This window comes from Pagrus pagrus, assembly GCF_965226575.1.
Source record: "Pagrus pagrus genome assembly, chromosome: 5".
NCBI lineage: Eukaryota > Metazoa > Chordata > Actinopteri > Spariformes > Sparidae > Pagrus > Pagrus pagrus.
In genome coordinates this window covers 16,020,560-16,092,035 of record NC_140189.1, presented here as the reverse complement: position 1 = coordinate 16,092,035, position 71,476 = coordinate 16,020,560, and the positions used below count along the sequence as shown (strand labels likewise).

Genomic DNA, 71,476 nt, shown 5'->3' with positions numbered 1-71,476 from the left:
TCCAATATTATAATAGTATCATAACACCGAGCTGCATACTAAGAGCTTTGTTTCTCTGGTTAATGACTTTAAAGCTGCACTCGTCAATATTTTCTTAACAATGCCAAAAATGAATACGTGTAATGCGTAATGGGTTACCTGTTAACCCACAGAGATTATCACATTATCTGCATGTTGGTTCACCCTCATGGCTCTCATTAGCGTTGTGTGCAGCAGCCGCGGGCAGCTGTTTTAAAAAAATCCCTCTGATTGTACAGCACAATTATGGCAGAGTCTAAAACCTTATTAACTTTTTAGGGTTTTTATCACAGCGTTGTCTTTAGAGCTGGTTGCACTGCCCCCAAATGGCCAAAAATGAATTAAGGCTGCTTTAAGTACATTTCTGCTCAGAACATTATGTACCTTTACATTTGAAGGTCCAATTTGTAAGTTAGCTGATTGTTGAGTCTCATTCCCAACTTGTCAAATACCGACACTTTGGTTTGGTGGCTGGCCCAACCTGCCAATGAAAGTGTCAGTATTTGACAACTTTAAGTAACATTTTGTACGCATTCTGGACAATTTTGTTCTGTTTTCATCATGAACTACTGTTGTTTGTTTGTAGGCATACAACTTTGTTATTTTACATGTGTAGTAATGATGTGTCGCTCATGAACGAACCGGTTCTATGAGTCGGCCCTTTTAAGTGAGCGATGGACGCCAGCTCCCGTTTTGTTTAATAAATGAATACAAGAATTATAGGATGATACACATAGTTGCTAAAAAAGTTACCAACAGATACTTCTGAATTTGGTAAAATTAAGTTGTAACATACACAACATAGTTCAATATAAATAAAACTTTCAATACACATAATAGTGTTTGATGTTTTTTCATCATTGTTTAAGGCTTTTATACCAACATAATGTAGAATTTTGCTATTCTGGAATTTAAAACATTTACCAATTTAATTGATATACGTGTACACACGCCCATCATAGGTCAAAATATTGGTAAATTTGGCAAAAATTCTAAAAGCCAAAAGTGGCACTAAATAAAGAGCCGCGTGGGAAACAAAAGAGCAGGTTCTCTACGCTGAGCTGAGCCAAATGATCCGGCTCCCTACAAATCATTGATTGATACACAGCTTTAATTTGTACTGTTATTTCTGCAGTCATTGTGTTTATTAGTTCGGGGGAAGACTAGCAACGACTTTGTGGAAGCTAATGGGGACGGAATAAAGAACTGGAATGGCAGTAGAGTGCATACCTCCGCCAATGTCCAACAGTCCCCTTTAATTCATAAAGCCTAATCCAATATCAATCTTAATGGGCTTTATGGGTTCTAGCCAAGACCCATCCTCCATTTAAGTTTTGTAGAAATCTGTTGAGAAGTTTTCGTGTAATCCTCCTGACAAACCAACCAAGTAGAAGTAATAAAGAAAGGACTTCTACCTGTGGTGGTGTATTTTTGCGCTATGGTGCTGCTACTTTTACTTTCAAGTAAGGATCTAAAATCTTTTTCCGCCACTGCTGGAAAAACAGAGATCACATGAAAGAAGCTCCATCCACCTGTACAGGACTCATCCTCAAGAGGCCGACCGGCCGTAATGGCTTGTTTGTCCCATTAACAGAAGTTATCGGAAATAATTGTTGGTGTCATTCTTCATGTGCAACGACTCAGATTAGAGCTCATTTTAGATTAATCTGGACCATCAAAAGCCAGTTTAGGCCGTGCAGTGTCCTTTATTCTCAGTGCTGCACTTGCCTGTACGTTCGACATGCAAATACAAACACTCAAACCTCACACACTCTCCTTCTCCTCCTCACCCTCCCTCCTCCCCTCCCTCTCCCCAACCCCATGCTGAAGCAATTATGTCCAATGTGTGAGTCTTCTACAGGCAGTGTGAGGGTGATTGATGATGCTGTCAGCACAGGGAACATGTTTTAACGTCAGAATAATCTCCCTGCTAATATATTACATCCACTGGATAGGGTTCAATCATTACTAATAGCGCTGCTAAGTTGGTGAGAGGGGAGCTGGCGATGAGAGCACGTGCCTCGGTGTGTGTGCGCGCGTGAATTCGTGTGTGGATCTCATTAATCAGAGCAGAAGTAGAAGGCAGGGAAATCTAGTAAGGCCAACCAATAAACAAGTACGCAAGTGCAAGGTGGAATAAGCAGCCAGAGAGAAGTGTTTACTTCTTACATAATTACTCACTCGTATCCTATAGTCGGTGAATCAACTGAGACGCTGTTATTGTGAGTGTGAGAGTCTTACCACCACTTGATATAATATCGTCTTATGAAATGAAAGAGGTGGAGAGAATGGAGCACAAAGGCACCCGACGCTTCAAAAAGAGGCAGCCTTGTGGTGTCTAATCCGCGCTGTCTAATCTCTCAAATTGCTGTGACGTTTGATGAAGGGGATCGAGCTGGTGTGAGGAGAGAAACGGGCCCAGTCACAGAGGGAGTGTGTGTGTTTGTGTATGCGTGTTTGTGTGTTGTTGTCGTTTCTCTTTTTTTGCTGATGTGTACAGTACAGATCCAGCTGTGCCCTCCGCTTCCGAACAAATCCTTCTTTAAATACAAGCTGTGTTGTTTACAGCAGTTCTCTGCCTCCAGACACCATCCTCCCTCTGCCTACACTGCCTCTGTTCATTTGACACTGCCTCCTCTCTTATCTGCTATACGTACTGATCGGACGCACCATCCCCCACTTTCTATAGCTGGGTAGAATATGCATGTTGTCGCATGTTGCGTGCGCAGGCGTACACTTGCGTATACATCTGGGAACATGGGAGGAAGAAAGACGGAAAGGAAGACAGAAAGAAAGAAAGAAAGAAAGGCTGTGTGTGTGTGCAGGAGAGAGTCTGTGGGGATTGGTGTTATATTCTGCTGGTGTCAGCTGGCTCGTGGCCTGCAGATTAATGTGTGCGTGTGTATGTGTGCACACGCATATGTGCGTGGCGCAAACAAAGGCGCCCTCACAAACACCCGTAAACAGATTAGCTCGTCTGCGGAGAAACAAAGGGTTAAGAGAGAATGCAGATTTCACAGGGAAGGGGAGGGAGCTGTGCGTCTAGTTTTGGGGTGTTTGTGTGTGTGTGTGTGTCTGTGTGTGTGTGTGTGTGTGTGTGTGTGTGTGCAGGGGGTGAGCGGGGCCAGCGCGGCGGTGGAGCGTCGTGATCCCTCTCCCTAATACTGTGTGGAGAATCTCCTCGCTGGGCTCAGCTGCCAATTCTCTCCACTGTAACAGTCCCATTCTCCTCCTCAGCCGCTGAAACAATACTGCCATGCCTTTCTGTGCATCTCCACACAAAGAGCCCGGCGCTGAGACAGACGCTCAGAGTGAACTGAGACACAGCACCAGGACAATAGGCTGAGAACGGTTTTGTTCGGCATTGTGCTGCGTGTTTGTGGAGACAAACAATAAAGAAAGTTCCAAGGGACAAGCAACTTTCTCCTCATTGTTGAAACTTTAAGAGGATGCACAGTTTACAGAAGTGGGAGCTGGGGATTTGCTTCTGTGGAGAATCTGCGCGTATCGCTCGCAGTCTCAGCTCAGGGAACATTTGGGTAGCTCTGCTCGGAGTCAAGATTTCCCAGCACCTCTTTGAATGAAATAAAACCCAAAGCTGATCTACTGACAAGGCCTGCATCACTCAGAGCATAACTTTCCCATGGAAAATACTCGCGCATCAGACGAACAGAATAACAAGTGAAAGGTCTTCTCATGTGTGTTTCAAGGGGACAGAAAAAGCTCCACACATCCAGAGCAGACAGTGGACGGCACGCTGGCTCACTGGAAGTTCCCCCTCTACTGGTGGCGGCCGCCGCTAAGACGCACTGCCCCTGAGGACCACCTCCCTGGGACCTTGAGCCAATCACGACAGCCGAAACAAGCCTTTTATCTACAGGGGCTTATTAAGCTAATTGAATTAGCATGTTGTGGTTTCTGAACCCAAATACGATTAGCCTGTTATTACTGTGTTATCAGGGTCCCTTGTTACAGTAACAGCAGGTTACTTTTGGCTGCTTCATCAGTTTTTTTCCTCTCCGCCTCTCTCTGTCTGCAGAACACTGGAGCTTTTCGCACATTCACACGTCGGCTCCTTATCTGTTAGATACCTGGCACAGTTACACTGTCATGGAAATCCACGACACAGCGCATTTTATACCGGTTAGAGCTACACCGGCGATCGTGTTCAAATTGGGTTTACTGACTCAGCAGGTATTATAGGGCTCTAAAAGCACTAAACGGCAGACAGATAAAGTTAGCTGTTGATCACAGAGGAGCAGTTAGCAGCTAAACAGCCAAATATTTCCTTTAGGAGCTGCTGGTGGAGACCAAAACAGAGCTAAAAGGGGTGAACACCGGACTTACATTCAGCAGGTGGATATTTTAAATTGGTGGTATGTCCATGTTGTGATTACAGCTTGTTTCACTGCCTCCAAGTAGCCAAACATTGATGGATGCAGGCTTCAGTGGAAAGTGAACTGTAATAGTGAACAATGTGCATAATGGTCAGCTTAAACTAAAGGCGTGATGTGGTCGAATTTCTTTATTTCCCAAAGTTTTGAGCTTCTACCACCTACCCCCCTGAAAAGCACCGGTTTGTTTCGATATCAGTAATTCTGTGACGGTGGATATTTGGCTTTTGAATGGCTCTAATATGTCAATAAAATGAAAGGGGTGAGCTCGACCCAAAATGAAAATTCATTCATTATCTACTCACCATTGTGCCGATGGAAAGTCAGGTAAAGTTTCATAGATCACAAAACATTTCTGGAGCTTTATAGCAAAAAAGTGATCCACAGACACAGACTTATAATTAAACTACATAAAATATGAAAAACAATAATGGACTAAGGACTGCAAAACACATCAGATCAAGGTCATAGAATTGCTACAGTTGCAGCAATAAATAAACCATATAACAAGTCATTAAAAGTTGTTTAATTAAATTCCTAAATCTGACAAATAAAAGCATTGTATATGTTGTGTCGGGACTCAATCATTATGAAAAAGAAACTCCAGTGTTTGGACTGAATAAACCTGCGTGAACACAGTGTTCCTTGTGAAGCCCCCGTTACCAGCTGGGCAGGGAGTCATAGAGGCCGGCTTCAGTGGGAGAGTAGGAGGTGGGCAGACCGGGTGGAAGGAGGTGCGGGGGTGATGGAGGGGGGAGGTGGGTGAGGAGGCTGAGAGACCAGGTTGGGGAGTCAGCTGGTCTCTCCGAGCCTGTGATTAATACACTGGGGCTGCTCTGCACCACCTCCACACCACACTGTCCTCACCTCCAATTAGCATGCTAATGAACCTGCACATGTGTGACTGTGTGTGTGTACGTGTGTGTGTGTGTCACCTGAGGGCTCCTTCTCACTGTGCAGCATAAACAGAAACAGGCTGGCATTCAGAGGAATGGCCGCTGCTCTGCTAATTGACACTGTGTGTGTGTGTGTGTGTGTGTGTGTGTGTGTGTGTGTGTGTGTGTGTGTTGGAGGGGGGGTTATGGACTGTGACCCTCGACTTACTCACTGCTGTTATGGTAACCGGTTGAATAGGAATGTTTTCTCTGCCTAGTTATACCTGTCATGGTGACCTTTGTTCTCTGAGAGGTGGACACGAGCAGTCACAGCTCGTTCTCCACAAGTAACATGATTTACAGGTCCGCCATGACGCGGGGAGACATATCTAAATACTCAGGGGCTATAAACACACTATACAGTCAACAAACAGACACGTACAGATTAACACTATGTCAAAATGGGTTGAGGGAAATTGCGACTTAAAAATTAATTAACTTGAATGTGCTGTTTGGCATTTTAACCCTTTAACCATACAGTTGTATTTCCCCAGCAGCATAAAAGGTTGGAAAATAATCTTATTTTAGAGCGTTAAGAGGAAACTCTTCATATTTTTCCTGAGGTTTTCCGTTAATTGGAATTTTTCCGTAGTGTATTGTACAAACTGAGGTTGTCAAACCTGATTCTGAGACTTTATCATACCATGTGTTAACGAAACAATGTCAGTTAATTTTTGTTAATTATTTTTATTTTCAATACTATCTAATGCTGAAGCTTTAAAAACATATCTACAATCACATATTTCAACACAAGGCTGCACAGATGAAACAACAGGGAAGAAAATCAACTGGTCTTAAATCTTTTCCCTGTTACAGCGTTCTCTCAGTCCACAAACTCACCCACGACCGGAGGCAGAGGCAGGCAGCACTACAGGAGCCAATGTCAGAAGTGACCTGTCACTATTCAAGAAGCAAGCTAAAGGTAGTCACGGCATGTCCAGACTTAATGTTAGTCAAAAAACAATATAGTGTGTTCGATATATTTTGCCTATGAGGCAGATCCAGAACTGAAGACAAAAAATTTTCAGTAGCCCACACACAAGGTTTTTTGTTTTGTTTTTACTGGTAGCAAAGGCATTAATGGGGAAGAGGATCTCTATATTTGGGCAAACACAAATGAATGTATAAGACAAAAGCTAGCATGAGGTTACTTCCTTGTGTTTTTGTTCGTTGTGCTGAACGAAAACCATAATTTCACAGTCCAGCATCCAAAATCTGAAAGGTAGGAACCACACATTTCAGCAGCTGATTTTAAATACATCTCCATCTCACCAGTGTATTTTAGCTGCTAAAAACGACAACTAGAAAAAACATTAGCTCACATGCTTTACAGCGACCCTTCAGTGTGTGTATCTGATATTGCACCTACCACACTGCAATGATGCTCCAGGACCATGGCTGCGACTGACCAATCACGTTTTTATAATGTCACAGCTTTGCGACTCAGAAAAAAGTCTTTCTGACACATGGTTAACATTGTGAAAGGGTGAATTTTAACATCTTGTACTTAACCCATTTAATCACCACATCCTGCTCCATATGTCGCTTTTTGCTCATTTGCAATGACGGTCCTGTTTCAACATTTATTACGATGATGTAGGAAATCACTGAAAAGGCGATATCAGATAAACCTCAGTGTGTCGCCATCTTGCTTACAAAGACGCGCTTACATTAAGACGCTTTACAAACTTAAAGGTCCTCGTGAACAACAATATAATCCTGTTTCCATTTTGGTCTTCTGGGTGCACATGTACAAGAATGTCTGTGCATTAAGTGCCTGATAGTGTGTGTGCACACACACTGCTTGTGTGTGTACAGACGACGGCAGGGAAACATTGAGCAGCAGTGCTACAGTAACCTTTGCAATAATCAGTTCTGTCTGATGGGCCTCTTTAATTAACCTTGTAGGAAATTAATCCCAGTGTTAAATGGACAAGAAAAAGATGTTTGATTACCACCGCGAGCCAACTGGGACTTCTCCCTCTGTCTAATTGCCCAGGAAGAGAGAACAAGAGAAAAAGTAGCAAGAATGAGAAAGGGAGAAACAGATAGGGAGAGGGAGGCGAGAGGGGAGAGCGGAGAGCGAAGCGCCTCGAATCCTGTGGTGTCATTAGCGTCTGTGTGAATGTCAGCTAGTCCCTGGAGCACTGATAAGGCTTCACCAAGAAGAGAGAGCAGAGGGAGGAAGAGCGGACAGGAAGGAGAAGGACACTGAGGAAACATTTTGTTAAACTGAGATGGACAAAACACTTTACATGTAGTGTACAGAAATACCCGAGTGGTTACTTACTATCTTCCAACACTACTTGGTTGGTTAAGAAACTACTTTGTGAGGTTTAGGGGAAGATTGTGTTACATAAGTGACCCAAGTGATACACGTTATCTCTGGAAATAAGTTAAAACAAGCCACTGGTGTCCTGGGTCAAAGTCCTGTGTACCTCCACCCTACTTGGACTCTGCTCTTTATACGTCACAACATTTTTTATACGTAGTATTTGGACGCACGTGTTTTCCACAGAACTCTAATGGGAAGGATCGCTGTATCACCTGCACCCAAAGTTTGACTTTGGTTTATGAACTGCACACAATGTGAAAAAAAAAGTTGTGTTGTTTGTACACAGATTCAAGTAACCAGCCAGATATCATGTTAATGAACGAGTGTGTAACGATTACAACGGATCAGTGTATCTGTCTATATCTGATATCTGTGAGCCTAAATATTTTTTACTTTGGTGTTCCTCTCCCGGGCAAAGTGGATTATCGAAGCAAAACTGAGGAATGGCTCTTTAATCTGGGAATGTGCTGTTAGTTGGAGCTTTACAAATGTCTAGGGAGTCATCATTAGAAACTGATGTATAAATACTGTATTTTCTCAAGCCATAACATGCCATAAAGTTATGTTTCCTCCATTGCGAAGCTTCAGAGCACTGAGGAAGTGATAATCTACATCCATGCTTTCCTCACCGCTCCCTCATCTACATCTTTTCCCCTGTCGGAGCAGGTGCTTCCCCTCTCTCCTCACTAATGTCTCCAGATCTTTGCACTGACCTCAGCTATCCATGACTCATCCAGCAGCGTGCTGGCTCCATGTGTCAGTGTGTGTGTTGGCTGTGTTCATCGGTGTGTGTCGCCTTCCCGGATCTCTGCAGGTGTCTGTATCAATAATCCAGAGGGCAGAGCGAAGAGAACCAGCGCAGGCTGCGTCCGCTGGTTTCAGCTTTGGATGTTTAGTCTGTTCACTGATTTTGGGTCTGTCTGAATGTTGCATCACAGAGTTCGGCAAAGTGGTCCGTCATCTCCTTCTTTTCATATGAAGACGCTTTTTTGATTAGTTATAGCAAAAAGAAAAAGATTGCGTGTGTCTTTTGTATTATATTATATTATATATTATATATGTTATAGTTATTTTTTATTCAAGGCAATTAAACAAGGAAAAATAAAAAGTAATCATGTTTTTTCTCTACAAAAACACCTGTTTTTCTAACTGTTAGTTACTCATCACTTATTACTTGCTGATAAAATAATTACATTACTTTACAAATAATGCATTTTTTAATTTTACCTTACTCTCAGCCCGTCTTCATCCAAGGTGCCTCCCAACTACTCTGAAGCCTCCACCACCTTGTTGCGTCTTCAGTATTTAACACATGTAATAGAAAAACAAGACACTCAAGAGTTAACATGCAGCCAGACTATGTTTTCGGAGGTATTTACAGATCTTTAACAGCTAACGTTAGCTAAGCCAGATGATTCTTAATGGAGGCTTACCTGTGGCTAGCCAGCAAGCTAGTAAGACATAAAAAAGACAACTTTTGATTTACTAGAAGACATCTACCGAGCACCTCTACACCCTGTGCCAAGTCCAAGATCACTCCACGGACAGAGTACAGGTAAGACATGTCAAACCCGATTTATTTTTGCAGTAGCCTCCCAGTACCAGGGCCTTTAAGCAGTGATGGTAGAGCTACGGTGTCCGCCAAACATTCGAACAGACTGCCGTGGTAGTCGAAAACGAATATCACTAAGCTCCATTTAAGTCTTCCAATGGCTACTTCTGTTACTACCTTCTAACACTTTTGGCGTACTCCTGGAAACGGCAATCCAGGCATTCCCCCCGAAGTAGACTGCTGGGCTACAACGTCAGTAAGAGATAGAATCGCACATGCTCAGTGTGGAGCTTTTTTTTCTCGAAGGCCGTAGCCATCCCCTCAACCGGCGCTGCTTCAAGTCCCTAATGGTTTTCTGTGTAGGCTCCGAAGATAGTCCGTAGTTGACATGCACCTCCGTAAGAGCGTAAAGTTACTACACGTCAAGGCTAACGCAGCTAGGTAGCTAACGTTACTACGTGAGGAAGTGTGATTGGGTGGTTGCGTTCTCCTGTTTTCATTGGATTGACGCACCATAATCAACTCTTTTTCAGCTACATTATCCATTTGTTCTGCTAGTCTGCTCAGTCTGACCTCTGCTGTCAGTCCGTGATCAAAACAAGGGCAGCGACAGTGCCGTGATGAAGTACCATATTCAGTAATGAAACAAGCAAAAACTAACATTTAATATGCATTAATTAAAAGCTAAAAGTAGTCCGTCTCAAGTCTTAGTAACTTAGTTGGTGAGTAGTAAAATTTAAAAAAATTAAAATACTGACGATCAGATTAACTGATTTGATGCTTGTCAAATTATTTATATGTGAGTCTATTTGAATATCATTCTTGTCAATCGAGCGTCCGCTACCTTCATTGTCTGCGTCTCACCTCGCCATCTCCTCCTTACGAGCTCGTTAGTGCTAACTCATCAGCGGGGTCGAACACTGAAAACACACATTACAACACAGCCAAAAGATCACATTACACAATTTGAATAAATACAAGGCAATTTGTCACTGTCACGTCAGAGTTGCCCCTTTCTCTGTCCGCCCTCGCCGGCTCTCCTCGTCCTCCTCTCCTCACCCCCTCTCCCCCCTCCATGCCTTGCCTCCTCTGCCCCGGCACAGCAGCAGGAAGCAGTAATGGTGATTGTATTAACCTCTCGTAGAGAGCGCTGACCTTCGCTTCTGTTCAGCTGGAGGTAATAGTGCAGGAACTCACACGCGGACATACGTTTGAATGCGTACACGCTCGCATCACAGGATTAAAGTTAGGGAAGGTGAAATACCAATGCTCCGTCTGAACTCTCAATGTCTGAACTTCCTGTGTAGTTATTGATTTTTTGACGGCAATATTTCTTAAATGCGCTGGAGCTTATTTGAACACTGAAATGTTACTTTTATGCCGTCAACACAGAGACACAGTGGGCACCATGCCACAACTTCAATATTCACAGTTCTGCATCTCAGGTCAAATCACCCTCACTGCCATGTGAGGTTTATAACGGTAGCCTGCGCAGGAGATCCTCGGGTTGCATGTTTTTTTCATACGTGTTTTGCTTTTAAGCTCCTCGGTATAATAAGTAATTGGTTTTTACTAATTAGCCAGATAAGGAATATCACGAGCTTATGTTGGCTGTTTTTGTACGACACAGATAAGAGTGGTGTGTAAGTCATGTACTGATACATGGGGGATACTGAACCGAACATTTAATTATCATCTGTGAGTTAATATTGAGTGGTGCGTTGTACTCCATTACTGATCTGTTGTTTGAACAGTGATGTGACCACTTACTGACTGTTACTATAGCTCCTTTTCTTACAGCCTGTTTAAGGTAGGAAGGTTGTATCATCGTTCCTCCTCGCTGTCCTGTATGTAAGACATACAAACATACAAGGGATGGGGCATTGTTGTTCTGATGGTTACGACAACACCAGCCATCACATTTTTTCCTACGCTCATTGCATTATAAGTACTTTTTGTACTTCTGCCAAGAGGTTTATGTTTTCGCCCATGTACGTTGGTTGCAGCGTTGCCAGTTGTATGATAATTATGGTATTTGTATGATAATTTTGCACTATGCATGATGTCAGATCACGAATGGCAAAAATTTAATTTATGGTAGAAGTTAGCTTTAGTCATTGCTGTCTTGTTTTAAGTCATTTCATGACATAATCAGGACAACAATACTGATTCTACATCTCACGTCACCTCTTCTCAGTCAATCGTCTTTGGTGTAGGTTATGACGATGGATGTGATTCGCAAGCACAGCTATCAACCTCTCTCCTGCCACTCGGCACTCATCGAAAGCCATTCCCAAACTTGGGAATGGCATGGCCCTATTTGTAATTGGAAAATCTTCACCCTTTAATCACAACTCTGATCAACACACAAGACTGCGCCTGAAATATTTTTTAATTGATGAACAGAACAATTCTATGTGAACAAGGGCTTCAGTCAATGTAGTGCAATTTAATGATCAATCCACATACACGTAACAGTTTGTAAACTTGCATACATTTCCCCCGTACCATTGTATTCTCACCACAACGCCGCTGTTGTTGTAGCTAATGCTAGCTAGTTAACGTTAAGGCAGTACAGTATGTTGGGCACATACTGTTGAAAACAGCCATTTTTACTTTTTTTCTCCACAAACTGGCAACTACCAAGACTCGTGGTCACTGACGAAACACAGATATTTTTATTCTGCACCTTTCCACAAGCTCTGTAGATGTGTTACTGTTAAAAAATCACAATCAAACACAAAAATGTTATCAGTATGACCTTTAAAATTAACAAATGACCTACTGGCTGTAGCCTCATATTAACTACCGACATCCCCAAACTTAAGGATGACTCAGCCCAGTTTGATATCGGAAAATCTTCTGGGGCCACCCAAACTGTTGACTAACACCAGACTAAGATGAAGTATTTCCCTAAAAATAAATGAATGATAATGACTTATTTAAATCACATTTTTATCAGTTCTGATAACTTTTAAAAGTAAATATTTTTTTTAAATATATATAAAATATATTTTATTTTGAAAGTGTGGGAATAACAGACTTCCATCTCAGTTCTCTTGAGAGTTAACGCCTTACTTGGCTTATTTTCATTGCCAGGTTGACAGAAGATTAGTGTGTCGATCACCAGTGAGTTCCTGTCCATGTGATATCTCGCCAGAATATCACCCACATTAACCCTGATACCTTCACACAGATTAACACACACATAAAGGGCAACATACAGTATAAACATTGGAGTGAAGACAGTCTTGCTTATAAAAGTACATCAGCTGTTACAGTACAAGAGAAGGCATTTGTTGCAGCTGTTGCAACACAATATAAACCACATGTAAACTGTTTTGTCTGGAATAAATTTATCCAGATTGGCAGAAAGAAAAGCCTTTAATAAGAGAATTCCTCGGAGAAGTGTGCGGGGCGGAAGTCACACGGGGCACCTCCGAGTGTACGGGGGTTAGCACAACAGCTCAGACCTCCTGCACTCTTTCATCTGGCTGTTTCAACATCCCTCCATCCCCTCCACCCTTTCCACTCCACTCTCTTAAGCAAATCCTCTTCTTTCAGATAGGCCTAACACACACACACACACACACACACACACACACACACACACACTCACAAATAGCCGCGGGGCAGAGCTGTGACCTATCCAGACTTTGACCTGTGTGGGTGAAACAGTCAAAGTCCTCGTGGACCCAGATGTCCTCTTGGCTTTTAAAACTGCACAGTCTCTCCTTTAACTTTTCTTTTCTCCTCTCCTCTTCCTCACTCGCTCTCCTTTCCCTGCAGCCCCTCTGGAGACTCAGTGATAACCAGGGTAGACGGGAGGAGGAAGGGAGCGGAGGAAAGAGGGGTGGAGGGGGAGGAGAGGGGAGGGTGAGAGGGAGTTGTGATGTCCCGACTCAGGGATATTTAATCCTCTCTGTGAGGGGCGAGCGTCTCTCTCCCTCTGTTTGGCTTTGGGAGATCAAAGAGGCAGTTCAGATCCTGGCGAGATCGCTCGCTCTCTCCTCCTGAGTGGACCAGAGACTCTCTCTCTCACACACACACACACAAATACACACACACACGCTTAAGTACTTGGGCTGACTGGCGAGGACATTGGTGGTGGTGGTGGTAATGAGGCAGTGATTGATGGGACTTCATGCTTCTTTACTGCACTGTCTTAAAACCACCAGTATATGAGCGCACTCCAAATAAAATTCAATCTGTGTGCACAGGAAAAAAGGCTGGTTAGAAGAAGACCCACATTTGGCTTCTATTGGCAATATTGTGATTTCTTTTGTGGTCGAATGTGAGCTTCACCTCTGTGAAGTTACTCTAGTTTCAAAGTTAAAGCAACAGTTTGTAACTATTTCACCTTCAAATAACAGCTTCAAAATCCTCTGATGGTACACTGACTTGTAATAGGGAGAACGGCGCCTCTTTCAATCCGACTCCATGCTCGACTGCCCGTTCTTGTGTTATGTAACTTGATGAACTTGGGTTGAGTGGGTGCAATCTCCTACAAGAAATGTGTCACACTTTACGTCAATACCTACACTCGACCACGTAGGGGTCTTTAGCTAGTTCGATATCCTCAGTAGTGTGACAGTGAATTGCATAATGTTGCTTTAATTTCTTGCTTTAGACTCTTTGTGCTGACACAGAGCTGCTTCTTTTGGCACGTTCACGATAAAACAAACACACCTGGAGTATATAACAGTATACTGTTGCCGCTATGCAATAACTATAACACTAATGTGAATACATAAAAAAAAAAGATTCCTAATTCTGCTTTGGCTCTCCATCCACACCAAGATGATAATTCATCCACCAGAGACTCAGAGTTTTAAAAGTGCTCTCCAAAACCAAAACAAATTCTGGTCTCCTGTCGTGATGTCTATGGGGAAAGTTACGTTTTTTGAGAACCCTGATGTCCGCTATTGAGAAAACTGACAATGCGGTCCTCTCCATTTGTACAAAATACTATGAAATGGGGGACGACCCTTTGTCTAATTGTCGAAAACATGTAGCATATAATCACATCGCAAATTAAAATCAGTAATTAGGCAGGCAACCTCTGTTGCATACTTTTTTGATCCTTGCTCTTTTCCCAATGATCCTTGCTCTGTGTATTTCCGACTGAAACACACACACACACACACACACACACACACACAAGGAAACATCCAAAAACTACTACTGGATAGTTTGCAATGAATTTTCTGCAGTGGTCAGTGGTTTCCAGACAATGACGCCAACTGACTTTGGTGATCCCCATAATCTCTTGGGTTATGTTAGTGGTTTGAGGAAAACCTCTGGACAACAATTGGACGTATGTTCTCCTCATGCGATGAGACAATTGTTTTGGGGATTCCTCCCATTATCTGGTGTAATTTTCAATGTCCAATAGTTTGGTTTATGATCAAATAGTCTAATATGCTAGATCTAATATGCTAAAGTATGATGGTGAACAGGATAAACATTATATTATAAAAAAGCTAAAATTATCAACAGCATGTGATATCTATTGAAGTTAGCATGCTAACCAGCTAGACGCAGCCCGTTCTGTCTCATTAAAACCACTCCAAGCTCAGAGTCTGGACTGCTAGCTGCACGGCTAACTGAGCTTGCTAGCTAATGGCAGCTACAGCTAGCAGTTACCGGTTACTCTGGTGATATGCATTATCCCTATTTGTTTTGAGCGACCTTGCTTTGACAGTTGGCCAATCCTTACATATTATACCCCTATATATATATACACCTTTAATCTTAATCTCAGAAAGACTCCCATGACGAGACAACAAAGAGGTCACAGGTTAGCTCGCTACAATGCTATCACCAAGAAAACTGATATTGAAATTATACCTTGGAATACATAAAAGAAGGATTTTTATGTCCACAGCTATAGTATGGCAGATTAGGGAAAGATGCTTTAGTGATCCAATATGGATGTAATTCCTAGAGAGTCCAGGCTAATCAGTTTTCTGTATATGGTGTATAGGTAATGGTCTATAATTTCAGATGTTATCCCCGTAAATTCCCACAGACTTGGCTCTGAATTAAATATGTTTGTGAATGTACTCATCAGAGGCTGAGCGCTTTATTGTTGGATGCAATAATGTTTTTCTCATTTAATGCCTAAAATGAGTTTCACACCCATTGCAGCCTTGCCAAGTGTTTATAGTATTACTTAAAAGATATTCTCTGAGTCATAGAGTGAGAACATTTCAGCGCTTTCTGTTTCATCACCCCGGAGGAGTTTGTTAACAGTGGGGGCTAAAAACCGTATAGCTGGCGATAACAAAAGTGATGATTCCAATGTTTCCTTTCTATTTGTATTTTAATTTTATACCAATCCCCTGAAACACACACACACACACACACACACACACACACACACACAGACTCATGCACTTACACACACGCACAAATGTAAACCCACGGCTCCCCTGCCACTCGGCTTCTGAGGTTTGCAGGTCTCTGATAGGAAGCCTCTGAAATGGAAAAGAGATAAGAGTAAATAAACAAACAAATACAATAAAACCGAATTTGTGCTGGTTCAGTGCACACAGAGGGAGAGGGGGTGGGAGAGGGAGACGGAGGGAGCGCACTCTGCAAGGCCCGACGACGAACCCCACAAAGATGCATTCTCAATAAAGCAAAGCAAGGTAAATACCTAAGTGAATTCATGCAACTTCCATTTACTCAGTGAAATCTGTTGAGACTGTGCGCCGATAGAGAGAGACACCATTTGGATCTCTAACAATGGAGCTATCACTTACTGCCTCTGTGTTCCCTCGATATGATCTCTGTCCATTTTACACAACTGAATCGCTCCCCCCCCCCCCAAAAAAAGAGAAGCATTTTATTTCCATCACAATAATGTCATGTGGTGTTGTCAGCTAATTCTCAACGGCGCGCCCAGCTTTCTTCCAGCCCTCGTTGATACCTTGGTGGAGCAACCGGCGTGCTAAACCAAATGTTCTGCACAGCCGATCTGCCTTTAAAGCAGTGCCACGGGCTTTGATGTGCGCCCACACCAACACGCCACTCCAACAGCCTTTCTTCTCAGATGTTGCTTAATTACACTATCATAGTCCGTTAATTACCTTATCAGTGCTGCATAATCCCATGGTCAGTGTCTGAACGGCATGTATCAAAGCAAAGCGAGTCTCTTTCATGTGCTGTTTTTGGTCCTGATTAGTGGATTCGGCAGCCCCAAACAGAAATGTAAAGATGACAAGTTGCGTCATTAGACAGGGTTTTGTGTTGGAGCTGTTTCTAGATAAATAAGAGGTTCCCACCCAGCACTTCAGCCCAGCGTCTCTGGCTGTAGCACAGGTTGCCAGATAGTGTACGGTCGGTCAGTACAGGCTTTGGTTTGGTTGGTGTAATGACATAAATGGTTGTTTTACATTTCTTTATGTGTATGATTTAAACCAGAGCTGTTGTCCTGCTATGTGGTTAAATTTGGCCTGTTTGAATATGTAGGATCATAATTATTATTAATTGTTTTTCATGAAAGGAAGTCAGTCAGTCAAGGAAACTTGAGATTCTACCATTTTGCATTTTAACAATTCAGTACGATAGGTGGTTGGTTTTTGGCCCGGAGCCCCCCATTACGCTTCAGTTTCGACCCTCCAAGGAATAAAATTTTGGCATCCCTGGTTTAAACAAAGATACGATGTGCTAATTACTGAGCTTTAGAGCTGTTTGGAGACATTTTACCTCCACCAAGGAGGTTATGTTTTCAGCCTTGTTTGGCTGGTTGGTTAACTGCAAAATCTGATAAAGTGATACATACTTAAATTAATCACATAAACTGATGCCTCAAGTTTAATAAATAAAGTAGACTGTTACATCGAAGTTGTAAGAGCTGAAAAGATTTAGCAACTTGAATTTATTAGTCAACTTTACTCAGTCATCGGTTTACTTGATTTTCTTTTCAAGAAATTGAGAAAACGTTTCTGTATCTGTCCTTTTATCCAGAGAGGGTGGCAGAAGTTAAATGTGTGCACCCTGGGGTGAGACCCGTTCTCCATCCAGGTTTTGTGGGAAACTTATCAGTAGTTTTTGTGTAATGCTGGTGACAAACCAACATTGTAAATTATCCAAAGTTGACTTTAATTTTGGGGAATAATTCATGGAGCGTATTTAGGTGGCTGTATCGACAGTATCAGTGAGTACAATTTAAAATGAGGATTTTAGATCTGGTGTCTTAAATTTTGGTTAAGCAGTGAAGGGTGGTTTAAAATGTAGAGTGATACAGGGCCAATGAGTTTCATAGTGTGTTGGGCTTAATTTAATTAAAGAGGACTTGGGCCTTGGCGGAGGTATGCACTCTACTGAGTGCCATTCAAGTTTCTTTTTTAACTTAAAAAACAGACAGGGTTTTAGCCTAACCTGGCTAACTGTTCCTTACTCCAGTTCTGTACATGTTGCACAGACATGAGATTCATCAAAGGAAACACACTTCCCAAAATATATACTTGAGAAGTCACCGACATGCTACCAGTTTCCCTGTTCGATAGTTAAGAGGCAAAACTAAACAGTGTGTCCGTGAAGAGCAGAGCAGCCATTGTGGGCATGCACATCTATTCATTTGTTATGTGAGAAAATCTAACTCCATGATAATACTCACAACATTATAATCTTCTGTGTTGAGTTGTTTGTTTGAAATCATGATGTGACTGCAAACACTCCTGGCGTCTGTGTGTTTACCTCGAGTGCGTCCGACGTGTTGCATATGTGTCGGTTTTCTCTCCACACGGCTCTGTTTCGATGTGGAGACGATAATTAAGAAATAATTGGAGGGGCCAGAGAAATGTTTCTCAAGCGTGGAAGATGCATGCCTAAATGTTAATTCCACTCGGAATATGTTAACGTATGCACAGATGTTAATGTAGTCTCCACGTTGGGGGCCCTTGTGTTGTGCACCTCAGTGCTTTCCCCGCGCGCATGTCTTCTTCCCCTCAGCTCTGCCAGCAGCCTATACTGGATCTGTCAACTTGGGGAAAATTTCCATTTTGCAGCTAACTCTGCAGTCTTTTGATGGATACGTCTTGCCGACTTTTATCTCTCAGCGCGTCTGCAAACTAATTAATATTTTTTTTCTCGCGCTCTCCCCCTCTCTTTCTCTCTCTCTCTCCCCCCTTCAGGCAAATATTTGTTTCCTCAGAAGTGAGCGTGGGCAAACCTTCCTCGCAGCTCCATATGCTGCCAGCTGCCAATCAAGTGGGCTGGAGCCCTGAAACTAATCGCAACCCCCTCCTCTCTCCTCTGTCTCCTCTTCCTCTCCTTCAGCAGAAATGAAAGAAGTTTGGGGGGGATGTGGGGGGGTGTTTAAGGAAAATAAAGACATACAGTGGAGAAGAAGAAGAAAGGAGATGGTTGAGACACAAGCCCAAAGCAATGTCTCCTCTGTTCTGTGTCCACACAGAGCTCTCCCTGCCTCTATGCTAAGCTCTTTTTCTTTTTACTTAACTGTCTTTATTTATTTTTTTGCTCAGATTGATCGTACCGCTCTGTATCGTACAGTACAGATGCATCTTCTGTATCAGTTCTGGATGCAGTTTGTTTGCCAGACAGCTTCAAGAGTGAACATGACGTGTACACGATGATTTGTGTGTGTGTGTGTCCGACACAGGTTTTGATGTGTGTGCCAGGGCCAGAACAGAAACACACAAACTGGGGTGAAAAAAAAAATAGCTTTACAGCCCACTACAGATCAGCAGCAGGTGAATTAAGAAGGCAGCAGCAACTGAATGTGATTAATGTTGTGTTATATAAATCACACTGCTGTATTTACTGCGGCTCTTCATCTGCCACCTCTGACACAGCATCTGACCTCTGAACCCCAACGCATGCACACGCACACACATGCTCTTTGGTCATTTTTTGGGGGGGGGTTTAGTTCACGTGCATTTACCCGTATTTTATATATTTTTTTTTTATTTTACAAGGTGATACATGGCCGGTTTTACAAGCTGTCATTCTAACACATTAAATGTGGGCTTGGTTAACAGAGCACTAGGGTGGAGGTTAGGGGACGTATTGGGGGATAACATGCTGCAAATATTCAGACTGGAACCGTGGACCATTGACTGTCTTTAAAGATGGACAGCACATCTCCATTTCCTCCCACTGTACAGACATGAATGAGATGAGAGTATCAGATAACTAATTAAAACCTCTACACTAACAGCCCCCTTTTAATTCAGTAAAGCGTATTCCAATATAAAATAAAACATATTTTAATCTGCTAGATTTTTTATTTCAGGATCCACATCAAATTGTACTCACTCACAGACACCAGCAAGCTAAATACCCCTTTTTTTCATCAATTTCCATGCATTATTCCCAGAGAAATTTAAGAAAAAATTCTCAAACACTCTTGGATCTGTCCATTTTTGGAGCCACACCAGAAGTTAACGGGGTCTATTCTGGGTCGAGACCCGTCCTCCAACCAAGTTTCGTGGAAATCCGTTCTGTAGCTTTTGTGTAATCCTGCTGACAAACCAACCAAACAACCAACTAACAAATTTACAGGGATGAAAACATAACGGAGGAAATGACACTTGAACATACATCTTCCGTCTACCACAGAGGGGGAGGGGTTTATGGACTTTTCTGTGGCCAGCCACCAGAGGGCGATCAAGGTGTTTTGGCTTCACTTTTGGTTAGCGGTCCATCTCCGTACTGTCAAAGTTGTGGACTGAAGCCTCGGGGCCCACCAAGCATAACACTTCATCAGAAGCATACAGCTTGTAAGTTAGATCGAACGGCTGTTTTGAAAAATTGGGAATCTTAAAGGGTTAATTTTTCTTAGAACAAACTAGGTTGTACAGCGCATCATCCTACGTATCCGTGTGTTCTGTACGGCCGCACTGGCACGCAGGGGGGAAAGCCATTATAGCTCCAATCTACCTCTGTGATCTCTGGCCAAGAACTGTTTTGTTGTTGTTGTTGTTGTTGTTGTCTCGACATAATGAATTTTACAAATGAGGATAATGGCGCACCACTCTCTGTCCACAACAATCCACTTCAGTCCCTAAAAGTGGTATAATATAGACGCAGCATTTGCATTATGCTGACATATACACCAGTCATTTTTAAGATAGAAACAAAACTATATGCTGTTTTCTATTATTCTGTTTCTAAACAAGTATTCAAAGAGAAGCTCTTCCTCTTCCAATAAATTCAAATACACAGCAACACCCTGCCAGTCCCCCAGCCCGAGAGGTTGTCTGCCAAATGTTTTGTTTACTTTACATCCAGCGTTCATTCAAAAGACTGTACAAAACAGTACAGTCCACTTTGAATGTGCAACTTCTGTTACTGTTAATTAGCGGCAAAATGTACATCTTGTAAACGTGCTGCAACACTTGAAAACACATTATTTTTTCCGGCAGTTTGAAGCGTGAGGAATGTTTGCACACTGTGTCAGAAGACATACTGCAATGTCCTTTACTAATAAATTGACTATTGTATTATGATTTGCAATGCTGAAGAGCTGAAGAGCCTGCCTATTGTATAGAAAGCAGCCATTCACATACACAGTCTGACACACACACACACACACACACACACACTCACACACACACATCTTTACTGTTTCCCTCCTGCTATCATCATCAGATGTGTGTGTAAGTGATCCTGTCTTTGTGAGGTTAATTGAAGGCAGGAGCTCTGACTGTCTGAGACATAATCTGTCTGCATGAACATGCGTGTGTGTGTGTGTGTGTGTGTGTGTGTGTGTGTGTGTGTGTGTGTGTGTGTGTGTGTGTGTGCGCTTTAAGGGATGGATGTCTTTAATAAGACCAAACTAGTTGTTTATACAAAAATAGAAAAAGAAAACACACACAGAAACTCTTCTTTATCCCTCCACCTGCTCCCTCTCCACCTACCCCGCATTACAGATTAGCAGTGTGTGTGTGTGTCTGTGTGTGTGTCTGTGTGTGTTCGGGGGGTGGTGGGGCCGTTTCTGGGGATTTGGGGTGTACAAAAGAAACCCCCCAAAAAAAAGCAAGAGTGATGCCATAAGGCTCGCTGTTCTCCCATATCAGCTCATATTATCTGTAATATTTTGACAGGAGAAAAACCTTTATCTGGGAGGAACTGTGTCCGTCTGGTCCTGCGCGTGAGCACACACGCACACAAAAAGAGCCGTGCTCGGGGCCTCACACACACAGAGCAGGTAATCGGCTCACTGGTAGAGTTGGGGGGTTAGAGAAAGGAAGGAAAGAGCTCTCACCAAGTGTATCCCCCTCTTTGACTGGATTAGAGCCCACCAGTATTCAGTCCAGGTGCGCCCGAGGACGGAGGGGTGAGGGGTCCACGTAAGGGTTAATTTTCCCTACCTAGTGTGAGACCACTTCCTGCTGTTTGCCGTCTGACACATCACCTACGTGGGACCTTTAGCAAATAGTGGAAAATTAGCGGTGAATAATGCCGCTGTGTGCCTGAAACTATACATTCTGCATCCACACACACATGCATACAACACACACTCATTACTGCTAATCAACAAGACGCACGCTCTTTGGGTTCCTCGGGTCTGTTGGGGTTAATTTGCAAACCATTTATTACTTTATTATCATGTCATGTCTTTATTCACGTGATGCTCACTATGCCATATGCATAATATTATAACGCCATAATTGCTGACACTTCAAGTGCACGATTATTTCTTCCTTAAATGAAGTGATAGTGTGTTTCCATTGTTGTGGATGACAGGGGAGGAGACATAAGAGTTAATTAACTATGATTAGGAAGAGCTACAGTCACTGAACAAGCCGGGGTTTTAGCTCAATACTCGCCTCAGTAATTGCTTCCTTTACTTTCCTTCACTTTCCTTTTCTTTCCACTCGCTGCCCCCTCATGTTTTTCCCTTCTGTCCATCCCTGCAAGAGAGGTTTTCCTTCTCAACAGGAGAGCTGGAGAGCCCTCTACTGGCTGAATGTGTGTAATCCAATCAGTGGCATGAAGTCAGTGGAGATATGGACCAACTAGATAACAGCTTATTAGTAGTTTTTGGGGACAGATGAATGTTTGAAGATGGAGCCAGAGCAAGTCATTTCTCATCATTCCACCCTCCAGATTTTAAGGGATTGTGAGTTTTACTAAAAAGATATCCAGATAACTTAGTGAAGCGTGCCTCCTGAACCAGGCTGGGTCCTGGCAACCCCATCGCCAGAATAAATGCTGGCTTTGTACGTCAGTCCAAACCACAGATATGTTGAAAATTTACATGTGATATGCTGAAAACTTGTGTTTCTTTATTTTGCAACTCAACATGTCTTCAATCTGATGTTGTGACAACGCTGTGCTTATGGTGTGGTTAGGTTTAGGCACATAAACAACTTGGTGAGGAGAAGATCATGTTTGGCTGACCTGGTTTTGTCACCACAAACACATCTGGATATTATCCCAACTTCTCCTTAAAACTACTATTTTCGGCTGAAATTGTCCTGAAAACCAATCACAAATATTTGGTTTGGTTGCCAGTTACATGGCTGGAAAAAAATGTGCCGACATTACCTCAAAAATATCTAGCAGTTTTGTGCTTACAAATGCTGAAATGCCATCTCAAACAGAGGTCTCTTGTTAAAAATATCCAGTGGTTACATGCTTTCAAATGTAGAAACACCATCTTGTACTGCCGTGTCTCACTTGGCAGCTGTTTTAGCTTTTTACCACCACCATAAGTCAGCTCAAATACATGTAAAGTAACTGGACATGTTTTGTGGAAATGCTGATATGATACAAATTTAATGTATTTGTGGCTCGGAGAACTGTACACTGGGCTGGTCCTGGACTGAGACCCTCTTTTAAGACTGGTATACGTTAATAGACGTTTTCCTCTGGCGTCACGCTCAAGGCACATTTATAATATCACTGCTTCCCAATTGATGGATGGGCCACACTGCAAGAGAGAGCAACATATTTGATAACCCACTTCCTTTAGACACCAGCTAACGTTAGCATTCGACCACTTCCTGACTAACATTACCTTTTGATAGTATTACATGATACAATAGGAATGGTGTAAATTAACTCTGAATCAATCAATGCACATCTCCGACACACTTATTTAAGTCTGGAAGTAAAATACAAAGGATGTAATTAACAGTAATGAGAGCTAGGAAATGCTAACGTTAGCTAATGGGTTACTCAAAAGGTTGTTTTACCTGGAAATATGGCCCAATGTCCCTCCAGATTTTCACCATTCATTGTCTTTTCAGTTGCTGATCAATTGGGAAGCAGTGAAATGATAATGATTTGTCAGATATCCTGCATTTGCATGACTTGGTGGAACACAGCAGTAAGAGATTTGTGCTTCCCACAAGTGAGAAGTTGACAGTGTGATGTCGCCACGTGAATATGGTCCGTGGCCACATTGAGAACAACGCAGTTAAAAACAAACGATCTGACCATCTTTGTTATTAAAGTGAGAATAAAACCCAAGTAAAAAAACATCAACAATGTCAAGAAATCCTTAGAGCCATCATTCACAGCCCTTTTACATGATACATATTGTGCTTGGAGGGTCGTTAAGTTGCTCCGTAATAGTTGACTTCTCACCCCACAGGAGGTGATGGTTATGGACGAGGATATTTAAATCTGTCCATCTTTGGTCCAAAGAAAGATTTGTCGACCGCTTGCCAGATTTCTGTTAAATCAGTTGTGAACAGTCAAAACCCCCCTGACCTTTCCATCTTCAAGACATTATTTCCACTTGTAAATATTTAAAAAATCTAAATGTAAATGCCACATTTTCAGGATATTTGTTAAGCACATTCATGTTCCTCTGAGGATGAACCCTTTTGACCTTTTTTTTCCGTTGAGAACGGCTTGTTTATTCAGTTATGGAGAAAATAAATAATTTTGGGTTTGTATTATTACCTCATTAACATTGAACATATTAAAATTCTGAGTTTGAATTTCTACATACCCTTAAGGTGAATAAGAGTCAACAATGTGACATTTTCAATGGCAACCATTTAATTTTGAAGCATCCAAATTATGACAAATCGGATTCACAGCAATCAAATAAATTGTTATTATTAGGTTAGCAAATCCTTTATTTAGTTTATTTCAAAAAAGATTGAACTTGACTTAGAACTTGAAATTTGTAGGAGTTTTCTAAACATTTTGACAGCACAAACAATTAAAGGTGCTATCTGTAAGAATAGTTGATTTTTGAGTCTCATTCCCAAATCGTCAAATACTGACGATCTGGGTTTCCCAACTCATCAAAAACTGGGATGGCGGCTGACCCGTCCTACAATCCCAAAGCTTGAGTTCATGACAAGTTGGGAGTGAGACTCAAAAATTAACTTTTCTTACAAATAGCACCTTTAAAGTGTTATTAATCACGAAATGAGATTAAAAACCTACAAAGAGTCTTTGCATTGCAAGGCAGCAATTATTAGCTGTTTCAGATGGATGACACAAGATATATCATACATCTGTCACGTTTAAATTATAATAATAGATTTAAACTAAATCACATGTTATATTACCAATTTACCAACTCATGTAAAAAGACCACAACCTCTCACATCACAGGCACCACAGTAAACTCAGCTGACCTCTTGCATTTGATGGTTATGGTGCTCTGCTACAGCGTTACACTGACTATTGTACGTAAGTCGTAGGATCAGCTGTGTATAGGCGGTAAAAATTACAGGTTACTTCAATAATTAACACTGGTGTGTTCTGGACGGTTTAATCACAGCATGTGTGTGTAGGTGTGCGTACTTAAGTGTGTATTTTTGTGTTTGATCAGTGAGTTCTTTGAAGCGAACATGCCCCCCTCCCCACGCACACCACCACTCCTGCTCTGTGAGGAGCAGATGAAAGCTGATATGTGTGATTCAGAGTCCACCCGCTTGTTTCCACACGCTGCCCATTCAGACCAGTGAAAGAGGAGGATGATCTAATATCGTGGCAGTTATGATACAATCACAAGTCTGTGCTTCCCGTTTGGATAAGCCTGTGGAAAAAAGAATGAATGGGTGTGAGATGGATGTGTGTCAGTAGATTATCTATTAGAGGCGAGGGTTTCTGAATTGAAAGTTTCTGTAAACATGTCGACGGAGACACAAACAGTCTGAGGCAGGGAAGAGAAAGTATCAGGATTTCATTGAGGGAGTGAAATGGGATTGGGGTGAAGGAGGCAGGTGGCCGGCCTGCTGTACACCAACCCAACCCACAAACAGCTGTTCATTTCTCAAAGCCCCCTTGTGCCCCCCTACAAGCATCAATTCTGCCTCTATCCCCCCTGTATTCACTCCTCTGCTGCTCCACCGTCCACCCCCACCCTCTACCCAAGCCTACCGTTTCTGTCTACAGTCCATCCAGCCGTCCCTCCCTCCCTCCTCACTCCGCTCCAGCTAGCCTACTTTGATCGTGTGCCAAAAGCAGGACAGGCGACACAGCTGTATGGTTCACTCATACATTTCTCACCTTCCGCTCTATGGACTCATTTGCAGCAGTAGAGCGCATACCTCCGCCAAGGTCCAACATTCCCTCAATCAAGCGTAATCCAATATCAAACTCGACAACTACTTGACCGTAATTTAAGATAAAGATTGGTAACAGCAAACCACCAGGACAACGAAATACTGCAGAGGGAATCATAATTGTGTTGTGGAAAAGTAATTGGTTAATAGAAAGAGAAAAAGTTGAGCTGAAATTAAAAAAAAGCCTTTTTAACCATTTAAGATCACATCCACTGTCACGTTTTGCACCTGTTAACAAAAGAAAAACTACAAAAAATAAATTTCTTTGTATATTTTTTCATATCAAAGTCCAGTCAGGTCTTCGTCCTGTAAAATAAAATGTCACGTGCGCTAACGCCATCCACCCATCAATCAATGGTCAATTTTAAGCGGTGAGTGAGTGATTTCAGTCATGTCAGATAGACATCGCAGTGTTTTACTGATTACTGTACAAAAACACAAAATGTTAACTTTATTCAATGACTTGGGCAACATTAGATCATATGTCATGGAGACAATGTTTTCTGGTTTTCCCTCTAATGATCTGTTCCCAGTTCCCATTTGGATCCCATTCTGAAGTGTCACCATTCAAACCGGGGAACAGGCACAGGAGCACAGGAGACGTGTGAACGGAAACAGACGAACCAACAAAGAGTGAGGGAACAACTCGCTTCAACATAAACGAAACTGACGAGGGGATGAGGTGCAGGTGGAGAGACACTGAGAACAGGGCAGTGCTAACGAGGCTGATGTGAGACAGGTGTGGAGGGAAGATCAGGCTGAGGAGGAGCACAGGAACACAGGAGGGAACCAGAACACTGGGAACACAGTTGAGCAGGAAGTAGAAAGTGACAACAAGACACAAGAGGATATAACTACAAAATAAAACAGGAAATAACTAACCAAAAAAAAAAACCCATGACAGTCCTGATGAACAGATGGCTTCACTTGTTGCTAAAGTAACCGCTAACAGTGGCTATTTGTACTGGGCTCCAAGTGAACATGTGCTGTGTCGGGACTGAACACAAACTCCAAGACCAACTGTGACCACTTTGTGAACAGGGAATCCATTTCCAAGGTGGTTTAGGGAGTTCAGCTGCTGTAAGACAGCCACCACTTGCTTGTTTAGTTATGCAGCTATTGCAGCGTTAGTAGTCCTATTAGCTCGCAAACTTTAGGCCGTGGGTTGCCAGGAGCCAAACTTTGTGCTGCATTCCTGTCATCAAATTGGCAGCCCTTGATCTCGGGTGCTGCACCATGTTTGGCCAGCCCTCTCATCACTGAATTGGCCATGTTCACTAGGAGCTCAATTCAGTAGTTTTTGTGTAATCCTGCTGACAAACCAACCAATCAGAAGGGAGGAAATAAATAGACTCACACAATTTATTAAAAAAAACAGTCTCGGCACATCATACATCATACCTCCTTTATCCCAAATTCACATCCATATCACACCACATGATTGATTTTATAGAAATAACCAAAGCAAGTTTGTAAAAACTGATACATTGAATCATCGTCTCTCACTGCATGCTGCACTAATATTAATCGCGTCTTTGCAGCCTGTATTTACATCCCACCAGTGTGCTGCTCAGTCCCAGTTGCAGGACAAATAAAGGTCAGTCCTTTGTTCCACCACAGGCCAGATGGAAAGCTCACTTGCGGGCATGCAGCGCACGGCCCACCAGCATGAAGACCAACCCGGAGACGAGCTCCAGAGGCACGCCGGCAGCCGCCACCATGAACGACAGGCCGTAGAGCACTGAAACCTGCGCGTTCGGACACGCCTCCATTCTCTCCTGCAGGACGTAGCGCTTCACCTCCACCACCTCCATCCACAGCACGTAGAGCAGCAGCATGAACAGGAACAGGCAGGCTGGGGAGTGATTAAAAGAGTATCAGTGAGAGACAGATAGGGGCTGTCACTGTGAGTAACACTAGAGGAATGCAGCTCCTACTCACGCGGCAGTGTTTAACCTGCTGTTGTTATAGCGACGGTGCTGCAGATTGACATCTGCTGCTCTGTTTGTCATGTGACAGGTATGAGCAGCTGACAGCAACTTGTGTGAGTATTCACCTATTCCCCTGGCAGCACATGTCACTCTGTACATAAATACTGTGGTTATGAACTCCACACATGTGCACAGACTATATTTTACCAGCAATGATGAGGAAAGCACCGCCCAGCTTGTAGAGTTTGTGGCTGATGAAGGGGACGCCACAGACCAGGAGGAAGACTCCGCTTAAAGCTGTCACCAGGCCGAGGATTATCAGCACGGTCCAGAAACCCCGAAACACTGCAGGAAATACAACCGGGCCACCATCAGAGCAGTCGCCAATCTATGTTTACAGCATGGCAAGAGCGTGATTTCACTTCAGCTGTAGCACACTGAGGTCATGTTCTCTGTATTTCTTAACACAAGCACACTGACTGCAACTTGCCCAGATCCACGTGTGCCATCATTACAATGTAAAATAGCCATAAACTGCCAGAAAACAGAAGAGTATACCATGAGGAGTTATGAAGTGGTGACTTCCCTGGTCAGGGGAGTCTGTATAAAGCGGCTGCTATTTTCAGTAAAAATATTGATACTTGTTTCAAGTGTATCAATAATCATATTAATAATATTGCAGGAGGAAGCGATCCTATCTTTTAGCTTGTAATGTTTTGTCCCACCCGTACTTTGAATAGAGCCTGGCTAGCTGTTTCCCCCGAATGCAAGCCCCTCCTAGCTTCATACATACTACAGATGTGTGAGTGGTATGAATTCTGTCGTTTAACTCTCAACAAGAACAGTGTTATAACAGTGTTACCCAAAATGTAAAACTATTCCTTGAAAAACTTCATTGGGAGTTGACCCATGACCTCAGTATTCATAAAATTCTAGCTATGACCCTGGTTTACGTTTGTAATGAATAAGAAATATGAACGCCATCTTTGCATCCATGTACCCAGTTTATTTATAAGCTCCTTCAAGCACACATAACCCTCCACCTTCCCACTGTTACTGTATAATCTTTTGTCTTGAGCCTATTATACTGATATTCTCGCTGACCAAAAATTGACGTGTGGGAGAAAGTGACTGCAGAAAATATATGCTTGTGTTCCTGTGGACACACCTTGGCAAGGTGTGAAGCCAACATGAGCCTCCAGAACAGCTTCAGTGCTCCTTGGCATTCACCGATCAGCCACAACGTTACAGTAAGAACACTGATAAGTGAAGTGAACATTGATCGTCTCATTAAAATGTCTACTTGACACATACCACCCACACAAACACCACTGCAGACCAAGTCCACCCCCTCATGGCAACAACAACCACAACAACAACAGTGTGTTACCTGCTGTCGCATCATAACTTGGATGAGGAACCTGTCCAAGAGCGACAGGCAGAGGGAAGAGGTAACCGTGGACGCAGACCTTGGATTCTGGCTGGTTCGCTACATGAAAAAGAAAAAGTAAAAATGTACTGCTCAAAAGAATCGACCTACTGTGTGAAATAAAATACAGAGAAAATGAGAAATACAACCGAGAGCATAATGTAGAGAAAAGCCAAATCACCACATGAACTGAAGTAAATGCCCACACATTCTTCCTGTCCTCCTACTGTATATTTTCTGTCAAACATCCAAATTATAGACATTTTTCTTTCCTGCTCTTGTTAGCATGTCAAGCAGACCACACTGCCAAGCACGAGATGTGAAACCACACTGGACGAGCCCCAACAAAAACTACATACTGAAGAGGGTGGCCAGGACTGCGTGCGCCGAGGGCTCCACCTGAAACACGCAGCGCCAGAAGAAGCCCTCGTGGTGCAGGGTGAGAGACGGAGGAGAGGCAGTGACGACTTCCACCAACTGGGTCTTAAACGAGACAAAGAGACAGGCTGACATCAGCAGGCAGACAGAGACACGGACAGGAGTGGAGATGGCTGAACTCAGTTTCTGTCGGCTCTGTCAACACGTCTGTGGGCCGCTCTGCTCTGTGTGATTCTGCACTTCGGTGGTGCCACGGCATCAAACGTGGTTCTGATTATGGCCTGCTCGTCTGTGAGGTTTTCGAGGGGAACTTATGAAACACGCATGAGTGATGCTCTCCATTTGCTTGTCAGAAATATGATTGATGGCGCTGAATAACATACAGCAACTTTAATCGTCCGCTTTTATTTAAAATGAAAGACTTTGTTGTGCTGTGATGTCAGGGAGGAGCTCACCGGGGGATTAGCTTTTAAAAATATATCCCTGACTGTGCGTTTTTTGTGATTTTTTTTTCATAAATGGAGGAATAAACTTAAAGGGGCACTGCACTGAGTTTAAGCATGAAGATGAGGTGACTTGTGGAGGATTACAGTGTCTGTGTAAAGGCTCTGGAGGAGCTTTGTCAACGATGACATGATGATGTCATCAGGGTTATTTGACGCAGAGGACTGAAATTGAAATTAGAAAAAGATATTTTCTATTTTACTGCATGAGCGGGAAGAGGAGAGACATGGGTTACTGACCAAACACTGTAACAGGGAGTACTGTTGGAGCTGTTTAACACTTATTTTAAGAAGAAAATATCACATGCAGCAGCTTTAAGTTCAGGAAAAGGTCGTTGTTTAATGTTGATGAACACGTTGTGTCTCAAGTCACTGCAGACTCTTTCTGTATTTAAACAGATGACAAATCTTTTTTTAATTCCCAAGAGCTGCCTAAACATAACAGTAACACGTTTAATAATGTGGCAGCTGTTCGAAAGGTTGTTGTATTGCATGATTGGATATTTTAGAGGAAAACAAATTAATAACTGAACATTTTACTGATATGTTCAAATATGGTTGGGGGAGGCGGGGCTTGTAGGGCCTATTTACTTGTTTTTTAATTAATAGGGTGGGGGGGAAATGTATTATTGTTATCTGCTATGTCGTGTTTGTTATGAAGGACCATATCTATCTAATGCTGCTGATTTTCACTTTTCTTGTTGTGAATTGCAGTTTAGTATTCGGGGCCTTCAGCATCCCCAATTTATCTATTTATGTCTACAATTGTACCCTTTTGCTTGTTATAGTGTGCAGTATTTTGCTTCTCTAGTTTCATTTAATTATACTGGATGTTCACTTTCAGTTAGGAAGTTTGTTGTTTGTCTAGATTTCATGTGGGGATTGTGATTGGTTGCACGCTTGCATCCTCTCCCTATTTAAGATGGCTTCTCTTTTTAACAAACTGTTCGCCTGAGGGTCTACTACTAAGACATCGCAAATACATGTATTTTTGCAAGTAAGACAGCTTGCTTGCAACTGATATGTTCATTAGCCACATTTTTGCAACTTTACATTTGCAGCATTTACTGTTGCAAGTTTGGATATAAACATAAGCAGGAGACGGTGTTGGATATGCATCTTAAACACTGGACCACTGGGACACAGAGACCACAAATATTTAGCTATGCAAGTGACATGGCTGCAGGGATTTCAATGTCTGGGTGGCTGGTCGGGTCAGTCCACCTCTTTAGACCAGGCTGAATTATCTCAACAACTACTCCATAGATTCCTATGACATTTTGTATAAACACCCATGGCTGTCAAGACTAATGTGGTCATTCCCGTTAGCCTTAACTGTAGCCTTACACATGAGTCTGTCCTGCTGCTTCATCAAAATCAGTGTGCTGCTAAATAGCATCTGGATCTGACAATATTTTTGATATGTTTCAGGGCCATAACTGTTCAATGTGCTTTATGAATATGTGCCACGTGTAACTGTACGTCTAATTTGTGTGTAAACTTCTTGAGCGGAGCTGCCTGAGGATGCTAAATGAATTTCAATTTGCAATACAGGGAGCATGAAGTTTAAATGACATGGGTGCTTACCACACACACAGTCTGACAAAATATATTCTCCTGGCTGCATTATGGCAAGTCTATATCTCATGTTTTGGGGACAGGGCCACACTGCTTCATTGTTTTGGTCCCCCAACCTTCAAAAAGTCAGAGACGAAACTATTCTGGTACTTCTTTAAATATCTTATAGTGTTGTAGCGTGCACATAGAGTCCGATCATGTTCCATATAGGTCTTTTTGTGGCTCTCACATGAGATTCTTCAGTGATAAAAATAATGTAGTTACTTTTTGCATTTGTTTAGTTGGAGGTCACTGACCAGTTCTGACAGATAGTAGCAGGGTTTGCATTCACTGTTTGTATTTGTGTGAGCGAACATGGACAATCATGTGCACACATGTATCTGTCCTACCTCAGTCCCATTGGCATCTTTCTCCCCTGTCAGTACTGTTTGCGTCGGCCATGTATACGGTCCACAGTTGTCACTGGCCACCAGCCAGTAGTCTGTAGCAAAGGCTATGAAAAAGCACAGAGTCCCCACTGCCCCGAATATTCCCCCGACCAAGGTTGCAGCTCCCACCTTCATAACTCTGACCTAAAACCTCCCTGACTATCAGTTAAATCCTCAGCTCCTCAGCGTTGTGTCCACTCTGCTATCCTGTGTCCAGCCCCTGTCCAAAAAAAAACAGTCTGGTTCTCCGTGCCACTCCCTGACACGCTGGGGGAGCTGTGGGGGAAAGAAGCCTCAGTAACGGAGGAGGTCAGGCAGGGGGAGAGGGGTTATTTTAAGAAGCAGTAAGCCTGTCCTCGTCAAATTACCGGGGGTGTGCTCTGCATTTACAACAAGGAGAGGCTCGTTGTTTTGTGTGGGTGCTTATAAAGTGGACAGCGAGTATCAGCATTTATGACTGTGAGGTATGTGTAAGGTAGGTGTTACACTTGGAGTGCCACTTTGAAAATAAATTAGACTGGAGATGCAAATGACCCTCAAACCTCCACTGAAAGGTGTTCAAGAGGTGAAACATGGAGGAACGCTTTATTGTAGCTGGAAAACACTCAAAATTATTATTTTTTTTAAAACAGAAACTGAATTATTTAATCCATCTTTAACATTTTTAATCAGAAGATATCCATAAAATAAATGACTAAAAGCTTTTATCAACCCATCTTTAAAACTCTGTGGCTAAATAAATATGAGGTACTTATCACTTTATGGAGCCAATTTGAAAAGACTGAACACACTGATCTGATAGGTTTACAGTCCTTTTCCTGTCTGTGTTCATTGCTGCTTCTCGTTCTCCAAAACAAAGCTGAGTTGTTTCTTGGGGGCTCTGCCGACAGGTGCTTGGTTCTGTGGAGAGATCTGGTCCTCTCTGCCATCCGCCGGCCCTGCCTGCGCTGAGGCCGCTGAGTCCTGGAGGACGAGCCTCGGGCTTATGGAGCACACTGCCGAGAAGAGAGCCACAGAGTCAGAGTGGTCACACCATAGCTGTCAGGGTCAAAGGTCAGCAGGTAGAGAGAGACGAGGGGCAATCTGATAATATGTCTCTATGATCTTATAGTGAGCACTGAAAGCTTGAGAGAGAACTTACATACTTTGTCTTATATGAGTTTCTTGTATGTTTATATGTCTTGAACTGTCACTTTACCTGTGTGAGACCTGCTGAGTCCGGCTCTCACTCTGCGTGAGCCATTGAACTCCCCAGCCTCGCCCTGTCGCAGAGGAAGTGCACAGTAAAACACACTGCAGGCTGGAGGACGATCTACACTCTGTGCTTGATTCTCCAAAAGTCACATTTACAATCAAATCAAGTGTGTACATGTTACATTTACATCTGAAGACACTTGCCTTTCAAAAACAAGTTTTATAAGACATGTTTGAAGAGGAAATCATTAGTTTTTCTTTCCTCGACATCATTGTAAATGAAGGCCAGCCCTCAATGATTTTACAGTTTAAATAAAGGCAAATTTATATTTTGCAGCTCCTCGAATCATTCCACATTATTTGTCACATTATTATTTATATTATTTATTCACATGGACGCAGTACCTGTGGCCAGTGTGTGATGGTATTATACGTGTATCTCTCTCCCAGACTGTGGTGTCTGTGAAGAGGCTTCCTCGTTCTGTCCAGGGTTGCGTCCTGGTGCAAAGTGTGTCTGCTATAGGCTGGTGTCTGCTGGAGTGGCGACACCAAGTACAACATGAACCCAAGTAGTAGATGAATGATTACATACCTTCAGTGCACGTTCAGAGACTCCTTAAACCAAACAGATGTGCACGTACAAAAGCTGCTGAAGCTGTGAGTTTACCTTGTTGTTGAAGTTTTGAAGGTTTCTGGAGAGAATCCGTCTGATGCTGTCCATCTCCTCCGGTAAGAGGGGACGGCTGTGGGAGCGAGGGTCCACTCTAAAAGTAAAATGTGGAAATTCACATAAATTTAATCGATTTAATCATTTAATGTCAGTTTTCAGTGGCATACTTGGGGTTTAGGAAGAAGGAAGAAGCAGGGGATGAGGTAAGAGATATAAATATATAAACTTACGGGGATTCCCTTTGTTTTTTTTAATGTATATATGGGATTCATTCAGAGAATACCTGAAGATCCCTGAGCCCTGCTACGATAGACACTGACATAAAGTTAAAGATGTGTTTCCTCACAGTGGTTGTGGCGCCTCCACGTCTCCCCCCTGGTCCCTCCTCTCCAGCTCCTGATAGACTCTGAGGATGCTGGAGCGAGCCTGGTGGTCCTCACGGATCAGGAAACGACGGAGGTACTTCCTGTTGAACTGCTCAAACCTCACACGCACACATAAACTGCATTACAGTAACCAGCTGACATTACTGTGAGTCCCGACTGAGTGATCAGGAACTTTTACAACTGGTGTTTGCTGCCACCTACTGGGGGTTTCAGGTCACACTTTTTATGTGCATGCAAAGACAAAAACACAAGCTGAAGGTAAAGTAAAAATAAAACAAGAAAAACTAACTTGTCTTTCCAGTAGTGCTGCCCCCAGTAGCCGACCACATCCTCTATTCCTGCCAGCAGGTGATCAATGAGCTACGAGGAGACATGATAGAAGCATCTGTCATATAAAACATCATTCTCCAGACACTGTAGATGGTTTTCAGTGTGCATCGTGGTTTGTGTTTCCAGTTGTAGCCATCATCTTTTAAGAGAGTATAGTCGGAAAACAGGTTACACTTTCTAAGCTGAGCTATTACGTTCACTTTCACAGATGAAAGGAATAAAAGTCTGTGTTCTGTGTGGCCCTGACATCAGCGCAAGATGAAAGACTCATCATCACACCATCACAAAAACACTGAATGGGCTGGAGAACTGAAGCCCATCACTGTGGCATCTTTACTTATGAGAAGAATTTAGCACTTAGATGCTGTAGAATGAAACCAAAACAGCAAGAAAAGTTTAATTATGAAATTCATGTACATTTTTTAAAGATTCAACTTTTCACTCGAATTGTTAAACTGATATTATCATTTGTAATGAAAAAAGTAGTATTACACTGTAAAATCTGACAAAGTGGTCTGGAAACAGATTACCTCAAAATTTCCCAAGTGCTGCGGACTAATCATTTGAAGTTGTTGAAACTTTTTAGCCCGTACAACTTAAATTTAATAGTTGACTTTACTTGGTAAGCATGTTTCCAACAGAGAGCCGAAGTCACGCCCTCATAGGAGCTTATTTTGGGTAAAATGTGTACAGGAGTCGTTGGGGAGAGACACATACATTTTGATCCCGTTTGAGTTGTGCCATGAATCACACATATGATGTTAATGAATCAAAAAGATCATTTTCCAAGTCAAGAAAGTCGCAGTTTGTCGCAATTAAAGTAAAATACCATCTAGTTTCGTATTAAATCACCCAGCGAACTACAACTTCTCGCTCAACGCACGTCACCAAAACCAACATGGCCGCCTCGGCACAGAAAAGGTGCTAAAAAAGATGAAAACCACAATAAATCTGGTCATATTGACAGCTGCAGTTATGTGAAAGGAGAGTTTGTCAGCTTTGCGTTCAACAAGACGACATCACTTACACGACTGTTGGGTGTGTAGTGTTTGTAATTACATATTTTCACAGTCTTATATTTCATTAGTTTTATGTCAAACTGCGACTTTATAGACATGAATATTATATTTTAAATTGACAAACATCATCTGTGTGATTCTTGGCACAATTCAAACAGGATTAAAAAAATATGTCTCTCTCCATTCACTACCATACATATTATTTCTGAAAATATGACCCATGAGGTCCACGGGAAGGTGCGTGACCTCAGCTCTCTACAGGAAGAAAATTATAAAATTAATGGTAAATACTTTGATAAATCCCAGTATGTTCAATGTATTACTATATAAAACAGCTGAGGTGCTAGCATGTTGTAGACATGAATTCGTTGGATAGTTGGACTTATTGCACCTTAATACACCAATGTACTGTAATAATACATATGCAGTATATACTGTGTTCCTTAAAGGATAAGTACCGTTTTTTACAACCTGGACCTTATTTCTGGCAAAACATATGGTCATTTACTCACCCAGATAACTTTGGTGTCATTCGGCGTCGTTCGGACGAAATTAGATCCAGTGTAGCGGCGATATATCCATATAATGGGAGAGACGGGGCAGCGACACACAGCCTCTATATAACGCATTATCTGCCACGAAACTAGTTCATTTCATCAATATTTTGTTATGAAATGCTAGCGCTATTCCCCTCTGAGTCCGGGCTCGTCCGTTATCAACATCCGGGGTCAAACTAGCAGCAGCAGCTACAGGTAAACAAGCCGCGCTGTCGCGGGTGCGCGCGCAGCTCAGAGACAACATCTTCCAGGTCAGAGGTAGTAGATCAGCCTACAGACCCCGGATGTTGACAATAGACGAGCCCGGACTCAGAGGCTAATAGCGCTAGCATTTCATAACAAAATATTGATGAAATGAACTAGTTTCGTGGCAGATAATGCGTTATATAGAGGCTGTGTGTCGCTGCCCCGTCTCTCCCATTATATGGATATATCGCCGCTACACTGGATCTAATTTCGTCCGAACGACGCAGAATGACACCAAAGTTATCTGGGTGAGTAAATGACCATATGTTTTGCCAGAAATAAGGTCCAGGTTGTAAAAAACGGTACTTATCCTTTAAAGACCTTATTGCAGGCCAGCAGCTCGCTGTAAGTGCTGTCGTTCTCACCCTGCTGTGGATCTCCTCACTGACAGTAGGCAGCGCTCTCTTCTTCCTCTTCACATCCAGCAGCTCGACTAGCGGCTTAATGGTCATCCCCTGGAATCGGGACGAAACCAAACTCAACAAATAATCCATAAATGTGCTCCTAATGAAGAGCTAATCTCTTTCATCAAAATTCACATTATGCTCGCACCTGCACAAAGACAGTGAAGAGGATGACCACAATGGTAGTCGTGATGAAGAGTCTCTTCTTCGGGAAGTCGTCAATCAGGAAGACGAGCGAGAAACAAATTGCCCCTCTAAGGCCTCCATAGGCGATGATGAACTGATCTCGAAAGGTCACAGCGTTCCTCCGGAGCTTGTTCACCACAGCAGTCAGCAGGAGGACACCTTCAGAGAAGCCAGATGTGTTGATTCCTATATTTTGTTTTTATCATAACGTGTACAAAGTCAGGCTTTTTTTTTAAAGAGCAGGAAAGATTTGAAAAGCTACCTGTGGCCCTCCAGATGAGGCAGAGCAGCAGCGTGGCGCAGACGAAGGGCCAGCTCCACATATGGACATCCTGTATTGTGGACACGCCCAGGAAGATGAAGATGAGGGTTTCGCTCACGCTGCTCCACATCTTCAGGAAGTACTGGATGCTGGTGTTGCTGCGCTCGGACACATTCGCCTCCACGTACTGCTTCATGGTCACAGCACAGGTCACAATGCTGCAACAGTGAAAAAAAAAGAAAGAAAGACATAAGCAAACTTTACCAAGGTAAGCATTTACTAAAGGAGGTCTTTGAGGACTATCTGATACTTACGCCATGATACCAGAGAGGTGAAGCATCTCTGAGGTCAGGTAGGACAAGTAGGAGTAGAGAAAGACGAAGAGCGGGGCGATGACCTGGGCTCTGGAGGTGAACCGTGAAGTGAGGGCCGCCACCAGGCCGAAGAAGAGGCCCACAAACAAACCACCGAGGCCCACCACCACCACCCTGCAGCCCCCCAGCAGCACATCCAGCCCCGACACTGACGGCAGACGGAGGAAGGACTCAAACAGCTTGTAGAGCACCTGGGAGGAAGATTGTTGATGTGTTATGCACAGAATAAGGTTGTTTGTTTTTTTTACAACCTCCTGGTGACCACCTCCTCCCTCACCACAGTGACGGCGTCGTTGAGCAGAGACTCTCCAAACACCAAGATATGAAGCTGTTCGTTTACATGCATCTCCTGGAAGACTGAGAGCACGGCCACGGGGTCGACGGCAGCGATCAGAGAGCCGAACAGCAGACAGTGGAGCAGAGAGACGTCTCCCAGAGTGCTCTGGGCCAGCAGACACACACCATACAGAGACAGGCCGATGCCCAGCACGTTCCATAAGGTTCCCAGCACCGCATACCTGGAAGTATATACACAATCAGCTGCTTTACAGGGAAGAGAAATGGCAAGGCACAACAGGCTGTAAACACAACACTGATTATTATCACCTTTGTTGTAATGGATCACGTTCAGACATGAAAGAACATTCATTTGGAGTCATGTTTCTGGCTACCTGACTTCACTCTCCTTTTAGCCGCTAAGTGCTGCAATATGTTCACGAGCGAGTCGTTAACTTTGTCTGCAGTTTGGTGCTGGCCTATGAAACAAGAAGAGTGGCTCTAAATGTTGGCACTGAAACAACTGACAGTGTAAAAAAGCCTGCCACATTAAAGAAACCAGAAATCCAGAAAAAAAATCATAAGATTGTCATCAAAAAAACTAAAACTGACATTTTTTTCCCCAGTGTTTCAACGCCAATGTTTCAAAGTCCCCAGTTCAGTTTTCTTTTTATTGCTAAATTCTATTTTCCAAGTCACTGTTCTAGCTCCATAACAGAAAACAGCTGCCTGTTGTCTGGAAACAATGCTCATGAGGGTGGTTAAACCAAACCAGTTTAATTTCAGGCCATAAAAATCGAAACAATAATGTGAAAAACACCAAAAATGCTTCATAGAGCTAAGGGTAAAGTACTCAGTAGGGTGATCCAGCCATTTAATAATGCTGTTTCATGTCTCTTTATATGAACAGGAACAATGCACAAAGAACATTAACCTGACATAAAACAAAGAGAGATATTGTGTACCAGATTTTGGCAAGTTGTTTTTTTTCCACCCGTGGTTGCTTGGCAGGTAGGTAGAATAACGAAATAGTAAGAAAAGTCGACATTATAGGAGAACAAAATAATAATGTAGGCTAATTTATCAAAGTATACAAACTGAAACACCACAACATCCACAACCCTGAAAGAAAATTAGCTTGGATGAATTTCCGTGTTAGCTTTTTAATGGTTACATGCTGCTATTCCGACATGCCGCTATTTAGACAGTGACCCGTAATTGTCGGAATAGCGGCATTAAAGTTATTTTTCAAGCGTCCCACTATTTCGACATTGTTTTTTGTCATTGTCGGAGACATGTCAGAATAGCGGCATGTCTAAATAGAGACATGTCAGAATAGCGGCATGTCTAAATAGAGACATGTCGGAATAGCGGGATGTCGGAATAGCGGGCGGACCCCCCTTTTTAATGCTAACATTAGGATGCTAACATGCTAACAATTTCGCTGGTGTTCAGCAGGCATAATTTCATGTTCGTCATCTTAGTTTAGTTTGCTAGCATGCTAGTATTTGCTAATTAGCTCTAAACAGTCACTGTAGCTGAGAGTGACACTGCCACATAACCCACCACATGTACATAAACCAAAGTATGTGGAATAACGTATTTTTTAAGTGGCAGTTGCAGGGATCCCTGTAGGCATTTAATCTGGCGAATGAGATTTGTTTCTGTTTGACAAGAAACTTTGTAAACTTTATCCACACTGGAGAATTGGATGTTGAATTTAATAGAAAACTCTGACTAATAATATGTTATAAAGGTACAAGAAAAAGAGATTTCAGTGGTTTGTACACAGACCCAAGTGTAACATATACACACAAACACACACACACACACACGTAAGAATCAAAACATTGACCGTGGACCAACCAGAGGATGGTGCCGAGGTTCTCAAAGAACAGCCTCCCTGGCAGGAAGTATCCTGCATCCAAGACGATGGGCGGGAGCAGAAAGAGGAAGAAAGCATCGGCGCTGAGAGTCGGAGGAGCAGAGTGGCGAACACCATATATCACCCCTCCAACCAGGAGGCCCACCATGATGAGGAGACAGCTCTCTGGGACGACTGCTGGGACTCGACCTGACCAGTGGAAACCTGGATGTTAGGAAGGAGAAGACTGAAGGAAATCATTCTGTTTGGATTCAACAATGTTGTGAACTATATTTACTCCATCATCACTCCAGCTGAGAGCACAAACATAGCGTAACATAACAAACCCTGAAGTATTTTCAGAAAATGCTTCAGGGAAGAGATTTTAACCATCTCCCAACATTGAACCACCTCTGATAGCATCATATCTAATGTTGGCTTGTCACGTATGAACAGAAAACCAACTAAATCTTACCCAGCTTGGCCAGTGAGGCCAGCATGATCCACAGAACAATCTCAAAGGGAGCCTGCACATGGTGATAGTCCATGCTGAAAACCCTCAAAGCTCTGGGCAGATCCACAGACAGGCTGCCATCGCTGCTGTTGATGCCCAGCAAGGGGGGCAGGTTGTGGGGCTGAGGGAGCTCAGCCGGGGGAGTGAGGGCCAAACACGCAGGCCACAGCAGGCAGGGAGAGAGCAGCAGAGAGAGCGTCCACACAGCAGCCATCCTGCAGCCATGCTGGGACAACAGGGGCGAGAGACACTGGGAGAGAATAGGACAGGGGTTAGGGGGGTAGGGGGAGGGCAAGCAACACACATACACACACACACACACACACACACACACACACACGCACACACACACACACTCACAAAACACAACCTCACCACGACTCATGCAGCCACTAATGTGCACAGGAATCCCTGAGCTAGCATTGACATCCAACCAGCAGTGCAGAGCTCAACATACACACACACACACACACACACACACACACACACACACACACACACATTCCTAAATTACCAACAGTTATCTACACTGACCACAGGAGGGCCACTTTTTCATTTCATTTAAAAAAAAACTAAAATGAAATAGAAATCTTTTATTTAAGGCTGTATAAGAGCAAAAATGTCTAATTTTCTGTTCAAAATTGTCAAGAGGGGACTTGCTACATTGACCGATGTCTACATATCTAAGAGGAGGACGATCTATGGTGAACACAGACTGAAAGTTACAAAGGTTTTCTTAGATATCTACTTAGAAGTTAGCATGCGAACCCACGAGTCCCATCCCAGTTCAAGGCCCCTGTGTGAGTGGCACAAACAAACTCCCAGTCTGGGCCACTAGCTGCACAGCTAACTGAGCTAAATAGCCTCTTGCAGCTAAGGTTAGCAACAGTGAGCAGTTACTCACATGATATGCTGCCCCCTTTTTGTTGTGAGTATGAAATTGGGCAAGTGGCCAATTCTTACATATTGCACCTTTAACTTTAAAACCTCTCTGTGTGACTCTAATATTCTGCTATATATAAATATATAAACAAAAAAGTTGTTCCTGTAAATCATTAGTGACTTGGGTACATGCACTGATATCATACATTCATCAAGAACTTCAGTATCAAATCTGTCCTGCTGCTTTAACGAGTCCACTCGTTCTTTATAGAACAAGGGTGGTTCCTCTTTTCTGCATGAATTTAATCTTCATCTTTAAACACAATGTTTAATTTTCAAATCATTTAAATACAAATGAGAAAACTATTTACCTTAATGTCAATATTTGTAGATGCTCTGCTGATTGCTGGCAGCAGTGCTGACTCTGCTGGTGTAACTTTACTGAAGATATAAAAACAGTTTTTCAGTACTGCTCCATACAGGTACATTCATAACCAGCCAGGTGACAAACATTAAGTCACATCAACAGACAGTCAGGCGAACAACTGTACTGACCATCTCAAGCTCTGTGTTAAATCTTGGTTAGTCTTTGTTCAGTTCTCGTGTTCTTTGTTTTGTTGAGACCTTTTTAAATACACAGTGGTGATGGTGGCAAATATGTTTGAATCATTATTTCCTTGTAAGAATGATTCATTTTGGTTATTTCCTTTTTTTTCTTTTTTCTTTTAATCCATGCTGGAAGGTACTATAGCAAACTGGGTACTGCTGTCAGTCTGAACAGTAAAAATTTGAACATTTCTCTGTTATGTGCAACGACAAACAAACAGCATTCCTATTTGAGTGGACTGGGAATAATAGTAAAATGAGTTGAAATTCTACGCTGGTCAGGGGATTTTTTGCAACAATACTTGAAATATGCCTCTGAAATGAATGCGTATATTCTCTCATGGCAACAAAATGATTTGAATTTGCAGCAGAGACACATAACTCTCCTTTAGTGTTGTTTTGAATCTTTCACACAGTCCTCATTTTATTTCAGTTGTCAGTTTCATGGCCTCCTCTGTATATTTCCCCTCAGAAAAATAAAAACCTATTTCTTGTGGTCGTTCACACAAAGAGTTTGCTGTTAATCCTAAAAATATGCTGCATATGAAAGTTTCTGTGACTCTTCCCCTTTTCAAAGATTTCAAACAGATGGCATGTGAAAGTATTTATTTTCTTTCCTTTTTAAAATCTGCTGCTGTTTTGGAATATTTTAATTTTTTTTTACATGTTGTTGTCGAGTCCAAGAGCGCAGATGGAACCTGAGTTTGTCTTTTTCTCAAATCTGTATTTATTGTATTCATATTCAACAGAGACTGAAACAATAACCTGCTTCAAGTCAACCACACATAACCTTCATATATATATACATCTAAATATACACATATATCCAGAGGGTAAAACATTCATTCACCCCTGTTTTTGTTTGGTTGTCAATTTTTTTTTCAGCAGGTATAAATGACAAGTAAAATTAACAAAACAAGCCCTGACCTTATTGAATCTCTATTTTCAGTTTTTATGCACAGATGATTGAACCAGCTTAAGTCTGTACATGTATGAATTATTGTATGCTTTTAAATGTGGACTCTTGCAAGATTAGCCAATGAGCCAAAGGCGATCCAAACAAAATCTGAATCAAATCACGTGCATAATGTGCATGTTAATGGGTCACTACAACCTTCACTGCGGGTTCATAAGCCCAGCTGTGAAGATTTGTCCTTCACGGGTTAATCAGGCAAATGCAGCATAAATCTTCAGGCTGCTGCTCTGTCAGATCGGACTGGACCTCGCTGTGATGTGCAGGTGTTTGCTGTGATGGCTCTGTACCCAGTCAAAGAGTCAACATGGTGGAAAGTCTTACAGCCTGCCAGGTTGTGATGCACAGCCCATCATTACCTCATTAATGTATCATGATCATGCTTCTACTGGATATTTTAGCAGGAATGTATTAAAAACTACAATTTTTTAAGTTTTTCAACAGTATGTGTTGACACCTATGTACACACATGCTCAGCTCTCATCCTGATTTGGAAATCAAAGCATCAAGATTAACTTTATCTCATCAGAGTTAGTTGGAGTTGGCCCATGAAATCCAAATTTGACTGTCTTGGTATGTTTATTACATTTTCTTGTTAAATAAACCTTGAACAGCAGAAGAGAACTTAGATGACTTAGATTTTGATGTAATCTATTGTTAACCCATTAAAGTGATTGAATGCAACCCTGTACCAGCCTCAGTCTGACCTTTAGATCATTTTGTTAGTTGGCTAATTAGCCCATTCATGAGTTCTGTCTGATGCTGAGCACAAAAACACGCTCATTTCATTAAAAAGCTTTAACCCTGGCTGTCTAAGCAGGGGGGCTTTATGAGAATCAAACTAAAAAGGTGCATTGTTTTTTTCCTGTTCTTTTGTATATATGACATTTGTGCAGTGACATTTAAATTTTGAACTTTGCCGGTCGGACAAAGGGAATGTTAAAGTCTGGCCCTTTGGCACTTCACCTTTTTTCAAAAGTGGCCCTTTCAAAAAAACTAGTTGAATAGGCCTGAACTATTGTGTTAAAGGATATGCAAGTTAGCTTGGGAGTGATGTCAGGCCCCAGTCTCACACTGAGATACTTTGGTGGCATGGTAACACTTTAAACATTATTTAAAATATTTTCTTTCTTCTATTATTGCTTAATCTTGCACACTCTCCTTGTCAGAGAGTCATCTTAGATCTCAATATTTAATATCACAGCCTAAATCAGGTTGTTTACCTCTGAGTTTATCTATGATGGGTTTCAGGACAGCCTACCGTTATTAAGATGTATAGAGTATATATCTGGAGTAATGAGGTACTTGCTTTGTTGTCCTTTTTTTGTGTCCAATTTGTAGTTTTTATGTTTCCAAAATTCGACACATCACCCGTTATACACAACAGAAACACCTTAAAAGAGAAGAACAAAACAAATACATCCTGAAAAATAACCCTTAAGTTGCACTCTAAAAGTGTCCACGTAAGAGTAATGTTGTTACGTTCTTGTATTACATTGCTCCTGTTTGTCTTCATTGATTAAGTGCCTTAATTATCTCATATTAAAGTTATCATACAAATCATAAAGTTTACCAACCTTACCATTCAAAATTATCACTGTCAGTTCACATAAAACCATGCTGAACATCTCGTCTACTGCCGAAGACAGAACATAAACCGCTGTAACACTTTCCAGCATATAAAAACATTAGAAGTCAATTAAAATGCACTTTAAAACAAACAAAAAAAATTAACATATTTGTTGATTGGAATCTAAATCCTGATTTAATGATTTTACTTCATTTAAAGCAGATGGTATAATACACTGTTGGTTACATCTCTATTTACAAGACAATGTCAGTGTGCAGTATGAGCTTACGCTAGTTCACAGTTTGCTTCAGTATAATAAATACCTCACACACACCCAGTTATATACGGTCAGTAAAATAAATTCTTATGTATGTCAGGTGTAGTCAGGATGGTGTAGTACTAAAATCTAACAGCAGATGGCACCTGAGAGGTAAATATGAGGCCTCATTCCATCAAATAAGTAAACAAAGACATTGTGAAAATATATGAAAAGCATGCACTTATCCACTGACTGGTCTCTTTGGTCTGGTTTCCATGTCACAGTTGCATGTTCCTATAACTAAACTAGCTGAGCATCACATGTAACACTTCTGCAGGATGTGCGCATGAATGCATTCACTGCAGATGAGCATTGTCAGCCTCTGAGATCCTCAGCACAGGGGAGCTGAAGTTGGACGAGCAGGGAACAAAGTTCTGTGTGTTCAGATAACTAATCTTCTTGCCGCTGTCCCCTCCCGATCCCTCTTCCAGACCGGCCTCCAGTGAGTCCAGTCCCTGTAGCTGGCTGCTGGGCTGCGGTGGAGGCACCAGGCCGTGCAGCAGGCTGTTCCCCAGGTGGGAGTTACATCGAGCCAAGTTGTCAGTCAGATGCTGCATGTACACCTCCTCCAGCTGTTTGTCCAGCAGTCCGTTCAACACCGAGTTAGACATCGGCTCCAGCCCTGATCCGGGTAGATCCAGGCTGATGTTCACACTGGCCCCCATCGCCAGATAACCCTGATCTGGTATCGATGTGAGGGGCTGGGCTTGTGTGTGTTGCTCCTGTTGGACTGGTTGATAGGACAGTTCAGAGACAAAACCATGCTGGCCGATGTTGGCTCTCAGTGGGTTGTGTGTGTCGGCCACCTGCAGGTCTGGGTACTGCTCCAGGAGGCTGCAGTCGTCTAAGCAGACTGTTAAGTCAGGGTGCAAGGTGAGGACAGGTGGACGCCCAGGGATTGAGAGGCCTACAGGACCACGAGGCATCACTTTTAGCCCCTTGAATCGGTTGGGATCAAGTTCTTCCTGGATATGACCTGATTAGAGAAAATGAACTAACATTAGAAGTTTGCTTTTAAAGAAGGCTTTAGTAAAAGAGAAGAAGGGGAAGTAGACCGTGTAAAGGAGATGTTAGTACATGATACAAGTACAGAAAATCAATCATTTAACTGCATCATACTGCTCGTAAAACATTTCTAAGGCTGTTTACCTGCTTCAGCTGACTGTAAGTCTGTGGAGTCTGAGTCAGAGAGAGAACAGTTATACGGATCCATGCAATGAGCGTGCGTCTGCGATCTCTTTGGCGTGGAAGCAGAGGCAAACTTTCTCTCCTCCCTGTAGCGCAGCACTCTGAGAAAACCTTCAGCCAACATGGCTCACAATGACTGTCCTCTTCTTTTCTGTCTCTTCTTACAGCACTTTGCTTCTTACGATTGTCAGTCTTATGGGCAAATGGCACAGCGTGTAACTGTGATGTTCAACTGGCCTGTTTCACTTCTGCAACAGGGAACTGGCCCCTCCACCCTCACCACATACTTCCTTTATTAGTCTGTACTGAAAATCACTGTAGAGAGAAATGAGAACAGTAAATATACACGCATGCTGTGAAAAGTCACAATGGTGAGCTGAGGAGCAGAAGTATTACTTTACATTACTGAAGTGAAAGTAAAAATACAAACATTATACAAAACTTTATTTATTCTTCAGAAACTCTTTTTGAGTCCGTGGTAATTGTTAAACAAAAAACAACTCACAAAAATTAGAATCGAAAACAACAATTTAACAACAAAGTGCTTCACGTCATCACCAAAAATAAAGAATAAAAATGCCAAAATGCAAGTTCTGCTTTAGCTCCTGTCCCTTTAAGGCCAGCACCGCTAACAACAACTAAGCCAAACTAGCCGCTAGGCATAAATTATGCGGGTATGTGACTCTGTGATGCAGTGTGATGTCACAAAGTCACAGAGTTAAAGGCGGGAATACTGATGAGGCATTTAAGGAGCAGTGTTTTCTGTGGGAGAGAGGAGCTTCTGTGGTCTTTGACCTTTTTAACTTTCAAGATCTTTTAAATGCACAAAAACATATACAAAACACCGAAGGAAAGGAAATAGATGAAAAAGCAAAATAGGTCTGCTTTAACAGAGCTATACTGGAAGGTATAAAGGATCCCTCGGTGCTGGAATTCAACAAAGGTGGTAATAACCTGTACCTCTGTCCTGATGGTAACGAATAACATTCACCATAGAGAGGGTGTGATACATGACTGAGGATCCCTCGTCCTTCTCCTGCCATTCGGGTCTCACAAAGCAGTGACATACTGTGTTGTTGTTGACCCACAATACTGCTCGACATATTACCAATCTCACTGAGTTTGTTCTTGTTAACTACAGACAGTGAAAAATAATGATGAAGCAGAAAGTCAAGATATTCTCTACAAATGAACCATAAAACAGAACCATTATTTGTCTTTCCACTCCAAACCGATGCTTTGCATTAAAATACAGTTGTTTTATTCCTGACACCTGTGTTTCTATCTCTTGACAGTTTTTCATCAATTACCGTACCTAGATATTTATTTTCATTTACAGCTTAAATACAGTCACCCTTGATAAATCCTTGCTGACTGGTGCCTTTTTTCGCTCTGAAATCAAAGAGGAAATCAAATCAAATCAAATCAATTTAATTTTTATAGCCCAAAATCACAATTACATTGCTTCAATGGGCTTTACAGTCTGTACATTGAACGACATCCTCTGTCCTTAGATCCTCGATTCGAGTGAGGAAAAAAACGCAGTAAAATAGAAAACATCAGAGTGAAGAGGCATCAAATTATAATATAAGGAGATAGTAAAACAGAGGAGAGCAATGATCCAGCGGAGCCCAGGGTGTGACAATCCAAATGCATCAATATGTGAGGCAGCAGGAGCCAGGAGAAGTAGATGGTCCCAGGGGCCCGTGGACCATCCGAAGGGAACCTGAATAAAAAGAGAGGAGGAGGAGGAGAAAGAGGAGGAGGAGGAGGAAGCTATAGAGAGTGAGAGAGCGACACAGCTTGCAGCTCATGGGGACAGAAAACAAAAACAAAAGTTAGAGAAATGCAATGTTAATCAGAATAAGCGGATTGTTTCTCGTCGGCAGGACAATGTATATTCTAGTACTATAGGTAACTCATTGAGACTGAGACCGACCCGGTGAAGAAGCTAACAATCGAAGTCAAGGACTAATCAGAGGCTAAGTCAAAGAAGTACGTTTTGAGTTTAGATTTAAAGGCGTCAATAGAGCCAGATGTCTGATGTCAGCTGGGAGGTTATTTCAGAGGAAGGGGGCACGATAGAAAAAGGCCCTGCAGCCAGCTGACTTCTTCTTACCCCTGAGAACCGTCAGGAGCCCTGAATTTTGAGAGCGTAATGCACAAGTTGGAATATATGGAAAATGAGATCTGACATGTACGACGGGGCAAGGCCGTGTACAGCTTTGTATGTCATCAGCAGCACCTTAAAGTCTGATCTTATATGAATTGGGAGCCAATGCAGTGAGGCTAGGATTGGTGTCATATGATCAAATTTTCTTTTACGTGTTAAGACTCTAGCTGCAGCATTCTGAACCATCTGAAGACTTTTAGTGCTCTCGCGCAGAAGACCCGAAAATAAGGCATTGCAATAATCCAGCCTAGACGAAACAAAGGCATGAATCAGGATCTCTGAGTCAGCCGTGGACAAGAAGGACCTAATTTTAGCTATGTTGCGCAGGTGGTAAAAAGCGACCTTGGTAATTTCTTTGATATGCTGATCAAAAGAGAGGGAGAATCAAAAGTAACACCACAGTTCTTGACATTTGAACTTGTACTTGACAATCTCAGTTTTATCCGAATTCAGGAGCAGGACGTTTTCTGACATCCATTTCTTCACTGCATACAAGCAGGTCTCTAATTTGGTGATTTGAGGTTTATCATCAGCTTTTATGGGCACATACAGCTGAGTGTCATCCGCATAGCAGCGGAAATGTATTCCATAACTCCAAATAATTTGGCCAAGAGGTGAAATATATAAAGAGAAGAGCAGAGGGCCAAGAACAGAGCCCTGGGGAGCTCCATACTTCACATCAGTAAATATCAATGTAGTATTATTGTGAGAAACACATTGTATTCTTTCAGACAGGTAAAACTTGAGCCAAGCGCGAGCAAGGCCAGACATACCAAGAGGTAGAGTTTGAGTCCAAAGTAAGTAGAATGTCATTTACCACTTTAGTAAGGGCAGTTTCAGTAGTAAATATCAAAAGTAAAACAATGGGGATATCTGGGAGAGTGACATTAAAGTAAGACTATAAGAAGTACTATAAATGTTTCCACTGCACAAGCATAGGTGTCATTTACACTGGGGAAGTGTCTGTTTAAAAGCATCATTTGTGAAAAATGACCTGAAAAACAGCTTGCACCAGGAAATGTTAACAAATGAAAATGGCTGACTTGCACTGCTACAGTAGATATAGTATTGGCATTGTTCTTATTGACATGGTGTTGAATTTGTAAATGTGATGAATGTGGCTGATTGTTAGTTGGTTGGTTGATGATATTGTGTGTTTTAAGCTGAGTATTGTCATATTGCCAACTCTATAACAGGCTATAGGCTAAGCCCTTTTACAATTTCTCCCCGCTGTAATTACCTACTCTGACCTCGTACTGATCCCCCCACTACATCGCCTAAAATCACATACAGTATGTTGAAGAGCAGATGTCCCCACTACTTTTCAACATGAAGTGACAGCCTTGTTAACAAGTCACAGCACCACAGTTTTACCTTGAAACAAAAGGGAATGTTTGGAACAAGGAGGATGAATTTAAGCATTACAATCATGTGATTTTGAGACAATGACAGAAGCCTATAACATTATGAAAAACATTAACCTACATAACCTCACTATTATCAGGTTATTGACCCATTAATGTCACTATATTACCATTTTTTTTATCTCAATATTCCACTGACATAAGCATTATATATATTTTAGCAGGTTACCATATTGTCACCAAAATATTACCATACTATTAACAGATAATTTTGTCTCATTACTATCTTTAAATGTTTTTCCATACTGTCTAATATTACATATATACCTATTGTTGATACCTAGTTATTACCTCTTAATTATCAAACTATTACCATGATATTCAAGCTTCAAGTGTTACTGTCAAAGTATGTATTCTGTAGAGAAATGGCTCCTTCAATTCTTGGATTGTTTACACTGATGCATGAATGTGTACGTAGCATTTTACAGTTGTAAGCTGGTTAAGTTCACCCAAAAAATGAAAAAGTCAGTCATTATCTACTCACCCGTATGCAGATGGAAAGTCTGGTGAAGTATTCTGGAGCTTTACAGCAAAACAGTGTTGCAGCATTTTCTTAAACAACTGAAGTAGATGGAAAGTTGAGCCAAAAATTTAAAATGGCTCCATACAGCCAAAGTCTCTGGAAGCTACAAGATCACAAATTCATTTGAAAAGACATTATTTAGACCTTCAATGTGCGGCCAAGCTTGTGCACCCACTTCACACTGGGTGAGCGCTGACACTTTTACTTTAGCAGCTACAGTGAATAGCTTAAAAAAGGTGTATATAACATCTTTTTAAATCAATTTAGGATCTCAGGGCTTCCAGACACTTCACTGTGCTGGACCAGCTGTTCGTTTCAGTTGTTTTTTTCTTTACAGTTTATAAAAGGTCCCCATCTATTTCATTTGTTTAGGAGAATGCTGCAACTTTGCTGTGAGGCTCCAGAAATGTTTTAGGGACCAAAGCATGGAGGTGAGTAGATAATGACTGAATTTTCATTTTTGGGTTACCAACCCAGGGGTCAGCCCCCCTCCGAAAGCCCAAAAGATAAATCTGAGGGGTCATGGTATGATGCAAGGTAAGAGAAGAAATACAAAAGTAATATTGGATTAACTCATGTAGGCCCTAAACCGTTTTAAATAGATCCATCTTAGAAGTTTAGAGAGGAATTAACTCCTTGATGGAGCTGCTGGGAACTCACAGACATCATAAATAAACTATCCAGAGAGTCATGAGACAAAATCATTGGGTTTACATTTTTTTTTATGAAGTTACAGAAGTCATGTGCACATGCACAAAACCTCAATGATATTGGTGCTGGATAGAAAAACTAAAAGCACAGCTCCAGTCCCTACTAAGTCTTATCTTATAACAATCATCTTCACTATCTTTCTCATACAGACATGGCATTGTCCACCATAGTGTCGATACTGAAGAAGCCAGAGAGGTTTGAGTAGTCACGAACACATCCACAAAGCCTCTGAACCACCACGTTCCAGAGCATCTGTTTTCCTCAGACTGTGAGACTCTACAATTCATCCTCCAACACCCCCACTAACTTTTATTTTTATCACTCATGTTTAATCATCTATTTATATAACTTTTGTTTCTCGTGAGTAGCACAAAGGGACAACAACAATAATTTAGTTATGCAATCTTGTGTCGCACAATAATAATTAAATTGAATCTTGGATACAAAAGGGAGTTTTGTGATGTATTCAGTTCAATTTCACTTAATTCAGACACACAGGCCCGTATGAGTATAAAATGACAAAAAGAAAACATGATGTGATGATATTAAACCTTTATCTGAAAAGTTAGCGGTTACTAAAGCTGTCACAGAAATGTGGTGAAGTAAGAATTACATGTGCCTCTGAGTAAAAATTTCCCATCACCATTGCAGGGTGTTTTTAGCGGTTGGGTATTTGTGTTGAATGTTTGCAGATCCGAAAATGTCACTGACTTAAGATAGAGTAACGACTTCTTCAAAACCACCCACAGTCTCTTTCACAATGTTTATATTTCTAAATCTATGAAATCCCCCACTTCATATTTGGATGCCTTGAAAGCGCACAAAGTCCAACCATGCTCACTGAAAGATTAGTCATATTCTGTAAACTTAAAATCATTTATTGTGCATAAAAAAGTAAGTCATAAGAAGGCAATACTTATTTAAAATGTGTCTGTGTCTTTAGTGAAACTTCAAAACCACCAAGAACTATTGTGAGTCAAGCTTGCAGTCTGATTCTTTATTTTATTTTAGTGAAGGTATCAACTTATGTAAGACAGGGATCACCAACACAATGTGAAACAGGACGCTTATAGCGAAACGAAACAGCTGTCCAACTCCCCTAAAAAACAAGAACAACAAATAAAAAAAACTAAATGTCACATCCCTTCATGTTTGCAGATTTGTAATTTTGGCATGTATTATCATTTTTAAACATTTATCATCTTGTAGAAAAAAGTTTGCTATTGAAACAGCATTAAGACAATATAACGTAAATACAAACATCGAGAATGGGATTGTAATAGGTAAGTTTTACAGAAGGTGCAGCAGTTGTGGCGATGACATGACTGGCAAGAGCACAACATTTGACTCAATGTTCCCGGGATTCAACAGTCTAGTTCAATAGACGATGATTATGACGACATGGATGACGTCCTGTTAGCCGAATGATGAATCTGTGTTACAATTTACAACAGAGCGTACATTTTCTTGTGTGTGATGATGTCTTCTCAAACAGGAAGCTACACGTCCATGCTAAAGGATTGATTGACATGTCATTAGGCCAATAGGCTTAGCAGGCTGAGGTTACTGGGAGGAAGCAGAGCTGCTTGTAGATACCCATAATGCTCTGCTTTAGCACCTCCCTTCACTACAGCTGACAAGGCACAGCTGAACACAGATTAGTTATAATTAAAAAAAAAAGAATACTGAAAAACCGTACACATATTTATAAGCTGAGTGAAATGTTGCTTTTTCTTTCTCCTGGATCAGTTCCAGGTCAGTCTAGGTCCAGGTCTGGGTTTAGGACTAGGCCTGAGGTCGCAGGTAGAAACGGTGTAAAGCTGCTACTGCTGTGCTTTCTTCAATAGAGCCTCAGCCTCCTGGAGACAGACAGAGGGGGGAGAAAGGAGGAGAAGAGGGAGAGGGTGTTGTATTAAAATGGAGGATATTGGTTTATATATCCTCAGCCACCACACAGAGGAAAACCCCTCTGTTTCTATGGTAACTGGCACACCTCCCTGCACTTCCTGTTGTGGCAGAGAGGAGGCGCCAGTGTGCAGCAGGGAGAGGAAAGAAGGAAGAAGGATATCATGAACAGATGTATTATGTAATACGTGTGTTTTCTGTATGGAAATCACACTGCGAGGATAAATATATTTTTAGGCATGTAAGCTGCCGTTACAGGAAGTATGGTTAAGCTGTAGGAATGCAGTTCAAACAGCGGACAGATAACAGTGTGTGTTTGTGTTCGAAAGCTTACCTTGGAGCCTGGGGGAGCGGTCAGACCCAGAAATGCATAAACAGCATTCTCCTCTCTGGCATCGAAGAAGGCCTCATAGTTCTGAGAAAAGACACAGGGAGAACTTTAGAGGCAGATCGATCAGAGGATGAGCTCGTTTGAATCTGAACTCGGGAACGATAATGTGAAACAGGCTTCGGATCAGAGCCTGAGGGCGACATTCTGGGTGGCAACACCACATGGAGAACAGACGAGGTTGTGTTATTTGTCCAGGGTCAGGCTAGTCAATCTGATAGGCGGGTATTGTAACCCAGAGTAAACAAGCTAACACATTCATCCATTTACTGCAGTCTGTCTCTCATTCTTGTTCCCTCACTCTTTCGAGTTCCTTTGTTTTCCCTCATTTCTCTCCCAAACACACACATACCGGTGCACACACACAAACAGCTGCGAGTATCCTGGGAAATGCTGTTCTCTTTGTCTGTGACATTCAATACAGCCCATCCTGCATGTGCAACTTCACTTCCAGCCATCCATTAGCTGCACAGCATGACAGCTCAGTGCACCCAGGCTGAAGGTCTTTCTAATGGGAGTAAATTAGCATCTGCCGACACAGGGCAGAAGGCTAGGGCACCTGGTGGAGAATATCTGAGTAGGGCTGTAGTCAGGATATGAGAAGTACGGCAACCCAACCCTTCTGACAAGTTTTTGAACAGCTGCCTAAAAAAATTTTTTTTTTCTTATTCTATCAATTCAAACTGTTCACTTCTGTAAATATTAACTCCACACATGACATGTTGGGATGTACAATTATTGACTTTCAGGTGAGAGTTAGATGAGAAGAACAATGCCAGTCTTATACCTGCCTGTTAAATATTAAGCCAGAGCAAGGGGATGGTTAAATTAAAGCTAGGGTTGGTAAGTTATTGTAGAAGCATGTTTGTTATATTTGTAGAAAATCTCTTGACATCTTGACAGCAGCCTGGCTGTTGCAGGCCTCTCACAAGCCCATCCAATCATCTTTTTCGGCCTGTATGAAACGATTGGACCTGCTACCTGTCTGTCAACCTACGTACCTGTCTGCCTCCACGCACGCTGCCCTTTGCTCTCTGCACTCACTGTGTATGACCGGAGTCTTCCACAGGAATAGGCGGGTGTATTGCCAAAGCTATCGGCGAGCTAGTGGCACAAGAATGGCCAAAGTGCAGCCAAAATTTCCCAATGCTAGCTTGACAGGGTTGAGTACTAACAAAAGCCATGTTCATTATGATCATGTTAGGCATTTTCTTACATGTGAGTGAGACATTAGGTAGTTGGGTAATGGTTAGCGATGACAACGTTGTGCTGCTCTCAGCAGCACACAGCTCCTGAGCCTGATGTTCAGCAGCTAAGGCATAACTGTCCCCCTGAGTAACCTTTTCGGACCGAGGTATGTCCGTGGCAGCTTATTTGGGTTGTGTTTATATGATTGTGGCATTCCTGCATTTAACAGAGTTGTTTGTTTATGTATTTATGTATGTATAGTCTTGCCACTAACACATCTCCCGGCAGGAGGACAGTCTGTGTGTCAGACAGTGCACACCAATGTATTTTGAAAGAGTGGCTCTGAAGGAAGCAGGTGGGACTTTTCAGTTGGATACTTACAATTTTTGGCTTGCTCTTGCTGGTTTCCACAATCTTACTAACCCCAGCTTTAAGTTGTGTTGCCAAAAATCTGCCCACTAGCAACTCTAAACCTCACAAATTTAACACTTTATATCATGTTTGTTTATTACAAACACCAAAGTGAAGTTGAAGTGGCAGTTTTATACAGGACTATTTGCCGATATTGTTTTGCATTTTTTTGCCTAGGTTTGTGGACAGATTTAATATCCATCCATCCATCCATCCATCCATTGTCTGTAATAGCTTATCCTTTTCCAGGTCACGGGGGGGGAGGAAGCTGGAGCCGATCCCAGCTGACATTGGGTGAGCGGCGGGGTACACCCTGGCTAAGTCGCCAGTTCATCACAGAGCTGACATATAGGGACAAACAACCATTCACGCTCATATTCACACATGTCCTTCTGGACGGAGCCCGACAAGCTGTTTCCCTCCGTTTACATTGTTTATGCTAAGCTAAACTAGCCAGCTTCAGGCTCCAGTTTGACAGACAGATATAGGAGTGGTATTGGTCTTCTCATCTAACTCCCATCTCATAACTCTCTTTCCCCAAATGTTTTAAGGGGCCCCTACATAGCAATTTGTAGCATTTTACATATATTAATCCGTTTTTTATTGAGTGTATGTGAGTGAATTGTAATGTGATGTGAGAAATGAGACCTTCCATGTCTCTCAGTTGCCTGTACAAGCCTATAGATGATTTGTTTAAGCTGTTTAATGCTGCTGGACTCTGGATGTCTTTGTGAAGGACTCATGACAGTTCAAAGGATGTGACTTTATGCACATTCTTGAGTGCCTCGTCTCAGTGTCTCTCTCTGCTCTGCTTACAAAGAGCAACAGCCGCTAACGTTAGTGTAGAAGTTCACTCGCATAAACTAAAGACCAGCTTACAGAAGTTCCACAGAGCCCATTTTACTATTCCTTTAAATACTTTGAGGATAAAAATCCAAATTCCCTTATATTTTGTTATATATATATTATATATTCCTGTTTTGTAAATTCAATATTCACTCTTTTTTGCTCCGTTTACGTCTCCATCAACTTCTGAAGGATATATTTGTCTCTTTAGTTACTAAATGCTCCACTATGTTCCCCGGCTAACTTAATCCGTCTACACTCTGGTACTGAGAAGGTAGCACACATTTCTTCTGCTGACATATACAATGACGAGAGTCGTGAGACTAAACCAAAACAGCAAAGTTGTTGGCCATAAAACCTAAACAATGATCTGAAAGACACTAAAATGGCAACACATCTGAGGGGAGCGTTAGGTTTGTCACTGCTAGTGATACCTTTCACATGATGCATTGTAACTTCATCTATTGTTAATAGAAACATGTTGATTAGAGCAGATTTAAACATATTTAACGTTAGTCTAAACCCACCTAGCATGATTTTCTGTCTACTGAGGACATGAGCTCCTCAAAGCTTACTACAGATATGTGCCAGTAATTCGAAGCATCTGTGTGCATGTGCGCCTCACCCCGCAATATTTGCTTTCGTTAAATATCTGTGGGGGGAGAGGGTTCCCCGTGGCCGGCCTGGACTCCTCCGGAACGTTCTCTCTCATCCACTTCCTGTTGGCCTCGTTGGCCGCGATGTCACACTCCTCGAATTCGATCTTATTGGCCGCCAGGAAGCCCATCACGTCCTGCTGCTGCTTTTTAATCTGTGTGTGGGGTGGGGGGGGGAGATGAGGGAGGACGACAGAGGGGAAGTTGTCAGTTAGACATGTGTTAACTTCAGCCTCACGAGGAAACATAAGGGCCTCGGTTCACCATACTGTCATCAGTCTGCTGCTGTGAGATATTACACTACAGTGACTGCTGGCTGCTCTGTTACTAAGTTACCACTCGTTTGTCAATGAAGTGATAGAAGAGTATTGAAAAGGGTGAACTCGGGCAAGGCCAAGCGAGGACAAATTGTGTTTTATCTGCAAGAAAAACATCAGATAGTGAGGAAGATGGCAACTCCCAAGACAGGAAATTTCACTTTGTTTGGAGTAGAACCATTTCAAACCTACATGTAACATGTTGCATTCTTTTAATTTGACAATTTTATACAAGAAAAAGAACAAAGACAGCCCGTGTTGGCAATCCCCATGAGAGCTGCTGTCTTTCTCACTATGCGGTTGTTACATGCAAATGTGATTATTTTTGAAAGGCACCTTTTTCTTACAAAAGGCTGTTCTGTTGCAGTGACACACAAAAATTAACACTTGTCTCATTTGTGAGACTTTCAAAATAATTCATCCTGCTCTCATTTCATCTGAGAGAACTCAAATAACCAACTCAACAGGAAATAAGAGAATGACATGGTGACATCCTATGTAGGCTCACTGTTTTCAGAGTGTATTATCAGATCTTAGTTCATCTGTCACACTCAGCAAGAGAATAAAGGAGCTAAAGGAAGATGTAGATATGTTGTTCCTGCTTCTGCCTCATCTATATGGATGTGTGTGTGTGTGTGTGTGTGTGTGTGTGTGTGTGTGTGTGTGTGTGTGTGATTAAGAGTATGAAATTGTGGTCCAATGAGGTCTCAGTGGGTGTGTGTAAGAGGCAGGATGGCCCTACAAGGCCAGACGGAAACAAGAGCTCCTCTGGGACTCGAGAGGAGGTAACTGGTCAAACACGAGCCAAATAAGGCCTGCTGCAAGGAGACACACACACACACACATCCACCCTCAGCTGCACACACACACATTCACACACCTAAAATCAAACTAAGCCAACTTCATCGTGAAAGCTTCTGCGGAGGGTTATCAATGTATTGTCCAGACACCTCCATGTGAGGCCTCCTCCCTGGTTTACGGAATGCTGACGAGACAGGTGGATTACTGAGCAGCCATCTGCAGGAACAACACTGAGGCATGGAAATGAGGGAGCAGACACTGCTGGCAGATAAGCTGTGGTACCGTTTGAATCATTTAATGTCAGTTGCACTCCCGAGGCCAAAGTCCTAAAACCAGCTCTTTGCCCACCTGCTCTGGGACGAAGCGACGGAGTGGAACGCCATGAGCTCAGACTCACTTTGACTCACTCTGTCTGTAAACACAGACAATCCTCTGTCTGCCTCCTCTCCCTCCCTTTTGACTTACATTAGCACAGTACACGGTAAGCTAGTGCTATTACCCAGAACGACACTAAACTAACTCTATCCCAAATTGAAAAAATGGAAAGTTAAACACAATGATCCACTTTCTCCTCTTTCCTCCAGTCTTTTGCTGCACTCGCTGGCCAATCTCCCAGCAAGCCTGCATTGTACTGTTGCCAAGCAAAATTAATTTGTAGGGCTAACTGGCCACATGCCATCTGCCCCTGACTCTAATTGCACAGTGACAGTTCCAAGCTTTGCCTCTTTTAGCCATTTGCATGGCTCCCTGGCGCTTTGAGTGGAGCTCCTAGTGATTTTAATAAGGAAGAAAAACAGACTGTCCCTGGATTTGGGCGTGGTAGTAAACAGCTACTCTTCTCTTGTTGCCTTGTATTATTTGCACCTTATCTATTTCTGTGGAATGCCAGAAAATGACTCCTCAGTACAAGAATGACAAGAGATTACTGAGATAAGTCAGTGTCAGACCGGCATGCAGTCAGAGGGCTGGACGTGTAGCTCCTATGTTTTGACCTAAACTGCCTTGGTATGCAAATATACACTGAAACTAAGGCCAACAAAATGCAAAAGCATGAGAGACTGTCTCTGTGTTGTTTGTTTTTAAGTAGACATGGATCAGGCAGTAACTCGTAGCTGGTTTTCCCTATGCTAGCTGCATTGCTCTGTGGAAGGCAATACTGGTCAGTCAGTCCATCACATAGGAAATACCTCAAAAACTGTTGATTAGATTGTCATGAAATTTATAACAGAAATTCATGGTCCACATATGATGAACCCTAGTGACACTGGTGTTTCTGTGACTTTTCCTCTAGCACCATTATGAAGTTTACATTTTGTAGTCAAGTATCTTAAAGGCTATTGGATGTGGTACCCTATTTTGTGCAGCCATTCGTTGTCCCCAGAGAAGACACCCTTTTTTTGGTGATACCCTATTATTTCTGTGTTGCCACCTGCAGGTCAAATTTTTCACATTCCAGCGAAAAATCTTAATATCTCCTGGATGGAACGGCACCAAGTTTAATGCAGACATTCATAGTTCCCAGATGATATACCCTCATGAATTTAGTGGCTTTTCTTCTGGATCCATATTCTGGATGGGTTGCAATGAAATTTGGTACAACCATTAAGTTTCACCTCTGGATGAATTGTAACAACTTTGGTGATCCCAGACTAACTCCTCTGGCGCCGTCATCACATTTTTATTTGTCCAATAGGCTAGTATTGGGCTTATAGACGATGCAATGACTGACAGTCATCAACTTCTGAGCCCTGTATCACTGTAACATCATGATTTAAAAGGCACCCCACCAGAGAACACAAAAAAGTAGTGTCCCCTGAGAGTTTGTGATATGTGGGAGAAAAAAGAGCAACAGTGGGAGACAATGGTGACTCCTTACACCTTACGGCAACTCTGAGGGGTCACACTACCTCGAATTCAGAAATAATACTTAATACTTGGTCTTTAATTAGTAAGTGTTGGCATGCTAAAGTGCTAGACTGAGATGCTTAAAATGGTCAACTTCATACCTGTTTATCATTGTGAGCGTGTTAGCATGCTGATATTAGCACTTAGCCCAAAGTACCACTGCACAGTCCTCACATTATGGCTGTCATGACTGCAGGCTTTTATGTAATAAATTAGATTATTTGGTAAATTGTCTCTCACATGAAAGTTTACTGAACTGATTTCAAATGTTTCCTTCTGGTTTTGGTACACTGACACAAAGACTGCATGAAACAAACACTTGCAAACCTTTCATGACACATCGGTTTGTTTACTGCACACTGGTACCAGCACTACACTTATGTGTTAGCACTTTCTCAAGACAGTCCATGTACACACCCATAGAAGAACTGCAGTAATCATTAGATGATTCAGTGTGACCACAAAGGTGAGGAAGGCTGAAATTACTGCATTTGGTTTTACATGCAGCAATATGAGTGGTCATCAGCACACCGAAAAAGTTTATTTTAAATTCAATTTTGAACAACAAACAGTTTCTGATGATTTAACTGCTGAAAATAAAAGTTAATGGAGGAATTGATCTAAGGTTTATCAGGCATGTTGTACTGAAACATATCTGTTGCTTCATGGATTATTATTTTGACTCCAAGTAAAAAAAAGTGCAGACGTGGAGAAAGAATCTGCTAAATATGCCATCACATCATATCCATACCCTTATCATCATCACAATCATCATCCTCAGCATGTGAGGGCTGTGGCTGGGCAATGACATCAGATCCAGACTGATCAATCCCTGAAAAAGTAGAGAACTCGGCCAACAGCTGCCAGACAATGGCAGACATTGACTGGATGCGCTGTATCACAACAGAGGCTTGGATCAATATGGTTCAGACTGATTCAATCAGCTGTGTTGACTCGGGGCAGGGGTCAATTCATGTTCAGTTCACTCAGATTAAAAGGAAAAGACGCTTAAACTGAATTTGTCAAAACTTCTTCTTAGATTAGACTAAATGGCCTTTCTAATGGCTCAGGAGTCCCAATGTTTGGATGCAGGAAACTGCAGTCTGGACTAAAGGAAACATGAATCAGCTCCAGCCCGGCATGTTTGGAAGAAATAAAGGTTTTTTGTCTTGATTAGATCAGGTCTGATTTGTGCTGAAAACTGTTGCTATCTGGAAATTCAGCAGTCACAGTAGCCTCCACCCAATCCTGAGCTCAGTCAGTACTACAGCATTGTTTCAAAACAGCCTTACGCTGCAAAAGGCCAAAAAAAAAACCCCAACCTGTTATGCAAAGTGAGTCACTGTCGCAGCCGTCCAACTAAAGCCTGACCTATAGACCCTAATGTCAAACCTACAGTGAAAGAAGAGCAGTTAATCTGAAGAAGAAAGAAGAAAACTTGGACGTGATCACTGCTGTACTCACTATTCCCAAGTGATTACGACTCTTAGTACATTTATTGTGGCAATGAGGAAATTGTACAATAGCGTGGCTGCAGTGCATAAAGGGAAATGAGGCAGTAAAAGTGCAGTGGTGCTGGCCAACATTTCAGGTCTGGTTTTCTTTTTGTTTTTACATTACATGATGATACATGTGGACCAGCTACAGGTGTGTTTTGTGTGCATTTACATAAGTGTATTTAAAATGAGAAAATCCTAGTTTGGTAGTCAAATCTTGCCTCCATGTAACCAAAGCGGGTAAAAAAAAAAAAAAAAGTGTTTTTTTATGTCACAGTTCAGGAGGACACAGGTTTGTAGCGTGACTTCATCCTTACAAACACTTTGACGGTAACACTAGAAGTCTCTCTGGAGAATTCACAGCGAGTCACAACGCCATTTCTTCAGGTGACTCAAACACTCTGCTCGTCATTACTGGGTGGAAATACGATGATGTCAGCTCTCAGTCAGGACTAACACACCCTAACTGTGGCAGAGAGCAGACCTGAAACACTTTTACGAAACTAAATATGTTAATTTTTTATGTCAGAATGTTGTTTCTAATAAGTGAGACTGTGTGTGGTGCTTTTAAGGCTTTACAAAGTTAACATTTAATCCAAGACTATTGTATTGGATTGCAATAAGTATTAGCGAAGCACCAACAGCGGCTGAGCATCAGCATTGGCCAGCATTCACCTTGTTGACTGCTGTCGGCCTATCAGCAAGTAGGATGACACTCAACGATAGTAGTAGCTATTGGCTCCTGACATCTCTGTCATCAGTTTGTGAGGTTACATAAGCACTGAAAAATTCTTCTTATAGACCATAAACACACGGCAGCCATTTCCCTTTAACGCTCGAATGCTGGGATCATGTTACACTACTGTGTTCTACGTTGTGAGTTGTATAAACGTAGGAAATCAGACAAATCATTATTATGAATGCTAACGATAGCTGCAGCTAACAGGTTATTTAAAAAAAAGCTGTTTTACCTTGAAATATGGCCTGACGTCCCTGTAGATTTTCACTATCCATTGTCTCTTCTGTGGCGGATGATTCAGGAAACAGTTAATTGATAAGAAATTGTCACTTTCCCTACGTTTATAGGACTGGGAAACTGGAACACAGCAGTAGAAAATTGAGCTTCCCACCCTGGGCATGATGTCAGAGGAAAATGGCCGCTGTGTCAATATGGTCTATTGAGTAGGTAGTTGTAAAGCTGGCTCAAAAAGGCTTTCGAAGAAGTTACCTTGAAAAAAGATTGGTAATATCAAAGGTTGTTTCATGATGTGTATGATCGAATTTGAACTATTTCAAAGATAGTGTAATAAAGGGCTGAAGAGTTATTTGTTTCACAGGCACACACAGGGAATAAATAACAACAAAAACAAAATAAACAACAACAAAACATTGGTATAATGGCCAAATGCCATTTTAAACATTGCGTCATATGGGCTCACAATTTCAAAATCTGTGCATCCTTACTAGTAGGTATATACGTGTTCTTATAGAGCAAGGGCTAATGGGTACACACCCAAACTCATTTATTCACCACTCAGGCAGACGGGAACAGTCGTGTTGACACAACTCACCTCAGTTCTTCATTATCTGTGATTTCTACACAACACTTCCATCCAACTGACATTTGTGCATTATTACACATTGTCTGTCAATCAGCTGGGGTTATCTTATAATAGAGACTGAAGAGTTCAGTCCATTAGACTTTATGGTTCTTGAGATGTTTACCAGCCTTGATGCGACATAGAACCATTTCTGGTTATATGGCTCAGATTCTTCTTCTTCTGCATTTTAAATTTGCTCTAACATTGAACAGATGCCTTTAATAAAATACATCTGCCTGAATAATGCTGACTATTGTAGCTTGTCAAGCACTGAATCTGATACATCTCTCTGCAATCGTTTCCTCAGTGGAGCAAAAGCTTTAAAATATTGTTTGTGAATACTCCTACTTGTCTCCCTGTTCGGGCTGTTGTTCCATTCACATACTGAACTAGATGTGAGTGATTAATGGAGCAGCAGAGAGACCGCTGGATCGCTGGAATGCAATCACATTGTTTTGTAGTCACTGATGCAATCGAACTGCAAGCTTGGCCAAGAGGTTTCGACCACAGTTTGTCACTCATCTTTTTTTTCTTTTTTTTTACCAGTAAAGACACGCATGGCAAAGAGAGGATTTTAACATGAAGTGCTGTACAAATCAGACACGGAGTAAGAGCTATGAACTATGATAGCATATCCCATTTCAAAATGGAGCCAAAGAAATTAGAGCGAATCAAGAAAAAACAGATGTGATGTGTTTATTCCACTTAACTTTAGTCAGTAATGCTGTTGCTTTACTCTAAACATGATGCAAAATTGATATGATAATGCAAGTCTGAGTGTGTCTATGCAGCTGAGAAGACATAAGCATATCAGCTACTTCAGACAGGCCTCACTACAGACAGATCAATGCGAGGTAATGTATCTGCCCGGACAGGCTCCGGCACAGTAATGGCATCACTGGCTCTCAACTCTGGCCGCTCTGACTTTGAGAAGCCTCGCGTCCAGTAAGACTGCTGCTGAGCTTTCGCAAGTGTCATTTATTATGAGGGCAATAAAGTCACTCAGCTGTCCGGCCGAAAAGAGACTCGCTTGATCACTTCCTGTGTGTGGATGAGCCGTGAAAACAAGCTGCTCAATGAGGGTAAATCATCCCCGAAGGCTATCTCAATCTCCTGCAGTGACGAGGCACTTTCATTTCTACAGTGACAAATATGAGCTTTTTAAAAAAAGGTGCACTAAGTAGTTTTGGGGAAGAAATGTATATTTTTTTATGCCTGAATAAACAAACTGAACATAAAAGGACAACACAGTTCCATACTGTTTTACTCTGTTTATATTTGGCGGACCCTGCCACCTTTCTAGCTTCAAACAGCGTTCTGGGGACCTTATTTTCCTCTGAGAACAGCTTGTTTATTCAGTTATGGACAAAATAAATATTTCTGAGTTTGTATTATTACTTCATTAATATAGTAAATATTGAAACTCTTAGCTTGAATTTCTTCTCCAAAACTACACAGTGCCCCTTTAAGTGCTACACTACATTTACTGCCAACTATTTCTGTGCCTTTTTATAAAGAGCACTTTCAAAATTGCACTGTTAAACATTTTACTGACCATCTAGACCCTCTGGCCTGCATGTTTTAGATGTTCCCCTGCTCCAACACACCTGAGTCAAATGAATGGCTCCTTATCAGGCTTCAGCAGCACTTGATAACGAGCTGATCATTTGAATCAGGTGTGTTGGAGCAGGGGAACAGTGATATTTCCCTGTGATATTGTACGCCACTGATCGCTGCAAAGTTAGATGCATTTGATTGCGAGAATACTGCGTTATAGCCAGAATTCAGGTAGGAAATTTGTATGTTCCCCCAAATCCAGACCCCCAACAAGTCCTAAACAGAGCCGAAGTGTTCCTGGGCTGCAGCTGCAGGTCTAGAAAGGGGCCCTGGAGAATTGCATCACCATCATTCCTCTACAGTCAGGAAGAAGCTGGCAAGAGTGGAAGCTGAAGGTCCTCCAGGCTGCAGGACAGTGAAGGCAACACTTGAGACTTTCTGGAGCAGGTCAGATCTGTCTCACAGACTGCGAAGCAAACTATTCTGGCATTAGGTGACAGAATAAGTGCACTGTTGATTTTTACTGCATGCCTTCTTGTTTTCAGCTGCACAGACACTAAACTGTCACATCAGGAAACACTGACAAACCACAGCTGAGAGAGTAGTGTGCCCAGCCTCAAACTTCCTCTCTGCCTCATCCTCTGTCACAAAGTTAAAGAAGGCAGAGAGAGAAAGACAGAACGAGACATTGAGGGACCCCATCTGGCCCCAAAGTCTTGAGGAGGACAGAGCAGCATGCTTACTGATGAGTCACACCACTCCTGACTGAGGGATGACAGCCTGGACATCACTTCGAGAGTTCAATAAAAGTTCAGCTGCCTTTCTACAGCCTGCTGCACATGGATCCAGCTCAAACCTCACATATAGACTCAGTGGCATTCTTTCATCTCTTACCGAAGTGGATCCAGAGGACGATGCTATGTACACTTTGATCACCATGATTAAAAATCCCTGATGCTGAGTCCGGTGAGCAGCGGTCGGTCGGTCGGTTGGATGATGTGTTGGTCGGTCTTCCGGCTCCTTGCAGACACCTTGCTCGGCAGACAGACACGAAAAACAACAACAACAAACTTCCCCGGCTGAAATGCTGTGTGTCTGTGTGAAGGCAGCGCAGACTATCTGCGCAAATGCTCCAGTTCTCAGCACTGGATGGAGCTTTGCATTCCTCCTCCGCCTCTACTCTGCCTCCCCGCCCCTTCTAGTCCCTCTCTCTCTCTCTCTCTCTCTCTCACACACACACACACACACTCACACACACACACTCAGACACGTACACGCACACAGAGGCTATAGGCCTATCAGGGCGGCAAGACAGCAGGGTTATATTGTCTGAATATTTCAGCATCGACCCCATTGTCTGCAAGCCAGACGCGGGCCATTGTTCTCTGACACTGTGAATGTGCCCTGCTGCAGGTGGTCTTCTGCATGCATGTGTGGTAAATAAATATAAGGAGCGAAGAAGAAATAAGATCTGCTGTGATTTTGAACACTTACTGGGAGCTTTTTTGTGTGTTTGTGTGCGCGTGTGTGTGTGAAACAGCTCCGCCACAGTATTACACGGGCTCTGTGGGCCCCCTGCAGGCGTCTGGGGCAGACGACGCAAGGCTTTCTCCCTGAAACGAATTTAGGAAAGCCGACTGACAAACAGAAAAAAAAAAAAAATGTGTCGGAGAGGAGTGGGCGCCATATTGGACTCAAACACGAAGTGAATTTGTGGTGACATTTCTCCTCGCTGGCCGCTGCAGATGTGAGCCCTGGCTTTAAAAGGCGAGCCAGCGAGGATGCATGGCTTTCCACCGGGGGCACGGAGCCCGCCGCCGGGGCCTGTACAGCGGTGCGCTCAGGCTGACGGCGCGGCCTCCCTCCGTCCTCCTCCTAGCTGTGATTAAACACACTCGTACGAGGGCAATATGTCCTCGAATGCAACCCCTTTTCACTCCTGCGAGGCTTCCTCCCATCTCTTCCCTGCAAGAAGCCATTCGCGCAGACCCCAGATCATCACCGGCTCCAAAATTCCAAGTGTTCTGCAGCTCCGAATGGCGTCACCTGATTGGCCGAGAGCCTATCAATCATGCCTTTGGCCGCACCCCTCCCCCCATTCAACCACTCGCCTCTCTGTTCCAGTGTGTTTACTACACTGCCGAGCATAAGGGAGACACTCGTCTTCACATGCACTGAACCCACTAAGAAAAACAGTTTTTAGTTGTATTTGTAAGAAAACCTCCAAGAGATCAACATGCCCAAGAGAAAGGTACGTATTTTCAAAATAACAAAAATACTTTGAGGGGGATATCAGCTATTAATGCAATGCAAACGATTGGAAGACATCCCTCTGAGACATTACTTAATTATAACGCAGTGTATAACCGTTATTTTTCGCCGGTAATTTTTGCCTATTTTCTAGATATAATGTACATTTTTTATGTGTTAGAATGAATATTTTCCCGCTCGGACACGGCCTATAAATCGCGTTTTCCTCCGTGAGCCGCTGTCCTTTGGAGAGTCAGAAGTCTCTCTCGGTGTCCATGCAGTTAAAGCACAAGCAGCAGCCATGCTTTGCAGCTCTTGTCCACCTTCGTCGCCGACCTACCGAGAACAAACGCTTCACTTATCGCCATTTCGCCACCGAACCGGCCAAAAACGGCACCAGAAAATGCCACAGTGCCTTTACTTTGCATTTTGGCCGCAAAAGCAAACATTCGCCGACGCGTTTCGATAAAATTGTATATTTTCTCTCTTTGTTCATAGTCCCAAATGGCTGCGATGGCGTGGCTCCGCCGCCGGGTGGCGCGCGAGAGCCGCGGCAGGTCCCTCCCCCTTCTCCAAGACTCCCGCGCCAGCTTTCAAATCTGAGCTTCATGCATTGAATGAGAGAAAGAGATGGGGGAGTGAAAGGGGAAAGCAGGGCCCGGGCCCTCAAAATATGGCTCCACAGGCCCACATGGCTGAGCTCTCGCAGCCCAGTACTGAACTCATGCATTGCCCCAACATTTCTGGGCTGTAAGCCTTTAAAATGACCTGTATTTGAAATAAATTTTAGTTTTCACGTGAAACTAAAAAGTTTTTTCAGCAGGTCTGTTATTATTCATAATATGGGCTTGAAGCATTTAGCAACTGTTTCCTGTTATTATAAACTCTCAAAAATGTTCTAATTAAATTTTTTCTGATTTTAACTTGTTAATTTTGTGTTTTTCAGTCACAAGGAACAGACGGAGGAGACAGGGAGGAGGTAAGAGCCGGCAGGCCACCAAACAGCTCAAACATTTGATCGCAATTACATTTTAATCAGCATTTGTGGGACATTGTGGTGCTTTATCAGGAGGAAAGGACTCAAGTGTTTAATTTCAAGGTTGTGTTTCCCGAATAACGTCCCAATCAAAATAAAAGCCCTGTGATAACGGTCTTTGTTCTGTTTCAGCCTCAGAGGAGATCAGCCCGGTTATCGGCGGTAAGAAGACACACATGCAAACACAGCCAGCTCATTTACATTAACACATACAGTTCAAGAAAACACGTAAAACACGGCAAAAGGCTTAAAAGTGGTAAAAGACACGTTACTAACTTCATAAAGCAACATTTTGCTTTTAGAGAAGCAAACATGGGTAGAAAAGTAGGATATCTTTATATAAAATGCATACATTTGATTCCTAGCTATTAAAACCTTTTAACACATGTAGTTTATACATTATTAAGCTTAAGATTTAGTTAAGATTGCTCAAGTAGGGAATTAGGTAGTAATTAAGTTGACAGAAATACCTTAAATCTAATATAATGCCTAATTAAAGTTATAAAATCTGATTTAGAAAGGTTTTCACAAATAAAAAGTGCAGGGCTGGTAAAATGCACACTAAATACCAATAGTGGGCATAATAGAGGACTATTAGTGTAGACTAGTACCTTAATATTGTCTAAATTCCTTAATTATCCTATTGAGGGACGATCATTGATATTGTTAAAAACCTTTAGATAATGTCTGTGTCAAAACAAGTCTCCTTGTAGGGCACATTTTAAGTTTTAATCTTGGTTGCCAGTTTAAAAAGTGTCTTACAGGAGCCAAAGTCTTCTAGTGCCTTCAGATAACCGATAAAAATACCACATTAGCAAAGAAAGTAGTGTTGTACTCGGACGTAGTGGTTACTTGATCTTTTTCCCGATTTCTTCACAGAAGCCGGCTCCGCCCAAGCCGGAACCAAAGGCCAAGAAGGCAGCAAAGGTAAGAGATGAACCGGCACCACAAAGCAGAGGACGCAGGTCGTGTGTGAGTGTTCGGCCTCCTGTTAACGGCTGTTTTGTCGCCATTCTAGAAAGAAAAGGCTGTGAACGACAAGAAGGAGGACAAGAAGACCAAGAAGGCGAAGGAGAACGCAGAGGCAGAGGCAAACGAGGAAAACCACTCTGAGAACGGAGAGGCCAAGACCAACGAGGTGGGTAGACGTCAAATATAAAGCTCCTGACCGCAGGAGAAGTAAGCCGGTTCAGCGTTTTGACCTTGCTCGTCTGCTTTGTCCCACAGGTGGAGGCAGCCCCCGAGGAGGCCAAGGAGGAGGCAAAGTCCGAGTAGCACCACTGCCCAAGCTTCCTCCTCCTCCTCTACAATCCCTCCCTCCCTGAACCCCCCAGCCAGCCAGCCAGCCCCCCCAAGTCTCTCACATGGTTTCCCTCCAAGGCGTATTGTTAACAGAGGAATATTTTTATCAATGATTTTATAAGTATCCGTACAGATTTTTAGCACAAAAAGCAAAGCTGATTATGGAGCGCCTTGCAGATTTGCAGTGGTCATATCAAGTGTCTGCAAGCAAGATGAACACACTAAAATCTTTTTTAAATGGCATTTCATGATTGTTGAAGGCTTGTGTGGTGTAGTAAGTGCGTCCCTGCCGGATTGGCTATGTCGTGAGTTGTGTATTCCTGTGTTTTTCCTCCCTTCTCCCCCCCCCTCACCCTCCTGCCCTCTCTTCTTCCTCCACAGATTAGACCTTCCTCCCCCCTACAGTTCAGCCTTTATCCATGTTTTATTAACGGTTCAGCCATGTTAATGTGGGTGATTCTTTTAGACCTCTAAATGTGCAGTGAGTTCCCTTTGCTTCTGTCTCTTGTTTTTTTTTTTTTTTTTTCCATTGAAATCGTGTTTAAACAAACAAAAAAAAAAAAGCGTGTTAAAAGTGTGTTGTCCACATAAGAAAGAGGAAGATGAACATGTGAAACATTCCGGGAACAGCGATTGCCTCCGACCTGTCTCTTCTTAGACGACCCTGCGTGTAAAAACAGCTCCTGCTCCATCCACGCTGTCATGTCGGCTTTTCTAAACACTCTGGTTTTTTTAAAACAATTGAATTTGGAAACCTCTGACAAATGCAGGTGTCTGGTCCCTCTCTTATGTTCTGAAATTCTCTTAATAAAAAGAAGTCCTGGGAATTTTCCTCGAATCGATGTCTCCAGTTTGTTTCTTTAAGACGTGGAAGTTGAAGCTTCCGCATTAACACCATGAGAGTAGAAAAAAGGGGGTTTTCTTTCAACCTTGTAGTTTGCATGCATCTGAAGCATCATCAACTAGTTCCAGTGTGTCATCTGGAAACAGGAAAAGCTATATTGATACCTGTGATACTATTCTCACCCTAGTTGTAGCCTAGCCTTATTACGATCCACATGGCAGCTTTTCTCTATTCCCCTGTACAAGCAGATATCAAATCAGACCTGTAGTGCACACTTGACATTCATTTTAACATGCAGATGCAAGACAACAGGACCCAGACAGATGCTGCGACCTCCGACTAAATGAAACATGCCTGTGAAGTAATATCACTAGATGAATCCAACATGTCCTTTGAGACTGCTGCTGCAGGACACAGATTGCTAACACTGGCAGTCCATCCTACTTATTAGCTTTGTCCAATTAAACAGTGGGAGTTTGTTGATCCGAACTCGCTGTAGGTTTGCTGAGGATTGTAACGGACGTGATAAATCCCACAGATCTGTTGCTGCAGATTCAGAGGGCCAGCCACAGTTAGGACACTTGTTGTTGGATTCCTTGTTAGGGAGTATTTTCTTCCTTCTTCATTTTCACAGAATGATTCACAGTTGTTGTGAATCACTGAAACACTGAAGTAAAGGACATGATACCAAACAACTCAAGGCCTCCACTGAAGCCTTCATTCCCTTGTCTTGCAGCCATCACGAGACAGAGGAGAGGGGTTGTGGAGCTCTGTGTATCTTTGCCCACAGAGGCCTGCACCCTCTGAAGGAGCAGACAGCCGTTCCCCACCCCTCCATCTTCATTCCCCTTCAGGCTTCACACACTCCAATTTAACTCTCCATGAACTCAAGCCTGAGCGGCGTGACCCACATTCACCTCACCCCTCAAATGAAATATCACTGATTTATTTAGCAACATCATATAAAGAGAGCTCCATATTTAGTTTATAAATACACAGAGCCGCTGCGTGCGTCCACTGGAGAGGATGCATGTAGTCTATTAAGCAAACACAATATGAATAGGCTCCTTTCTCCTCCTGTTTTGTGCGTGTGTGTGTGTGTGCATTTGCCTCCAGCATTAACAGTGAATGTGCATTTATGTTCTTTGAAGCGCTTTGATGTTAAAAAATGCAAAAAAATCACCATATAATCAAAATGTGTTTGATTATATGGTGACCTCTACTTAAAAAACAAAAGCTAACATAAGAGTTGATTGGCTGCAGCAGCAGCTCGTCTTCTTGCACATGAATCCCTGCATGCATTTCCCACAACATGTGACGCTGTGTCGGGTGTTTTTGTGCAGCACTTGCAGCCCCTCTGACCTGCATTGTCATGGCCGAGCACCGGGCTCCATTTTGTCGATATTTTCTTGCCTGCATGGCGCTGTTGCACCGCGCCACCACTAGATGGCAGCGTCGTCTTATATTTTATTCCTGCAAACGCACAGCACACTTGTCATGGCTTCTGATGGCTCCAATTTATTAGGTGCTGTATTAAAAGTCTTATCGTTTTTTTTCTTCTCCTGGGGCGTATATCTAGGAATCATCGAGTGATAGGGGACAGATCACACATTTCATCATGAAAAAGCACTTCAAACACTCCATAGTTGATCCCCCCAGGCTCCCGTCTCCTCTTTCTGTCACATCTCCCATCATGCTCTCTTTTAATCCTCATGTGTTTGATGCTTTTTTGTTTAACCTGTATTCGACAAGACGGTTCAATTAAGAGCCAGTCTCTCAAGCCCGGGCTGTAAACTCAGCATCCTCTGTCTCTGTGGGATCTGTTGATGTGAGTAGAGGAGGGGGGGGGCTAAAGGAAATACATTATTGATCAGACAGAAAGTTTCTGATCTCAGTCATGGTGGCCCCTCTTTACCAACACCTTCTTTCATCTGTGATATTCCTCCTCGGCTCCTACACCTTCATCGATCCGTCCATTCATCCTGTCTCCTGTGATCAGCCCTCTGACTCGTTAACGGCTTTGATACTATAAAGATGCAAACACACAAACACACAAACACACACACACAGCCCTCTCCTGGGGCACCCTGACATCAAGGAGCTAATTACTCCAATATTATTTCATCCATTCAGCTGTGCACGCTCGCTGCCCGGCCCGCCTGAACTGAATGTTTGTCTGCCTGGTTAACTGTCTGTTTGACCATCTGCCAGTCTGCCTGCTTGTCTGCACTTCATTCTCTTTTCACTGGCTAGTAACCACAAGGGAGCTGTGCCCAGAGCCTCACACACACACTCACACTCCCCCCAGTGTGCACTCTCATCCCTGTCCT

The 71,476-nt window shown here is 42.5% G+C and overlaps 5 protein-coding genes across 6 annotated transcripts; 1 reads left to right on the top strand and 4 right to left on the bottom strand.

Moving 5' to 3' along the window:
* Positions 1-27,093: 27,093 nt before the first annotated feature.
* On the bottom strand, positions 27,094-32,354 carry LOC311257278 (transmembrane protein 182-like). The gene is made up of 5 exons (XM_084352818.1): positions 31,954-32,354; positions 29,465-29,588; positions 29,067-29,165; positions 27,884-28,021; positions 27,094-27,600 (listed from the first exon to the last, which is right to left on the bottom strand). Exons 1-5 carry the CDS (start codon positions 32,125-32,127, stop codon positions 27,380-27,382), a joined length of 756 nt encoding a protein of 251 aa, XP_084208944.1. The 5' UTR covers positions 32,128-32,354; the 3' UTR covers positions 27,094-27,379.
* Positions 32,355-32,820: 466 nt separating this feature from the next.
* On the bottom strand, positions 32,821-40,488 carry LOC311256917 (sodium/hydrogen exchanger 2-like; the record flags this gene model as incomplete). Its single annotated transcript, XM_084352330.1, has 13 exons — positions 32,821-32,987; positions 33,191-33,254; positions 33,592-33,720; positions 33,854-33,950; positions 34,203-34,340; positions 34,532-34,602; positions 36,760-36,849; positions 36,947-37,143; positions 37,247-37,464; positions 37,561-37,811; positions 37,898-38,138; positions 39,763-39,985; positions 40,236-40,488. 13 exons carry the CDS (start codon positions 40,486-40,488, stop codon positions 32,821-32,823), a joined length of 2,139 nt encoding a protein of 712 aa, XP_084208456.1.
* A 4,015-nt stretch (positions 40,489-44,503) lies between these two features.
* Positions 44,504-46,057, bottom strand: LOC311257279 (uncharacterized protein). The gene is made up of 2 exons (XM_084352819.1): positions 45,774-46,057; positions 44,504-45,600 (listed from the first exon to the last, which is right to left on the bottom strand). Exons 1-2 carry the CDS (start codon positions 45,934-45,936, stop codon positions 44,921-44,923), a joined length of 843 nt encoding a protein of 280 aa, XP_084208945.1. The 5' UTR covers positions 45,937-46,057; the 3' UTR covers positions 44,504-44,920.
* Positions 46,058-51,619: 5,562 nt separating this feature from the next.
* Positions 51,620-64,921, bottom strand: sh3bgrl (SH3 domain binding glutamate-rich protein like). Its single transcript, XM_084352754.1, has 4 exons — positions 64,609-64,921; positions 56,007-56,192; positions 52,883-52,963; positions 51,620-52,502 (listed from the first exon to the last, which is right to left on the bottom strand). The coding sequence occupies exons 1-4, from the start codon at positions 64,651-64,653 to the stop codon at positions 52,467-52,469; spliced, it is 348 nt and encodes a 115-aa protein (XP_084208880.1). The 5' UTR covers positions 64,654-64,921; the 3' UTR covers positions 51,620-52,466.
* An 886-nt stretch (positions 64,922-65,807) lies between these two features.
* LOC311257228 (uncharacterized protein) lies at positions 65,808-69,140 on the top strand. 2 transcript variants are annotated; one of them, XM_084352756.1, is made up of 6 exons: positions 65,808-65,965; positions 66,911-66,943; positions 67,133-67,162; positions 67,883-67,927; positions 68,019-68,138; positions 68,228-69,140. In XM_084352756.1, exons 1-6 carry the CDS (start codon positions 65,951-65,953, stop codon positions 68,273-68,275), a joined length of 291 nt encoding a protein of 96 aa, XP_084208882.1. In that variant the 5' UTR covers positions 65,808-65,950; the 3' UTR covers positions 68,276-69,140. The 2 variants fall into 2 exon arrangements, with proteins under 2 accessions (XP_084208882.1, XP_084208881.1); XM_084352755.1 differs by having other exon boundaries at positions 65,809-65,965; positions 67,880-67,927.
* The last annotated feature ends 2,336 nt before the right edge of the window (positions 69,141-71,476 follow it).

Bases quoted from the DNA above. Each gene is read 5' to 3' on its own strand.
- LOC311257278 (XM_084352818.1), bottom strand. From the start codon at position 32,127: ATGAAGGTGGGAGCTGCAACCTTGGTCGGGGGAATATTCGGGGCAGTG. The intron at 29,166-29,464 runs GTATGTAGTTTT...TTTTTCATGTAG, and splicing joins AGTCCTGGCCACCCTCTTCA to CGAACCAGCCAGAATCCAAG. The intron at 28,022-29,066 runs GTAACACACTGT...TATTTCCTGCAG, and splicing joins AAGTTATGATGCGACAGCAG to TGTTTCGGGGTTTCTGGACC.
- LOC311257279 (XM_084352819.1), bottom strand. From the start codon at position 45,936: ATGTTGGCTGAAGGTTTTCTCAGAGTGCTGCGCTACAGGGAGGAGAGA. The intron at 45,601-45,773 runs GTAAACAGCCTT...TTCTCTAATCAG, and splicing joins CTTACAGTCAGCTGAAGCAG to GTCATATCCAGGAAGAACTT.
- sh3bgrl (XM_084352754.1), bottom strand. From the start codon at position 64,653: ATGGTGATCAAAGTGTACATAGCATCGTCCTCTGGATCCACTTCG. The intron at 52,964-56,006 runs GTGAGGCGCACA...GTCTTTTCTCAG, and splicing joins ACGAAAGCAAATATTGCGGG to AACTATGAGGCCTTCTTCGA. The intron at 52,503-52,882 runs GTAAGCTTTCGA...GTCTGTCTCCAG, and splicing joins CCGCTCCCCCAGGCTCCAAG to GAGGCTGAGGCTCTATTGAA.
- LOC311257228 (XM_084352755.1), top strand. The intron at 67,163-67,879 runs GTAAGAAGACAC...ATTTCTTCACAG, and splicing joins GATCAGCCCGGTTATCGGCG to AAGCCGGCTCCGCCCAAGCC. The intron at 68,139-68,227 runs GTGGGTAGACGT...TTTGTCCCACAG, and splicing joins GAGAGGCCAAGACCAACGAG to GTGGAGGCAGCCCCCGAGGA.